Source organism: Ovis aries, chromosome X (assembly GCF_016772045.2).
Source record: "Ovis aries strain OAR_USU_Benz2616 breed Rambouillet chromosome X, ARS-UI_Ramb_v3.0, whole genome shotgun sequence".
NCBI classification, from domain to species: Eukaryota; Metazoa; Chordata; class Mammalia; order Artiodactyla; family Bovidae; genus Ovis; species Ovis aries.
Window position 1 is genome coordinate 79886235 of NC_056080.1, and position 67637 is coordinate 79953871.

The 67637-nt window shown below is 52.8% G+C and overlaps 4 protein-coding genes and 1 long non-coding RNA gene across 37 annotated transcripts in view; 3 read left to right on the plus strand and 2 right to left on the minus strand.

The window, feature by feature from the left end:
* LOC105605539 (uncharacterized) overlaps nucleotides 1–810 on the minus strand; it is an 11194-nt gene extending 10384 nt beyond the window's left edge. For both annotated transcript variants that reach the window (XR_001025235.4, XR_009598868.1), the window contains exon 1: nucleotides 1–810. This exon is cut by the window's left edge and continues 4016 nt beyond it. This is a non-coding gene — a long non-coding RNA (uncharacterized LOC105605539).
* Nucleotides 811–12470: 11660 nt separating this feature from the next.
* IKBKG (inhibitor of nuclear factor kappa B kinase regulatory subunit gamma) lies at nucleotides 12471–36920 on the minus strand. 19 transcript variants are annotated; one of them, XM_042241637.2, is made up of 11 exons: nucleotides 26217–26331; nucleotides 25561–25697; nucleotides 24885–24999; nucleotides 23862–23962; nucleotides 21321–21436; nucleotides 18776–18928; nucleotides 17925–18021; nucleotides 16771–16914; nucleotides 16368–16510; nucleotides 16131–16192; nucleotides 12471–15887 (listed from the first exon to the last, which is right to left on the minus strand). In XM_042241637.2, the coding sequence occupies exons 3-11, from the start codon at nucleotides 24904–24906 to the stop codon at nucleotides 15745–15747; spliced, it is 981 nt and encodes a 326-aa protein (XP_042097571.1). In that variant the 5' UTR covers nucleotides 24907–24999; nucleotides 25561–25697; nucleotides 26217–26331; the 3' UTR covers nucleotides 12471–15744. The 19 variants fall into 19 exon arrangements, with proteins under 19 accessions (XP_042097571.1, XP_042097570.1, XP_027819135.1 ...); XM_042241636.2 differs by having other exon boundaries at nucleotides 21321–21439; XM_027963334.2 differs by lacking the exons at nucleotides 23862–23962; nucleotides 24885–24999; nucleotides 25561–25697 and adding exons at nucleotides 28206–28407; nucleotides 36828–36920 and having other exon boundaries at nucleotides 26217–26428.
* On the plus strand, nucleotides 32060–45454 carry G6PD (glucose-6-phosphate dehydrogenase). Of its 12 annotated transcripts, XM_060407222.1 has the most exons (16): nucleotides 32060–32092; nucleotides 32208–32558; nucleotides 33198–33284; nucleotides 33417–33544; nucleotides 39950–40039; nucleotides 40619–40656; nucleotides 40738–40846; nucleotides 41281–41498; nucleotides 42628–42816; nucleotides 42902–43027; nucleotides 43344–43437; nucleotides 43792–43978; nucleotides 44077–44312; nucleotides 44403–44479; nucleotides 44568–44660; nucleotides 44792–45454. In XM_060407222.1, the coding sequence occupies exons 2-16, from the start codon at nucleotides 32447–32449 to the stop codon at nucleotides 44880–44882; spliced, it is 1875 nt and encodes a 624-aa protein (XP_060263205.1). In that variant the 5' UTR covers nucleotides 32060–32092; nucleotides 32208–32446; the 3' UTR covers nucleotides 44883–45454.
* A 6276-nt stretch (nucleotides 45455–51730) lies between these two features.
* On the plus strand, nucleotides 51731–63575 carry FAM3A (FAM3 metabolism regulating signaling molecule A). Its single transcript, XM_027962781.3, has 10 exons — nucleotides 51731–51937; nucleotides 52272–52344; nucleotides 54232–54339; nucleotides 54926–54949; nucleotides 57031–57154; nucleotides 57250–57308; nucleotides 57686–57736; nucleotides 58316–58400; nucleotides 58476–58602; nucleotides 59553–63575. The coding sequence occupies exons 2-10, from the start codon at nucleotides 52332–52334 to the stop codon at nucleotides 59646–59648; spliced, it is 687 nt and encodes a 228-aa protein (XP_027818582.1). The 5' UTR covers nucleotides 51731–51937; nucleotides 52272–52331; the 3' UTR covers nucleotides 59649–63575.
* An 825-nt stretch (nucleotides 63576–64400) lies between these two features.
* Nucleotides 64401–67637, plus strand: part of SLC10A3 (solute carrier family 10 member 3) — a 3844-nt gene continuing 607 nt past the window's right edge. Inside the window, exons 1-2 of one of the 3 annotated variants that reach the window (XM_027962780.3) lie at nucleotides 64401–65245; nucleotides 66424–67637. The exon at nucleotides 66424–67637 is cut by the window's right edge and continues 607 nt beyond it. In XM_027962780.3, the coding sequence (XP_027818581.1) occupies nucleotides 66538–67637 (1100 nt within the window). In that variant the 5' untranslated portion in view covers nucleotides 64401–65245; nucleotides 66424–66537. The remainder of the gene's footprint in view (nucleotides 65246–66423) is intronic. The other 2 variants (XM_004023677.5, XM_027962777.2) reach the window with 2 other exon arrangements.

The following is a 67637-nucleotide window of genomic DNA, read 5'->3' on the forward strand; positions in this document are numbered from 1 at the left end:
TTTAAAAAGTCAATCAATAATGAATAATGCAATAACTGAGATCAAAACCACTCTGGAGGGAACCAACAGTAGAATAACTGAGGCAAAGGATAGGATAAGTGAGGTGGAAGACAGAATGGTAGAAATAAATGAAGCAGAGAGGAAAAAGAATTAAAAGAAATGAGGACAGCCTCAGAGACCTCTGGGACAATGTTAAATGCCCCAACATTCGAATCATAGGAGTCCCAGAAGAAGAAGACAAAAAGAAAGGGCATGAGAAAATACTTGAGGAGATAATAGTGGAAAACTTCCCTAAAATGGGGAAAGAAATAGCCACCCAAGTCCAAGAAACCCAGCAAGGATCTCATTCAAATATGAAGGAGAAATCAAAAGCTTTACAGACTAGCAAAAGCTGAGAATTCAGCACCACCAAACCAGTTCTTCAACAAATGCTAAAGCATTTATTTCATTTACTTCATTCATTTCTCAGGAAACAGAGAAAAGGTTTATAAACTTGAACTCAAAACAACAAAGTAATGGCAATGGGATCATACTTATCAATAATTACCTTAAAGGTAAATGGGTTGAATGCCCCAACCAAAAGACAAAGACTGGATGAATGCATACAAAAACAAGACCCCTATATATGCTGTCTACAAGAGACCCACCTCAAAACAAGGGGCACATACAGACTGAAAGTGAAGGGCTGGAAAAAGATATTCCATACAAATGGAGACCAAAAAAAAGCAGGAGTAGCAATACTCATATCAGATAAAATAGACTTTGAAATAAAGGCTGTGAAAAGAGACAAAGAAGGGCACTACATAATAATCAAAGGATCAGTCCAAGAAGAAGATATAACTATTATATATATATAAAACAATTATTTTATATATATGTGTGTGTATACATATATATATATATATATATATATATATATATATATATATATGCACCCAACATAGGAGCAGCACAATATGTAAAGGAAATGCTAACAAGTATGAAAGGGGAAATTAACAGTAACAAAATAATAGTGGGAGACTTTAATACCCCACTCACACCTATGGATAGATCAACCAAACAGAAAATTACAAAGGAAACACAAACTTTAAATGGACCAGTTAGACCTAATTGATATCTGTGGGACATTTCACCCCAAAACAACGAATTTCACCTTTTTCTCAAGTGCACATGGAACATTCTCCAGGATAGATCACATCCTGGGCAATAAATCTAGCCTTTGTAAATTCAAAAAAAAATGTGTAATCATTTCAAGCATCTTTTCTGATAACAATGCAGTAAGATTAGATGTTAACTACAGGGAAAAAAAACTATTAAAAATACAAACATATGGAAGCTAAAGAACATGCTTCAGAATAACCAACAAATCAGAAGAAATCAAAAAAGAAATCAAAATATGCATAGAAACAAATGAAAATGAAAACACAACAACCCAAAACCTATGGGATTCAGTAAAATAGTGTTAAGAGGAAGTTTCATAGCAATACAAGCTTACCTCAAGAAACAAGAAAAAAGTCAAATACATAACCTAACTTTACACCTAAAGCAATGAGTAAAAGAAGAAATGAAAAACTCAAGGATTACTAGAAGGAAAGAAATCATAAACATTAGGGCAGAAATAAGTGAAAAAGAAACAAAGGAGACTACAGCAAAACTCAACAAAACTAAAAGCTGGTTCTTTGAGAAGATAAATAAAATAGACAAACCAGTAGCCAGACTCATCAAGAAAAAAAGGAAGAAGAATCAATTCAACAAAATTAGAAATAAAAATTGAGAAATCACAACAGACCACACAGAAATACAAAGGATCATAAGAGACTACTACCAGCAACTATAGGCCAATAAAATGGACAACTTGGAAGAAATTGATGAATTCTTAGAAAAGTATGACCTTCCAAAACTGAACCAGGAAGAAATAGAAAATCTTAACAGACCCACCACAAGCACAGAAATTGAAACAGGAATCAAAAATCTTTCAACAAACAAAAGCCCAGGACCAGATGGCTTCGCAGTTGAATTCTACCAAAAATTTAGAGAAGAGCTAACACCTATCCTAACTCTTCCAGAAAATTGCAGAGGAAGGAAAGCTGCCAAACTCATTCTATGAGGCCTCCAACACCCTAATACCAAAACCAGACAAAGATGCCACAAAAAAAGAGAACAACAGGCCAATATCTCTGATGAACATAGATGCAAAAATCCTCAACAAAATTCTAGCAAACAGAATCCAACAACATATTAAAATGATCATACATCGTGACCAAGTGGGCTTTATCCCAGGGATGCAAGGATTCTTCAATATCCACAAGTCAATCAGTGTAATACACCACATTAACAAATTGAAAGATAAAAACCATATGATTATCTCAATAGATGCAGAGAAAGCTCTCGACAAAATTAAACATCTATTTATGATAATAAAAAAAAAACCCTCCAGAAAGCAGGCATGGAAGGAACATATCTCAACATAATAAAAGCCATACATGATAAACCCACAGCAAACATTATCCTCAATGGTGAAAAACTGAGAGTATTTCCCCTAAAGTCAGGAACAAGACAAGGGTTCCCACTCTCAGCACTACTATTTAACATAGTTTTGGAAGTTTTACTCACAGCAATCAGATAAGAAAAAGAAATAAAAGGAATCCAGATTGGAAAAGAAGTAAAACTCTCACTGTTTGCAAATGAGATGATCCTCTACATAGAAAACCCCAAAGGCACCACCAGAAAATTACTAGAGGTAATCAATGAACATAGTAAAGTTGCAGGATATAAAATTAACACAGAAATCCCTTGCATTCCTATACACTAACAATGAGAAAACAGAAAGAGAAATTAAGGAAACAATTTCATTCACCATTGCAACGAAAAGAATAAAATACTTAGGAATAAATCTACCTAAAGAAACAAAAGACCTATATATAGAAAACTATAAAACACTGATGAAACAACTCAGAGATGACACAAATAGATGGGGGAAATATACCATCTTCATGGATGGGAAGAATCAATATAGTGAAAATGAGTATACTACCCAAAGCAATCTATAGATTCAATGCAATCCCTATCAAGCTACCAATGGTATTTTTCAGAGAACTAGAACAAATAACTTCACAATTTGTATGGAAATAAAAAAAAAAAACTCGAGTAGCCAAAGCAATCTTGAGAAAGAAGAATGGAACTGGGGGAATCAACCTGCCTGACTTCAGACTATACTACAAAGCTACAGTCATCAAGACAATATGGTACTGGCACAAAGACAGAAATATAGATCAATGGAACAAAATAGAAAGCCCAGAGATAAATCCATGCACCTATGGACACCTTATCTTTGACAAAGGTGGGAAGAATATAAAATGGAGAAAAGACAATCTCTTTAACAAGTGGTGCTGGGAAAACTGGGAAAAGCATGAAACTAGAACACTTTCTAACACCATACACAAAATTAAACTCAAAATGGATTAAAGATCTAAATTTAAGACTATAAAAGTCCTAGAGGAAAACATAGGAAAAACACTCTCCAACATAAATCACAGCAGGATCCTCTATGACCCACCTCCCAGAGTAACGGAAAGAAAAGGAAAAATTAACAAATGGCATCTAATTAAACTGAAAAGCATTTGCACAACGAAGGAAACTATAAGTAAGATGAAAAGGCAGCCTTCAGAATGGGAGAAAATAATAGTAAATGAAGTACCTGACAAAGAGTTAATCTCAAAAATATACAAGCAGGTCATGCAGCTCAATTCCAGAAAAATAAATGACCTAATCAAAAAATGGGCCAAAGAACTAAACAGACATTTCTCCAAAGAAGACATACAGATGGCTAACAAAAACCTGAAAAGATGCTCAACATCACTCATTATCAGAGAAATGCAAATCAAAACCACAATGAGATACCATCTCATGGCAGTCAGAATGGCTGCTATCAAAAAGTCTACAAACAATAAATTCTGGAGAGGGTGCAGAGAAAAGGGAACGCTCTTACACTGTTGGTGGGAATGCAAACTAGTACAGCCACTATGGAGAACAGTGTGGAGATTCCTTAAAAAACTGAGAACAGAACTCCCATACAACCCAGCAATCCCACTGCTGGGCATACACACCAGGAAACCAGAATTGAAAGAGACACATGTACCACAATGTTCATTGCAGCACTGTTTACAACAGCTAGGACATGCAAGCAATCTAGATGTCCATCGGCAGATGAATGGATAAGAAAGCTGTGGTACATATACACAATGGAATATGACTCAGCTATTAACAAGAATGCATTTGAATCAGTTCTAATGAGGTGGATGAAACTGGAGCCTATTATACAGAGTGAAGTAAGTCAGAAAGAAAAACACCAATACAGTATATTAAGGCATATATATGAAATTTAGAAAGATGGTAACCATGACCCTATGTGCAAGACAGCAAAAGAGACAGAGATATAAAGAACAGACTTTTGGACTCTGTGGGAGAAGGCGAGGGTGGGATGCTTTAAGAGAATATCCTTGAAACATGTATATTACCATATGTGAAATAGATTGCCAGTCCAGGTTCAGTGCATGATACAGGGTGCTCAAGGCTGGCAAACTGGGATGACCCTGAGGGATGGGATCAGGAGCAAGGTAGGAGGGGGGTTCAGAATAGGGGATACATGTACACCCATTGCTGATTCTTGTCAATGTATGGCAAAAACCACTACAATATTGCAAAGTAATTAGTCTCCAATTAAAACAAATAAATTTAAAAAAATAAAAACAGAACTACCACATGACACAGCAATCCCACTACTGAGCATATACCCAGAAAAAAACATAATTCAAAAATATATATGCACTCCAGTGTTCACAGCAGCACTTTTTTTTTTCCTTTTTTAGCAGCACTTTTTATATCCAAGACAGGGAAGCAATGTAAATGTCCATCAATAGATAAATGGATTTTAAAAGATGTGGTACATATATATAATGAAATATCAGCCATAAAAGAGAACAAAATCATGCCATTTGCAGCCATATGGATGGACATAAAGATTGTGATACTGAGTGAAGTCAGTCAGACAGGGAAAGACAAATATCATATGATATCACTCATATGTGAAATCTAAAAAATGGTAGAAATGAACTTATTTACAAAACAGAAATAGAGTCACAGATGTAGAAAACAAATTTATGGTAACCAGGGGGAAAGCAGGGGGTGGGTGGGGACAAATTGGGAGATTGGGATTGACATATACACTCTACTATATATAAAATAGATAATAAGCACTTACTATATAGCACAGGGAACACTATTCAGTACTCTGTAATGGCCTATATGGAAAAGAATCTAAAAGAGTGGATATATGTATATGTATAATTGAATCATTTTGTTGTACACCTGAAACTAACACAGAATTGTAAATCAACTATTGTTGTTCAGTCGCCCAGTTGTGTTCGACACTTTGTGACCCCATAGACTTCAGCATGCCAGGTCTCTCTATCCCTCACCATCTCCTGGAGTTTGCCCAAGTTCATGTTTATCTCTGATGTCCAGCCATCTCAACCTCTGACACCCTCTTCTCCTTCTACCCTCAATCTTTCCCAGCATCAGGGACTTTTCCAATGAGTCGTCTGTTCACATCAGATGACCAAAATACTGGAGCTTCGGCTTCAACATCTGTCCTTCCAGTGAATATTCAGGGTTTTCCTTTCGGATTGACTGGTTTCGTCTCCTTTCTGTCCAAGGCCCTTTCAGAAGTCTTCTATAGTACCACTGCTCGAAGGCCATCAATTTTTTGGCACTCAGCTTTCTTAACTGTCTAGCTCTCACAACCAAATGTGACCACTAGGAAGACTTTAGCCTTGACTATAGGTACCTTTGTCGGCAGAGTAATGTCTCTGATTTTAACAGCCTGTCTAGGTTAGTCATCCTTTTCTTGCCAAGAAGCAATCATCTTCTGATTTCATGGCTGCAGTCACCATCTGTGGTTATTTTGAAGCCCAAGAAGAGGAAATCTGTAACTACTTCCACCTTTTCCCCTTCTACTTGCCATGCAGTAACAGGGCTGGAGTGCCGTGATCTTAGTTTTTTAAACATTTAGTCTTACTTAAGCCAGCTTTTTCATTATCCTCCTTCACCCTCAAGAGGCTCTTTAGTTCCTCTTTGCTTTCTGCCATTAGAGTGGTATCATCCACGTATCTGAGGTTGTTGATGTTTCTCCTGCTTATCTTGATTTCAGCTTGTAACTCATCCAGCTTGGCATTTCATGGTGTGCTCACCATATAGATCAAACAGACAGCATTTAGATTAAGCAGACAGCCCTGTAGTTTTCCTTTCTCAATCTTGAACCAATCAGTTGTTCCATACAGGGTTCTAACTGTTGCTTTTTGACTCACATACAGGTTTCTCAGGAGACAGGTATGATGGTCTGGTATTCCCATCTCTCTAAGAGCTTTCCACAGTTTGTCATGATCCACATAGTCAAAGGCCTTAGCACAGTCGAAGAGAGGTAGATGTTTTTCTGAAACTACCTTGCTTTCTGTATAATCCAACGAATGTTGACAATTTGACCTCTAGTTCCTCTTCCTTTTCTAATATGGACTTTGCTGGTGGCTCAGACGGTAAAGCATCTGCCTACAATGCAGGAGATCTGGGTTTGATCCCTGGGTCAGGAAGATCCTCTGGAGAAGGAAATGGAAACCCACTCCAGTACTCTTGCCTGGAAAATCCCATGGATGGAGGAATGTGATAGGCTACAGTCCATGGAGTCGCAAAGAGTTGGACATGACTGAGACTTCACTTTCACTTTCTTTCTTGTGGACATCTGGAAGCTCTTGGTTCACATAATGCTGAAGCCTAGCATGCAAGATTTTAAGCATGACCTTACTAGCATGGGAGATGATTTGGCCCCTTTCACACATCATAACCTTGTTGTGGCGAAGGGGCTTCCATAACTCAATGAAGCTATGAGCCATGACGTGCAGAGCCACCCAAGACAGATGGTTCGTAGAAGAGTCCTGACAAAACATGATCCACTGGAGAAGGGAACAGCAAACCACCCCAGTATACTTGCTGTGAGAACCTCATGAACTGTAAAAAAGGCCAAATCAATGATACTCCAATATAAATTTTAAAAAACATGTCATTTGCAAATATTTTCTCCCATTCAGTAGGTGGCTTTTTTGTTTTTATCAATAGTTTCATTCACTGTGGACAATTTCCTGTTTGAATAGGTCCCATTTGTGTATTTCTGCTTGTATTTCTGTTCCCTAGGATGTCTCATGCAACCTGTCCTGTTCAGGGCGCCGTGTGGCATTGAGTGCTTGGTGGTTTAACTGTATCCTGTTCATTGTCCTTAAGAAGTTTTTTTGTGGGGATTCTTTGGTGCCTCCTTTTGCTAGGCATTTAATGGTACTATTATGGGATGGATTGTGCCGCAGACTGAATGTTTGTGTCCCCTCAAAATTCATGTGTTGAAATCCTGACCTGAAAAATGATGGACTTTGGAGGTGGGGCCTTTGGGAGATGATCTGGGTCATGAGAGTAGAGCCCTAATGAATGGGATTAGTGCCCTGATAAAAGAGACCACAAAGAGCTCACTCACCTGTTCTGCCATGTGAGGACACAAGAAGGTGGCTGTTTATGAAGCACAAGTAGGCCATCTCCAGACACGAGATCCGCTGATACCATGACCTTGGACTTCCAGCCTGTCTATAGTAGAATGTGCTAGTCTATGATAGCAGCCCAACCTGACAAGCCATAGTGTCCCCCAAAAGATGTTTAAGACCTAAGCTTCACTGCCTATAAATGTGACCGTATTTGGAAATGGGGTCTCTTTAGATGTAATCAAGTTAAGATTGGGGTGGCCATAATCCAATGACTGGTGCCCTTATAAGAAAAGAAAATGAGACATAGAGACACACAGGGAGAAGGCCATATAAAAACAAGGCAGAGACAGAAGTGACACATCTAAGAGTCGAAGAACACTAAGGACCACAGGCCACCAATGTGAGGCTGGGCAAGGTGTGGAACAGGATCGCCCTCAGAGTCTGAAGCACTAGGTGTCCCTGCTCCCAACTGGATTTCAGAAAAAGAATAAATTTTTGTCAAGCCGTCCAGTTTGTGGTCATGTGTTACAGCAGCCCTGAGAAAGTCACATGGGTGCCCAGGAACACTTGGAACCAAATTTAGGCCTTGAAGTCCCTAAAACACCCCAGCTACTCAAACCTAAACAGCACAGAGCCAGACCCACAGCCCCAAATTCATGCTTTGGTATCCTGTGTCTATGAACACTCCGTGCAGCCCCAGCGCTGGGGTGAGCTGGGTTGACTTTCGGCCTCCCTTGGGTTCAGTTCCAGAACCAACATCCTTGGGGCACAGTAGCCTCAGTGGCCTCCTTCTCAGACTCCCATTTCCTCTCAGCTTTCACTCTCTTGTTAGTTCTCAACTGCTTTTAACAGATTTGAAGAATATTTCATCTGTCATTTGTAGTTATTTTCAACAGAAAAATTTGACTACTACTGCCCACGGTTATAGAAGCCCAGGTTTGTTCTCTCACACTCCTGGATGCTGACAGAATCCTCATTCTGGTACCGCAGACATCTACGTGATTCTGAGAGATCAATCCCCACCTCACCCCAGACCCACAACACTCAGATGCAATGGAAACCAGAGAATTCACAGAACAGCCCCATCCCTGGGTCTCCCCACTTCCAGACGCACCAGACCTACCACACGCCCTGTGCTCTGTTCCACCCAGGATGCGGTAGTATCAGCTGTGCCTGCACCCCGCCCCTGACATGCACACCCCTCTCTGTGGGGGGTTCTCCCCTAAGGAAAGGACAGAGCGGGGGCACTTGTATCAAGAGACCAAGGCAGACAGTCCCGTGTTCTCTTCTGACCTGTGGTGAGTGCACACGGGGATTCTCAGCAAACTCATTGCCTATCCTCATGCTGGTCCAGGGGTTCCACAGAGATGGAAAACAAACCAGAAAAGATTGGAGACTCCAACAGGGCAATGGATTTAGGATGGAGACTTTAGACGAAAGTAATGTTTCAGCTCCAAGCTGAACAACAAAAAGAAACCAGCCATGCAAAGATTTGGGAAAGAGCATTCCCTACCATGCAGAGGGCTGGGGGGAAGGGGGGCAACAGGGGCAAAAGCCTAAAGATACAGTCAAGGAAGGGGAAGAGGGTGACATTGACTCTTGGTAAGAACATGTCATTCAACCTCTGGCACTCAGGGATGGCCAATCGTGGCTGACTTCTTACAGCCTAAGGTCAGGACCCTGGGCCGACCCAGCTCCCTTTTGAGTCCCCATCTGAGAAAACAGGGCTAGCAAGAGAATGTAGTTTGCTCCAGCCAACATTTGACTGAGCACCCCCCCTTTCTCCAAGTCTTTCCTAAGAAGGCTCCCCACATGTGAACCCCTGCTCTGGCCCTTTGAGATGTCCGTGTACCTCCAACAACCCAGGAGAGGCTTTCTCGGGGACCTGAGAGTCATTCCTTTGAAATGGGATCCTCAGGAAGGACAGGGCCTGAGTCTACCCATCTCTGAGTAGGATGGAATCGTAACATCCAAGAACTGACCCCGGGGACGGACGCTGCTGACCTCACCACATTGACCCTGACCAACCCGCCGTGGGTTTTCACTCGAGACCCTGCTTGCTGACCCTACCTCACTCTCCCTTCAAATCACCAGCACCCTGTGCCAATCAGAAGGGTGCCTGGCACCCTCGCCTGCTGACAGTGGTTACCAAACAAAACCAGTTCCTACCCCTTTACCTGAAGGCCAGCTGAGCTGCTCCTCAACTGCATATCCTAATGCTGCTGACATGAGACAGACGAGGACTGGGCAGGTAGAGATATGGAGTTAGTATCTAATGGGGACAAGGTTTCCATTAGAGATGAAAAGGTTCTGGCAATGGATGGTAGGGTGGTTGCCCAACCATGTGAATATGCTTCTTGCCACTGAACTGTGCACTTAAAATGGTTAAAATGGTAAATCTTATGTGTATTTTACTACAAGAAAAAAAAAAAAAAAACACCTGCATCATTAAGTGTTTGGAGAACACCTTTGAAAATAAACTGTTAACAATCAGCTTTTAAAAACATAATTTGTAGCTTGGAATTATGTGCTCTTAGGTTTTCTTTGAAGTTGGAGGGATTAACAAGCAGTTAGCAGTCTGTGTGTGTGTGTGTGTGTGTGTGCGTGCGTGTGTGTTTTCTTCTTTGAAGTTGGAGGGATTAACAAGCAGTTAGCAGTGTGTGTGTGTATATGTGTTTTGAGTGTGTTGAGTGTGTGTGTTTTGAGTGTGTGTGTGTGTGTTGTTTTGAGCCCCCAGTGCAGTCCCTGAATGCCAGAGGTTGAATGGCATGTTCTTACCAAGAGTCAATGTCACCCTCTTCCCCTTCCTTGACTGTATCTTTAGGCTTTTGCCCCTGTTGCCCCCCTTCCCCCAAGCCCTCTGTATGTTCAGTTGGTTGCACTTAACTGCTCTCAAAGTCAGCAGGGAAGGTCCCAGCACAGGTCAGTGTGTGGTCAGCACATTTTCTCATGCCATTTCTGAGTATACACACAATGGTAACCTCGATGGGGCTAAAGAAGTCTTTGCAAAGAAATGAAGAAATGCAACGAAGGCTCGTGATGGTTCGCCACAAGTGAAACAAATGCAAATGGACTGCAACTGAGTCCCATCAGCTACAGCAGGGCCACCTGGCCCACCTCATGGATGCAGTGGCAATGTGCTCCAAATTGTACCCACCTGGATTTGGGGGACCACCACCCCCACACACACAGTGTAGTGTGCAGTTTGACCCTGAGTTGAGATGTCTGTTTTGGAGTCTTGTGGTTTCTATCTTGACTCCAGTTCCAGCCCTGCCCTGGCCAAGGCTGTTCAAGCACCCCCTTGCCACAGCTTTGCCACCATGAAGGAAGGAGACACTCGGCTACGTCAGGGTGGAGGTTGCAGAAACCATGAAGCAGCCACACTGCGCACCATCTGCCTGCAAAATGTGGCTGCTACAGTCCTATTTCCCTTCCTCTGATTCTGCATCCACCCCAGCGGAACAGCATGCAAACAACAGCCTGCTCTCAGCAGCAACTGAAATGAAAGTCAAACCTTGGATGGTCCCATTTTATGGATGAGGAGCCTGAGACTCAGGAAGGTAAAGTCACCAATGCAAGCCTCACACCGCAGACGGGCCTAGGGAACACACTGCCAGGCTCCAGCTCCTCTCCAAGGAGCCACTGCTGCCCTCTGCACCTCGACAAAGCCCACCGAGGGATGTGTCAGGCCTGGCCCTTCCAATGATGTCCTTCTGTGGCCAAGGAAGACACTCAGCCCTGCCCCCTTTCTGACCCATCAGCAGGCAGTGGACCACAGAAGGCCTCCAATTCACCACGGAGGTGGAGCAGCAGCTATTTTCTAACAGCAGACTCCTATATGCTGTCACCTAATTGGAGAAGGAAATGGCAACCCACCGCAGTGTTCTTGCCTGGAGAATCCCAGGGACAGGGGAGCCTGGTGGCCTGCCATCTATGGGGTCGCAAAGAGTCAGACACGACTGAAGCGACTTAGCAGCAGCAGCAGCAAATGCTCTCTTCAGCCTCCTACCAAACAGAGCTGGGGACTTCTCTGGTGGTCCAGTGGGTAAGAATCCGCCTGCCAGTGCAGGAAACGTGGGTTCAAGCCCTGGGCCGGGAAGACCCCACATGCCAAGGAGCAACTACTGAGCCTGCACACCTAGAGCCCAGGCTCTGCAACAAGATAAGACACTGCAGGGAGAAGCTGGCACACCGCAACTAGAGAAAGCCCTCGGAACAACAAAGACCCAGCAGAGCCAAAAAGAAATAAGACGTTTTTGGGAAAAAAAAAAAAAAAAAAACAGCTAGGCATCCCACATTATGGGTGGAAATGTGTCCCCTCCAAGAAAACACCAGGCAGCCCTTACCCGCAGGCCCTGAGGATGCCACCGCATGTGGACACTGGGTCTTCTCAGGGGTGATCGAGTTAAAGGGAAGTCACGAGGGTGGCCCTAATCCAATGGGACTGTGTCCTTATAAAAGGGGACACTTGGAGACGCAGACACACATGGAGGAAAGATGACATGAAGACACAGGGAGCAGACGGCCTCTCCCATCCCAGGAGAGAAGCCTGGAACACACACTCTCTCACGGCCATCAGGAGAAACTGACATCCAGCCTCCACAACTGGGAAACAATACGTTTCTGTTGTCTGTAGCACCACCCCCACTCCCACAAGTGTGCACACACAGCTCAGAAACAAGGAGTCTGCCCTCGTACCACCTGCCACCAGCCACTCGCAGGCAAATCCCTTGGCTGCACCCACCCCGGACCAAGTTCGCAGTAACATACATTCTCTATCAAAGTAATACATGCAAATAATACGCATCCGGAAAATACATAAACACATAAGGCAAACTTAATCACTGGTAATCCTACCACCACAGCCATTCAAATGGTAGCAGGGCACGCACAACAGCTCTCCATCTTTTATTGGGGTCACACTTCATATATCACTGTGTCTGTTGGCTTTTTCACACCCACATGCTCCAGAGTGGGTTCCAGGTGACGAGGTATCCACGGCTCCAGAAGTGCTGCCTCCTACTCCATGGCCTTTGGTGGCTACAGATGCTGCTTCAGCCAGCAGCCTGACAGTGTTGAAGTCGCGGGGTTGAGGAGGCTAGGACACTCCCTATGGGCTTGTCCATCCCACCCGACCAGCCCCATGGCAGTGGGTCCCCGTGCCTTGTCAACAGGGCACTGGAAGTCAGCGTTAGCTGCCATTTTGACATCACTTTTTGTCTAGTTTGAGTCTATGTCATTCTAGCCATTCATGAGAAAGAAATGCTTTTGTATTGTGCTTATCTGATTGCTCTTAACGTGCATTCTCTTAACCAGGTAATGAAGCAGGGTGTGTGGAAGCAATGGACAATGCCAACGTGGAGATCGTATCTGTCCATCTCCACCACCCAAACCCACGGTCATGAGGGTCCAGGGGCCACAGCTGACCCCGCAGGCAGGCTGCTTCCCTCACGGAAGGAATCCAGCCCCTTGTTTCAGAAGCCTGGTTGAAAACCTTCAGTCTTTCACATCCTGTCAGCCCCATGGGAGGCAGGAGGCCAGGTGTGAGGGGTGCCCAGTCTGCAGGAAGAGAAGGTTCCAGACAGCAGTGGGTCCCGGCTGGCAACCAGTCCCCAGTCAGCCCCAAAGCAGCTGCTCTGGGGCAGAGGTGGAATGTGTGTGAAGCTCCCACTACAGCCACTGTGCTGCCTAGGTGGGGGCCTCTGCCTGAGCTGCAGAAATACTCCTGGGTTGGGGGGGGTGGGCAGAGAATGTTCACCTTGCACCACTCTGGGATCTCCCTTCTTTCAGCCCCCTTTCAGAGGAGGGAGCTGGTCAGAGAAGCACTCTGGTGTATATGTGTCATCTTAGAAGCACGAAACCAATCCCTACCCAGCCAGGAGCCACCACCCAGGATGCAAGTGGTCCAACAGAGTCATCCTCTTTCTCCTAGCCACGTGCATCAGCCTCAGCAGTGCTGTCCAGCTGGAGATGAAGGGTCTGAGGCTCGACAGTCCCCGAGCCTGCAAGCACCTACCCCACTCCCAACTCCATTTTTCCTCACCACAGTGTTACCTCTGCAGAGCGCAGTGGTCACCATCACCCCAGGGAGCAAGCCCTCCGACAGAGCTGGCAATCCCAGAGATGCCTGCCTTCAAACACATCTGTCCTCATCTGTGGGCACCAGATGACCCTGTGCTGGGCTGAACAGTGGCCAACACAGATGCACATGTCCTGACCCCCAGAACGTGTGACTGTGATCTTACTTGGAAAAAAGGGTCTTTGTAGATGCGATGAAAGCAAGCATCTGGAGACGAGGTCATCCTGAATGACTCAGGGCGGGGGGGGGAGGGGGCTCCAAATCCAATAAGTGTCCTTGAAAGAGAAGAAAAAGTGGAGAAGACTATGTAGAGACAGAGGCAGATGCTGGAGAGACACGTCCACCTGCCAAGGAATTCTGAGGAAGACCACTGGGAGCTGGGAGAGAGGCCTCTAGAAGGAACAAAGCCTGCCCACACCTGGATTTCAGACTTAGGCCTCCAGAAGTGGGAGGCCTAAGTCACCTGCTCCAGCAACAAAAGGAAACTAATACATTCCCCCAAAATGGCAAGTGCTCTTGTAGAAAAATTGCAGGATATGGTTTGAAAAAGCATCCATGAGCAGAGAACCTATCTGTGCCTTTAACATGTTCCTGAAGGACCATTTGCAACTGAACACTGGGCTTCAGGAAGTAGATCAGTCTCCCCCTGCAGATGACAAGAAAGCTCCCAGCCCAGGCTTGTTTTCAGAACAGGATGCTGGCTGGGCCTTCATCTAGCCAGACTGATATCCCGATCCTAGTCCGCCCTGGCACTGCCAGATAGCAGGTGTCCCACACAAAACCCAGGGACAGGGGTCTGTGTCATCCCGTTTCCAACCAGGCAGCCCCCGGGGCACAGAGGGATGCTGGGCGCTGAGAAGGAAACCACAATTACAGGGTTGATGCCCACAGCGTCGACATCCTCGGAAATATCCAGATTCTTGCAAAACTATAAAACAGTTCTCTGATGCTGGTACTCTGCCAGAGATGGTGAAGTGGCTTCTGTTGGCCAGGCTGGGGTATCTGGAGCTGGCACAGGGAACAGCATCACAGACTTTGGTGGCAGCACTCCTGGGGAGGACCAGGGTGCATTGCAACATCAGGCAGCACGGGGCAAATGTACCTGTGGCATGCACACCTCCTCAGACCAAGAGGTGGTGACAACGCTAAACCCGAAGTTGTGCAGGATAAATGAAACAACAAAGAACAGGCTCCAGTGCAAACACACCGGTACCAAGTCAGGAAGAAGAGATAACCGCAGGTTACATCACACACGAAAAGAGTCGATCCCCCTAATGACCAAAGAGCTCTTGTAAGTCAAGGAATAAAAGACTAACCGCTCAACAGAAAAATACGTAAAAAAAATCCAAGCAGGCCATTTATACCAGAACTGAAAAGGACCCTTCAAGCTCTGAAAAGATAAGTCAAGCTTACTCTTAACAGAGAGGAGCTCACTTTGTGGGATGGGCACAAGCCCCCCCCACTCTTGGACACCATCACCCATGGCAGAGCTGTGGGGAGAGCAGGAAGGCACACCAGGGTAGGGGCCTCAGTGCTGTCTAGCCCTGGTGGATACTCAATGGTGCCACTTCGAAGGATCCAACCCAAGGTACGTATGAGAGATGCACAAGGATTTTGTACCACAGCGACAACCCCAATGTCCAGTAGTAACAGACAGCATCAGTCCAATGGGCTGTAGCCGCCAAGGGAACAGCACCCAGCTTACAAGACCTGCACCCTAGGTGCTGTGCCAGGTGGCTGGGAGGAAGGCTCTGCCCATCTCAGCCTGGGAAGCCAGTGTCCAGGAGCCCCAGCTGTGGCTCGTGACCTTCCTAGCACAGGTGGAAAAAGTGTGAACCCAAGAGCCAAGCAGCTCAGGTAGACAGAACGAAACAAAAGGGCACAGTGGTGGGCCTCACTGGGGCTCTGTGTTGCCCTAAGAGAGGCGAACCCATAAACGAGGGTGTGGAAGCATGGGGGCCTGTGGCTAGGTCTCGGGGTTCAGAGAGGGCGCTCACTCTGTGTCAGCTGCCCCTAGTTCAGGCCCAGGCAGACAGGAGAGGAAAGCAGCAGAGAGCACGGTCCTGGGCTGCCTGGCGGCCTGCAGCCCTACTCGATGCACTCCATGACGTGTATCTGCAGGGTGTCCATGTCAGGAGCCTGATACTGACACTTGGGGCAGCAGAAGTTGGGCGGCTCGTCAGGGGGGCTTCTCCTCTGGATGGGCAGGGCCAGGTTAAAGGAGTGATGAGCTGGGGAAAGAGATCAGGCACCAGTCGGGGTGGGCTTCATGTGTGTGACCCTCTGCACCAACTGTGGGGCAAGGCGAGGACTGACACCTGGGCTATGACTACCTGAGTCACCAAGGCCAGCATCTCCCTTTTAGGCCCACCCCTGGGGTGGGGGTGTACTGATGGGGAGGAGGGGGCCACGTCCAGTTCCCTCTTCCCCCGTAGTATTGGGATCCATCGTGCCTCCTCCCGCTGCTCGCTCACCTGGGGCAGGTGTTAAGGGGGGCTGGGAGACCTCAACGTGCCGCTTCCTCATGTCTTCAATCCTTTGAGAAAAGAAAAGAAAGTGTCCAATCAACACATCTGAGTCACATCTCCAGAATGCACAAGGCTACGGAAAGGATGGGGTGCAATGTGGGGAGGGCGAGGCCAGCCCCACCTTGACCTGACAGGCCTAGGACCCAGCACCACTGCCCGTGGAGCCTGTGCTCCGACACTCACCTGGCTGACTCCTGACAGCTGGTCTTCAACCTGCTATATTCCCTCTGCAGCTGCTCCAGCTGTTCTTGCAGGAATTCCTTCTTCTCAGCCAGCTTCTCCCGGGCCTGCCTCTCAGCCTGGAAGTCTGCCTTGTAGATATCCGCCTGGCAAAACCAAGAGAGGGGCAGCGCGTGCTGTCCATCAGCCACTTCATGCCAGGCCCGGGGAACACTGGGAGGGGGCCAGCAGAGCCCCTCAGCATGAAGACGGTCCCCGCCAGGGCATCGCAAGTTCGAGGAACATCTCGAGGGGCTCAGAGCCTTTCTGAGAGGCCACTACCAAATGACACCCAACACATGGCAGGTCCCAGCCCTCGCATCCCAGCCTACACCTTCACAGGCCGGCCACAGGGATGAGCTCTCACCTGGGCTTTCAGCACTGGGACAGTCTCCATCACAATCTTGTGCTGTTCCGCCTCCTCCTTCAGCTTGTCGATCACTTCCTGTTTGGCCACCAGGGCCTCCTCAGCCTGCTGGAGCTGCTGCTTGAGATCCTCCAGCTGCAGTCCCTAGATGTGGGGGACAGGGAGCTGACGGAGCCCCATCCGGCCCAGCCATGGAGGCCGGGCCGTCCCCGGGCCAGCCACTGCTCCTGGGGAGGAGGACCAAAAGGAACCAAAGACGGGGCATTTTGCAAGGCACGGGAAAGGCAGAGGAGGCCGGCGAGGACCACTGGGGTCACCTGGCACAACCTCCCCCAGGCTGACATTCCATCCTGAACTGTACAGTCCTCGTCCAACCCTCCAAAGGACAGGGGCCACCCGCTCCACGCAGGCCAGTCTCACGCCCTAGTGCTCCACCATGTGCCCACTAAGCCAAGTCTCACAGGTTCCCCCGTGATGCCACCTCACAGACGCCCCACAACCCCCTTTCCTGCTGCCACCCCCACCACACCCACAGAGACACACTCACACACACAGATGCACACACATGCACACACACACAACACCCAGCCTTCCCTCTTGAGGTTAAAGGGCCACGTTTTTGTAACTGGCTCTTCATCATGTGACCCAGTTTCAGGCTTTACCCTTATAAGTCTCTTCCAAGTATGTTTCTGTTTAACTATATCCTTGAAATGTGATCACTAGAAACTACACTCAGGATAGGTCTGATGACAACCAACGACCACAGGGCTCCCAGTCACCTTCAAGACTGATACGGAAACATTCCCAGGGGACACCTGGCAGGTGGGAGCAGCCATGGAGACAAGCGTGATCCTGCTCAGGGCAGAGCATCTGGAGGCACCCTCCCCTCCGTCCACCATGGGCAGCAAACAACACAGCCCAAGTGTCTCCATCTCCCCCCACCGTCTGGCCTGACCCATCACTCCAGGGCCCTGACCAAGCTCTAGGGTGAATCAAGTATCCCTCTCCAAAGCCAGCTCTGTGAGTCTGTTAAGGTAGGGCCTTGACTTCCAATATCCCGGATCTAGGGGAGGGGATCAGCTCCCGAACTGCAGGGAGAGGAGCCAGGGGCAGCTCAGTCCCCAACACCCGGAAGACACCTCTCCAATACTCACTCGGTTCCGCTCACTGCTCACCATGCTGCTCTTGATGTGGCTGTCATACTCTTGGAAGAGCTGGTGATAAGCCACCTGCAGCTGGGCCAGCTTCCGCCTGAGGAAAAGAAACCACCTTGTCCTGATCCAGCCACAGCGTCCAACTCCACCCCCTTCCTTTCCCTCAAGGTTGAAGGCCAGAATGTGGCTTCCGGGGTGCCTCTGGGCCTTGCAGGCCATCAGCTCCAAGGCAAGCTTTGCTACCTAGTTCATATCCTTTTCCTTAAATCACACATTTTCAAAATAGTATAGAAAGCAATGTGTATCACAAAGCAGAGCTTTGGTCCAACTACACATTTCTGTGGGGTTGGCTTTTCTTCACGTACTTCAATCAAAACATATCACAACAAAAAAGAAAGAAAAACAATAAAAAACCTGTCACAACAGACTGACCACAGCAGCAGCAGACAGAAGAGTCCAGCAATTTTTAGTGAACCAGAGACAATAATGAATGAGATTTATAAAAATGTAATACGTCAGTCTCTTAAGTATTTTCTGGAAGACATAGTTCTGTTTCATAAGAATATGTATTTTTATGTGCAAAAAATAAAACTAAAGTCCCCTTCAAAAAAGTCAACTTCATGAAGAATCCAGAAAAGCAGGAGGATGGTTTGAGATGAAAGAAGACTCAAAAGACACCCCATCAAAGACAAAGCAGGATCCTCAATAGGACGCTGTGAACGTGTGGGCCAGAGGGTGGAATTGGAATGTGGATAGGAGAGTGAAGGATGTCACCCTCTCCAGGACGCCTCGCTGGGGTGTGATGACAGTCAGGGACAGCGCTGGACGTCCCCCCACCACATCCCACTCACTTCTCCTCCGAGGCAGCCTGGCGTTCCATGCGCAGGGCAGCCTCCATGTTCTGGTTCTGCAGACGCAGCTGGTCCACCTGCACGCTATGCCGCTGTTGCAGCGCCTCCCGCTCGCTCTCCAGCTGCCGGGCCTGTTCACTGGCCACCCGGGCCCTGTGAGGAAGCGGAGGTCACACACAGGCCCAGCGGAGGGGGGCACCGGCCAACCCAGCACCCCTGCCACATGGTGCAAGACGGACACCAGGGCAGGGGACCAGTCCTGGCACAGGGCAACGAAGGGGGAGGCCTCCAGGTGACTCCAGGGTGGGCACTGGCTGAGGAGACATGGACGACTGCAGGGTACCTGGCTCGGGACGGGTTTGGGCTGGGGACAGCCATCCAGGAAGGCTGTTCTGGGGGTAAAGGAGATGGTCCCAGGGGAGAGGAGCCCCGGGAACTGCCCATGAGGTTACCACAGACGGGTGCTGGGTGCGCTGGCCAGGGCCATCTAGTGGATGGGTCGGGAGGGACTGCAAGGAAAGGAAGTAGAGACAGCCAGTCTTGATAGAATTTCTAGAAGGTGGGGAGGGAGAAGTCAGAAATGGGGGGGAGCCGGAAAGGGGCACTGCTCCAGAGGCCACGCAGGCTCCACACCTGTCCAAAGAGCCTCCTACTTGCCTGCCTGTGGGTATACAGCACTGATGGCCCAGCACCCCCCACCGCCCCGGGTCTCCTACATCCAAACAGCACCTTGCACTCTGGGTCCAGGCTTCGGCCAGGCCAACCACTGGACCGAGGCTGCCTCAGCCCCACTGCAGGGTGATGGCGGGAGGCTGCTGGAGATGGGCTCTGGTCCCAGCATCTCTCCACACCTGGGCCAGTCTATCAGACGCAGATCCCGTCTGTGAGCTGACAAAACCCAGCCCTGTCACTGCCATCATCGGATGGGACTGCCACCTGCCAGGGGCCTGATGGGAGACACCTCCTGCCCTGAGCTGTGTAGTTCAGCACATACGTGCTCAGCCAAGGGGGTAGAAGCGGAGGTGGGGTGATAGGAAAGCAGGGTGCCCAAGAGCCTATAACTGCTGGAATAACGGCCCTCCAGGGTCGTTAGAGGACCAACTGCTACTGCTAAGTCGCTTCAGTCGTGTCCAACTCTGTGCGACCCCATAGACGGCAGCCCACCAGGCACCCCCATCCCTGGGATTCTCCAGGCATGAACACTGGAGTGGGTTGCCATTTCCTTCTCCAATGCAGGAAAGTGAAAAGTGAAAGTGAAGTCGCTTAGTCGTGTCCAACCCTCAGCGACCCCATGGACTGCAGCCTTCCAGGCTCCGCCGTCCATGGGATTTTCCAGGCAAGAGTACTGGAGTGGGGTGCCATTGCCTTCTCCACAGAGGACCAAAGGCAGTTACAAAACTGCATTGACAGTGTCCCAACTCCAGCAGCTTCTTTTAGGTGCACAGAAAAAGAGATAGGCAGAGAAGATACCAGAGTATCCTAAAAATTACATGTGCCTTTTCCCAACACTGAGTGACTGAGGCATGTCTGGGGAGACGGCAGGATGCAACAATCCCAGAGCCAGTAGGCTCATCCTTGAGTGGCCTCCCCACTCGCCATCCATTTCCTAGAGGGCGGCACGCTCACACACGCTTACCTCCTGCCTGTTCCCCTAGCCTCCTTCAGGAAGGCATCCCGGACACCACCCGGGGCACCCTGACCACCTCCAGTGCTGCGAGGGCTGGGGCCACCCTGTAGCCCAAACCCATCAGTTTGGGGCATCTGCAGTGGAGGGGCGTGAGATCCACAGAAACATCCGTGCCCTTTGACCCAATACCCTCACCTGCAGAAACCTCCCACTGCAGAAGAGAGCCACCAGAGGACCTAAGGATGCTGACTTCAGAAGGGCCAGTGTGCAAGGATGGCCCGGGGATGGTGCCTGGGCAGTAGGCTGGTGCGAGTCCTTGACATTGATGCGACACTTTCTCTACTGATAAGGGTGGTCTCTGTGCCTCAGCTGTTGGCACCACAGGGTGGTCTACAGGGCGCACCAGCTTTCCTCTGGGAGTCAGGAAGTTTGGCACATGCCTGGTAGCCATCAGCCCTCAATAATACTCATGGCGCTGAATCTCGAGTGGGCTCCCTAGGTCTCCAGGGGGGGCCTCTGTTGCTGCCTATGAAGGAAGCGTGCTGGGGCCCCCTCAAGGGAGGGAGAGAGGGAACCAAAGGCATGGGGGTCTTCACCCCTGACCCGTGTCTTCTGCCCTTGGGGGTCCTGGTGTGTGCCCATTCCTTGTCATCATTCTCAGCTGGGAGGGCTTCCCTGCAGCCCACAGGCGTGCCCTTTCACACCACCCCAGAAACACCCACTCAGTAAAGAAGACAAACTCCAGCAGAAGGTCAGAGAGCCCACAGGTGCACTGAGACCCAGGTCCTGGACGCCCAGTACCCCCAGTCCTGTGTGTCCTGTCACAGAGGACATTTCTGGAGGCTCCCGAAGGGTCCTGTTCTCCTCGGGAGCCCTGGCAGTGGCCTCGGGCTGGGCTCGCCCTCCCTGTCACTTCACCTGCTCTCCAAAGCCTGGCGCTCCTTAGTGGCAGCCTCCAAGCGACTCTGGCTCTCCTGCAGCTCCCCCAGCAAGGATGTTACCTGGGCTTTCACTGAGGCCTTGTCCTCAGCCATCTGCTGCATGAAAAAAAAAAAAGAGCCACTTTCTGTCAGCAGTGGTTTTTTTGCCAGCTGCCTGCCCCTTGCACACTCAAGTCCCCGGGGAAGCCTGGAAACACGGTGACAGGCCTCCTGAGTGCTGCCCTCAGCGGTCCCCCTCACCTAACCTCCACCTCTGGAAGCATCTCCCCCTCATCCAGGCAACTGAAGCAGTGGAAAGAGATCCCGTCCCGTGAGCACCCCCTCCCAGGCCTTCCTCATCCCTGCAGATGGGGCAAAAGGAGAGGCAGGGACATGGGAGCCTCTCCACCTCTGAGACTCAGTGCCGAGGAAGGCAAGATTCAAACAGAGTGACAAAGATACACTGCTCCATGGGCCCCAGGCCACTGGAAGGTGATGTGGACTAATACCATTTCCAGAAGATTTGCACAAGCAACAAGATGCAAGAGTTGGCCCAACTCCCCTTTGCCCAACTCCCTTCAAGCTGTCCAGACTCCAGTCCCGAGACCGAGGCCTGCTCAAGCCCAGGGTCAAGCCCCAGTCCTCAGCTTTCCCCGCCCCTCGGTACCAACCACCACACAGACCTCCCAGCCAGGCCTGGGGGCCTGCACACACACACTCGTGCACTCACACATGTGCACACAGCCCCGCCCACCATTCCTTCTCAAAGGCAGTCTGAGGCCTGTGACCCTCTCCATGTATACACATGTGAGGATGACCTGCTCTGTCTCAAGGCCTTCAGTACCCTCCAAAGGCTGAGACTTTACAGAGTCCTACCTCCAGGACAGACTTGTCTCTTACAACCCAACTTAGCTATCTGACTGCCTGTCTAACTTCTCCACCTTGAAGCCCATGGGCACACCCTATGGATTAATGCCCACACTCCAGCCCACCACTGGGCCCAGCCCACTGAGAGTCCCTTGCTGAGCAGCTACAATAAGCTTGCCCAGGCTCCCAGTTCCACCCCTGTGGCTGTAGGAGTTCCCCAGGGCTGCCCAAAAGGACCACAAATTTGGCAGGTGGTTAAGATAACAGAAACAGATTGCTTTCTAGAGGCCAGGAGTCCAAGAGCAAGGTGTCAGCAGCGCTGGATAGTTCTGAGGGCTTTGAGGGAGGATCAGCTCCAGCCCACTGCCTTGGCTTCTGGGGGTGGCCAGCGGTCCTTGGTATTCATCAGCTGTAGCTGCATCACTCCATCTCTGCCTCCATCATCACGTGACCATCTTCCCTGTATGTCTGCTTCTCTTCTAAGGACACCAGTCATTGGATTTAAACCCATCCTCAGCTACTGTGACCTCACCTTAACTTGGTTATATCTGCAAAGACCTCATGTTTAACTAAGGTCACATTCTGAGGTACTAGGGGTTAGGATATGGACATTTCTTTGGAGGAAACATAACAATCCATAATATCCTCCATACTCCAGATGAATCCACATAGCTCAGCCCCCTCCCCTGGTTCCTGTCACACTCAGGATCAAAGCCTGAATCCTTCCACTGGCTTACTAATCCCACATGACTAGTCTCCACCATGACTACCTCCTCAGCCCCTCTCCATTCTGCCCCAGCTATGCTTGCCTCTTTAGTCTTCCCTGAACATTACAGGTAAGCTTCTGCCTCAGGACCTTTGCACATACTTTCCTCTCCTCTAAAACATTCTTTCCCCAGATATCCATATGGCTCATGTCCTGTCTTCCAGGCTTACTCGATGGCAACTTAGTGAGACCTTCCTCATCTAAGAGTGCAAATAGCCCACACCACCTGTTCTATTAGATGAATATCTCCACTTGGATATCTAGTCATCCTCTCAAAACTAACCTCAGTAAAACTATACTCCTGATCATCCCCAGAAGCCAGTTCCACTCATGGCCTTCCTTGTTACCAGTAGATGGCTAACCCATGCTCTAGTTGGCAGGACAAAACCTTCAAGTCCTTCTTGATTCTCATCTGCCTCTCACAGCTCACATGAGATCCATCAGGAAATCCTGTCAAGATGTATCTTAGAATCTATTTGATGACACTTAGCAGGTAATGGTACTATTTTACATGTGACAGTGCTGGTGTGGTTATGTTTCTTTCAAAGTCATTTCTTAGAGATGCACATGGAACTTTTTCTGGAAAAAAATCACACGGTGTCTGGAATTTGGTTCTAAAAAATGGGTGAACTCCTAGATATCTACCTGAAAGAAATGAAAACTCATGTCGGCACAGAAATGTTCATAGCAGCATTACTCCTAACAGCCAGAGTAGAAATAACCCAGATGTCCATCAAATGAAGACTGGATTAAAAAAAATGCAGTCTCTCTCTATACTGGAATATCATCCAGCCATAAAGTGAAATGAGGTACTTGGACAAACTATAGCATGGATGAACCTTAAAAACATGATGCTGAGAGAAAGTAGCCAGACACAAGAGCCACACATTGCAGGATTCCACTCACAGGAGATGTGCAGGTACCTGGGGCTTGGGGGGATGGGACTGCGGAGTGACAGCTCATGGGGACACGGTTTCTTCCTGGGGTTTCTTCTTGCGGTTTTGGAACTACATAAAGGAAAGAGATGGTTGGCCAACTCTAAGACTATACTAAAAACAATTGAATTCTATACTTTCAAGGGACAAATTTTATGGTATATGAGTTTTATTCTGGTTTCTCCAGGGTTAACATCTTACCCCTATCACCTGCTGTCCATGTGCAAGAGTTTCTTTTATGTATACACCTGGGGTACAACTGACAAGGTGAGGGTGACCTGAACTTTCAACTTGAAGAAAAAATGCCAGATGGTTTTTCAAGGCAGTGTCACCAATTGATGCTTCCAGCAGCAACATGAAGCCATAGCCTCTCCAATACCCACTACTGTCAGACTTGTCAGCTAGCAATAGGGCTCTGGCAGTGGCTCTGATCGCTACTGTGAAGCCAGCATCCCATCCCGTAAGTACAGGGCAGGTGGATGCTCTGCAGGCATTCTGAGAATAGCAGCCTTCTCCTTCTCCCTTCTGCACAGGTTCAGGGTGGTAGTGGCTTTACTGGTGGCCCCAAAGTGGTATGGCCACGGCCTAACCCACAGTTAGGCCTAACCTGAGCACCAAAGAATTGATGCTTTTGAACTATGATGTTGGAGAAGACTCTTGAGAGTCCCTTGGACTGGAAGGAGATCCAATGAGTCCAGCTTAAAGGAAATCAGTCCTGAATGTTCATTGCAAGGACTGATGTTGAAGCTGAAACTCCAATCCTTTGGCCACCTGATACGAAGAGCTGACTCACTGGAAAAGACCCTGATGCTGGGAAAGATTGAAGATGGAAGGAGAAGGGGATGACAGAGGAAGAGATGGTTGGATGGCATCACTAACTCAATGGACATGAGTTTTGAGTAAACTCTGGGAGTTGGTAATGGACAGGGAGGCCTGGCATGCTGCAGTCCATGTGGTTGCATAGAGTCGGAAACAACTGAGTGACTGAACTAACCTGCAGTATATGTCAATGGCATCTGACCTAGAGACACGGTCACTGCAGATGTAATGGTGTGAAGATGAGGTCACACTGGAAGAGAGCAGGCCTCTGATCCAGTGACTCCTGAAAACTACAAAAGACTCGGACAATTGAGCAAGCTCTACTGTGACTTCTTGCAGCCTAAGGTCAGGACCCTGGGCCGACCCAGCTCCCTTTTGAGTCCCCATCTGAGAAAACAGGGCTAGCAAGAGAATGTAGTTTGCTCCAGCCAACATTTGACTGAGCACCCCCCCTTTCTCCAAGTCTTTCCTAAGAAGGCTCCCCACATGTGAACCCCTGCTCTGGCCCTTTGAGATGTCCGTGTACCTCCAACAACCCAGGAGAGGCTTTCTCGGGGACCTGAGAGTCATTCCTTTGAAATGGGATCCTCAGGAAAGACAGGGCCTGAGTCTACCCATCTCTGAGTAGGATGGAATCGTAACATCCAAGAACTGACCCCGGGGACGGACGCTGCTGACCTCACCACATTGACCCTGACCAACCCACCATGGGTTTTCACTCGAGACCCTGTCGCTGACCCCACCTCACTCTCCCTTCAAATCACCGGCACCCCTATGCCAATCAGAAGGGTGCCTGGTGCTTTCGTCTGCTGACCGTGGTTACCAAACAAAACCGGTTCCTACCCCTTTACCTAAAGGCCGGATGAACTGCTCTTTGACACTTGTGTCTTCATAAGATGAGGAAAGATGCCCAGACACGAGGGGAGAAGGCCACGTGACAGTGTGTTTGCAAACCACGGAACAGAGTCCTCCCAGCAGGTACCTGAGGCTAGGAGACAGACTTGGACCAGATCCTGCCCTCAGAAGGAACCAACCCTGTCCACGCCTGGATCATGGACTTCCAGCCTCCATGACTGGCAGACCACACATTTCTGTGGCTTCCAACTACCCTGTTTGTGGTACTCTGTTACAGCAGCCCCGGAAACCTGAGACACTCCCCAAGGGCCCCCACCAGGCTGTCTATACTGCCAGCAGCGTGATTTCTGGCCAGGCCCTGGGCCACATGTACCAGCTTGATCTCTGGGACCCAGAAATCAAGTACCTAAGGGGAGCCATACAGGCGCCCCAGGCCTCCGGGAATGACCACCCCTACAAGTCCCCAGAGGGCACACTCTCATGCATGGCTCCGTCTCTCCTGGACTTGCCCTCCGTTCCTTTATCTTTACTGATTTCAACCCATATCCCAGCCAGCTGCTCATCCTAATGCCGTAACTGGGAGGACAACAGCTTTCCCCAACTCCGGGAGCCCCCCACCCCGGTGCCCCCAAGCAGGCAGCCAGGTCCTTACCTGCTGGCATGTCTTCAGGCGTTCCACCTCCTGTAGGGCCTGCTCCCTCTGCTGGCGCAGTTCGCGCTTCTCTAGGCTCAGCCTCGCCACCAAGTCCCGGGCCTCCTGGAACTTCTGCATGAGGAAGGCCTTCTCCTCCCTCTGGTTGCCCTGGAAACGCTGCAGCTCCTCACAGCGCTCGCGCAGCATCTGGTTGCTCTGGCGGATGGCGTCTGCAGAGATAGCTGGGGCCAGATGAGCCCAGGGCCTGCGGCCCCCCACCGCCCCGAGGACTCCCCCACTGGGACGTCTTCCCAACACTCCCTCGTTTCGCCGATCACTTTCAAAGTCAGCTACGCGAATGACATACCCCCAGTGTCCACAAAAGCTTCACTTAAAAACACATGTCAGGGAGTCCCTAGTGGCCTCGTGGTTGGGACCCAGTGCTTTCACTGCCCTGGCCCGGGTTCAATTCCTGGTCAGGGAACTGAGGTCCCACAAGCCGCACAGTGTGGCCAAAAAAAAAAAAAAAATGTCAAATGTCAGTTTATTTGTTCTTTGTAAGTGACTCTGGAACTCATCTGCCTTCTGCATGGGTCAGAGCAGGCCCCTGGGTCACTGCCTTCAGGATCAGACTGGGGGCAAACTTCCCCGAGCTCTGCTGGCCCCAGACTGAGGGGGGTCTTGGGGGCAGGGCCAGAAGTCTCGGAGCAGGCGAGTTCTCTGAGCCTCACCATCCTCTTGTACACGTTCAATGGGGACAAGCATCCCCATCTCAGAGACAGGACGGGTAACATGGAAAAGCAGCCAAAGTGCCTGGTACACAAGACAGCTTCAAGAACCACTTTGTCCTCCTCTTCCCAGGCAGTCAGCAAGGGCTGAGGAAAGGAGAGCCACCCACCCAGGGACACCGCCAAGCAGCAGCTCACCACTGGTACTGACAAAACGGATCCATGGCCTGTGAAGGTGCTAACCACCACAGAACTAGATTAGAGGAGGCCCCCTCTCTGTTCAGAACCCCCAATGAGCTAAATAGGCCTTCTGATGGAACATTCTTTCGCTAGAACCACAATGGCTCCTGAGCCTGGCTCCAGAGCCTCCTTTTACGTACCACAGTCCCCATAAGACTCCAGCCCTACAAGGGAGCGACTGATCTGAGACAGGGCTTTCTGCCTCAGGCCCACGGTGCCCCCACCAGCCCCCACTGTCCTGGGGATGAGCTCAGACCACATATGTAGCTGTGGAGAGCGAACTGTCTCCCTGCCCCAAACTTGGCTGCCAGCTCAATGTGGCCCCAACACAGAAACATATTTAACGACACCTGGGGGATATTGTTGGTTGTCTTACCTGGAGGGGGGACGATTGACAGTCCACCCACAGTGGCCCAGATGTCCCTTCCCCAAAGCCACCCACGGGCCCTTCCTAGGAAGCCCCAGCCTAGCCCAGAGCAGACTACACCCCTTTCTGGAGCAGGCCACGCCCCTTAAATAGCCACGCCCTTCCTCGGGTAGCCACGCCCCTTTCCAGTATATTGTTTGATGCTTCTGTCCATGGGGTCACAGAGAGTCAGACACACGACTGAGTGACTGAATGACAACAATGGCTGATCAGTACGGAGACACAGGAGCCTGGCGGCCTTGGCCCGACAGGGACAACCCAAAAAGGTCACCTCAGCTCCAGAGCTCCTTGGAGGGAGGGCAGCCCAGCTTCTCCCTCTGCCCACCCCTTCTTCTTCACTGCCCTGCCCTTCCCTTCCCATCCCCTCCCCTCCCCAGTGTTGGTCCTGACTCTAAACATTCTGGATGGCACTCTGTAGCTGTGAGTCACTTCCAGAGAACCCCACAGGAAATGAAGGAAGGAGGCTAGCTGACCCAGAGCCACAAACTGGCTCTCGAGCGCCTGCCCACCTCAGTCCCAGAAAACGCAGAGGCACTGGGTAAGTGGGGTCAATTCCCCCAGCAGGGCCTGCTCCCCAGACATTTGACGCTGCCCGCCCACTGTTGCCCTCACCTCGGAGCTCTTGATTCTCCTCCAGACAGCGCTGGAAGGTCTCAGGGGTGCCCTGCTCTGAAGGCATGTGGAGCATGGCTGGCTTCCCCAGAGAAGACTCTTCACCTAGCATGTCCTGGTCCCCTGCCGGGCCACCACTCGGCTGCACCATCTCACACAGTGGACTCTTTCAGGGGGGCCTGCTCATCCAACACGTCAGGGCCTGAAAGAGAGTTAGCAAGGGTAGGATATGAAGAGACCTATACAGAATTCTCCTACCCTGCAGGACGAGGAGTCCTGGCATCACACTTCAAGCAAAATGATGAGCATGCTGGCAAGTGGAAAGAGATGCTAACATGGGCTTTCTGGTCTAAGAGGTAGCACATAGTCCCATTCCTAAGGGAGGTGCAGGCACTTCTGTGGGGCTTGGAAAGGTCATGGTTCAGCACTGCTTGTAAACTGTAAGCTGAAGTTAAGAACATCACCAGAGAGGAGAAATAACATAGAAAATTAGTTTTGGAGGGATGTGTCGGTATGCTGGGAATCCTACCCTACACACACACACTTCCAAGCATGAGTGGAGGTGAGTGGCCCCTCACGTAGTACAGTGAGTTGAATGATAACCCCCAATAAGGTATGTCCATGTGACATACCTTATTAAATACCTTATGACACCCAGAACCTGTGACTGTAAACTGCGGAAAAGGATCTTTGCAGATGCGATAAAATCAAGGATCTGGAGATAAGATAATCCTGGATGAGAAAGGCCCTAAAAGTGTCCTTATGAGACACAGAAGAGGAGAGACACAGAGGAGATGCCACATGAAAATACAGGCAGAGACAGGAGGGATGTGGTCACAAGCCCAGGGACACCTGAAGCCCCCACAAGCTGGACAAAGCCCAGAGGACCCTGCCCTGGAGCCCTCGAAGGAAGCACAGCCTTACCAACACCTTGACCTCAGGCTGTTGGTCTCCAGAGCCAGGAAAGGATAAACTTCCGTTGTTTTAAACCCCCGCCCCCACTTGTGGCTATCTCTTACAGCAACCCTAGGAAATCCATACACCAAGTAAGAGGGTCTTCACAGAGATCACTCAGAGCCTGGTGAGTGTTCTTTGGAACAGAAGGGCTAAAGTGGATCATCCCACGTTTGACGTGTACTGAGACATCTGAAAGCAGGGCCTGGGCTCACAGATGAAGGCAGGGAGGCAGAGAAAGGCTGAGCCATTTGTGTTCTCTTGTGACCTGGAGTAGAGAGAGGGAGTCTACGCCAGACAGCATCAACCTGGAGCCCTTTTAAGGCCTGCCCAAGACTGGCTACATGAAGAGGAAGCTAATCACAAAAGAAGTTTCCAGTAGGGCCTGAGCTGCAGCCAGAGGCTTGAACACCAGACGAGCTTGGACATTTCACTATTACACTGATGCTTCACTGAACACCCTACTAACCCATTAGCAGTATCTAATGGATCACTGATCCCTGATTCCAGAACAGCCCACTCTACTGGTTTCCCACCTACCTCACTGGCTGCTCTCTCTCAGGCTTTCATTGGTCCATCCTCATTAACCCAGCCCTTCATGTGGTCATGCCCTAGGGCTCTGTTCTGGGACTTTTTCTCTAATTTCAGTCACTCCAGTACTAATTCCATCCAGACTCAAAACTGTAGCCCTCATCTTAATGCTAATGATGCCCCAAATCAGAACTCTTTCCTGAACGCCCAACTCACACATCAAATGCCAGATCTCCACTTGGATATCCAGTCATCCTTTCAAAACTAACCTCGGTAAACTACACTCCTGATCATCCCCAGAGGCCAGTTCCATTCATGGCCTTCCTTGTTACCAATAGATGGCTAACCCATGCTCTAGCTGGCAGGACAAAACCTTCAAGTCTTTCTTGATTCCCATCTGTCTCACAGCTCACGTCGGATTCATCAGGAAATCCTGTCAAGATGTATCTTAGAATCTATTTGATGACACTTAGCAGGTAATGGTACTATTTTACATGTGACAGTGCTGGTGTGGCTATGTTTCTTTCAAAGTCATTTCTTAGAGATCCACATGGAACTTTTATTGAAAGAAATCACATGGCGTCTGGGACTTGGTTCTAAATAATGGGTGAACTGCTAGGTATCTACCTGAAAGAAATGAAAACTCATGTCTGCACAGGAATGTTGGTAGCAGCATTACTCCAAACAGCCACAGTGAAAATGACCCAGATGTTTATCAACTGATGAATAGACAAAATCTAGTACATTCCCATGCTGCAACATTATGTTAATAAAAAGAAACAACTCACAAAAGACCACATATTATGACTCCATTTACATGAAATGTCCAGAATAGGTAAATACATAGACAGAAAGACTAGTGGATGCTTAGAGCAGGGGTAGATGGGGTGGTGAGAGTGATGGCTGAAGTTCATGGGGTCTCTTTTTGGAGTGATGAAAATGTTCTGGAATTAATGGTGATAGTTGTGCAAGTCTGTGAATGCACTGAAAAACCAGTGAACTGTATACTTTAAATGGGTGATTTGCGAGGTATGTGAATTATATGTCAACGAAGCTGTTTTTGAGGAGTATGAATTAAAAATATCCACGAGTTGGTAACTGTTGAAGCTGGGAAGTGAGTACATTGAATTTACTAGACTATTATACTTTTCTATGCCTTTGAAATTTTACACAATAAAATGATAAGAGCAACATCACTATTCAGGTAATTATTGTAATAACCTCCTAAAAGTCACCCGGCTCCTACACGTGCCGCCCCCATAGTCAGTTCTCCCCACCGCGCCAGACCAGTCAGCCTGAAAGGTGATTCTGATCACATCCCTCCTCTGCTGGGATCCCTACCATGGTTCCTCATTGCCGATAGCTTAAAACCTAAAGTCCCTACCACTACCTACAAGGCCGTGCCCTATCTGTTCTCCCATTAAAGTGAAACTCGCTCAGCTGTGTCCAAATCTTTGCGACCCCATGGACTGTACAGTCCATGGAATTCTCCAGGCCAGAATACTGGAGTGGGTAGCCTTTCCCTTCTCCAGGGGATCTTCCCAACCCAAGGATCGAACCCAGGTCTCCCACATTGCAAGCGGATTCTTTACCAGCTGAGCCACCAGGGAAGCCCAAGAATACTTGAGTGGGTAGCCTATCCCTTCTCCAGCGGATCTTCCCGACCCAGGAATCAAACCGGCTCCCACTCTAAGCATTCCCTCGCTCACTCTACTCCAGGTATAGCGGCTTCGTTACTGAGTTCCTCTAACATGTCAGGATGGCCCATTCATCCTCAAGTCACAGAAATGATACGAGGTCCAGGAGACATTCATCGTTTTGCAAAGAAGCAAAATGATGCACATGAGGTGAGATACTTAGCTGGCAAGTCATATTTAACGCCTTCTTAAAGAACTTTAACCTGAAATGCACAGATGATGAACAGAAAATGTCTCCGACCTAGAAGAGTCATTCACAAACTAGGGGTGTGGTCAGACTCGGCGCTGGCGGAGGAAAGAGAGGCGGAAACAAACCCGCTCGCCGCCAAAGTAACCTGAGTCCTCAATCGGCCTGCCTCCGCCGGTGCTCTGGAAGTGCGCAGCAGAACCCGGCTGGACCGAACAGGAGGGGGAAGCCTGGTCATCCGGGGAGGGGATTTCGGAGGCGGCAGAACGCCCACCGATGGTACCCTGTCTTCAGAAGAGGGCCACACCTGTCAGCTCAGTCGGTCCGACGTGAGAAGGGCGGGAACGGCGGGCCCCGGGCGTTCCTCGGACCCCCGGCGCTCCGAGAAAGTCCGAGTTCCGCTGTAGCCCTTCCCTTCTCCCTCTGCCAACTTCTCACTTCCGGCTTCCGGTGTCTAAGCTGTCGGATCCGGAAGTAAAATGCTCAGGTCCCGCCCCTGCCTGGCCGGCCGGCGGAAGGTGAGAGAGAGGCTGCCCAAAGCGGAAACCTGAACCCACCAAGCCTCGGTTGGCCGGCGGGGCATTCCCCAGTAATTAGCGTCGCGACCTGCATTCCCCCTTGTCTCTCCGGCAGGGCCGTCCCCCTTCCCGCTAGGGTTGGAACCACAACGAGGCTGTCATCTGATAGGGCTGATTTGACCTGCTCCGGCGACCGGTCTGGCGAGGAGACGGAGCTGCAGAAGACCCCACCCACCAACAGGGTCGAAGGACAGGGTCAAGCAGCTGGCGGAAGTGGAGGCCCGCGCGAGCACGCAGAACCTCCCCGGGGCCCTGCGCCGACAGCCGGACTCTAGGGGCGGGGTCGGGCCAGGGATGGGGACACGGGCGAGCTGCGGGGAGCTGCAGGCGGACTCGCGAGGTAGCGGGGACACGGCACAGCCGCAGCCGAGACAGCAGGCGGCCCGCGGCTCAGCGGCCGGCGCAGGTGCTCGAGGGGCAGGGCGGGCCAGGGCTGGGGCCTCCACGGTGGGGTGGGGGGGCCCGGCCTGGCCGGGATGCGCACGCACCTGCCCGCGCCCTCGACCTTCCCCGCCCCACGAGGGAGGGGCCCGCGGAGGCCACACCCCCGTATCTCGCCTGAGGCCGGTCAGCTCAGCCCAGGCTCCCGCCCCCGCCGGTTAAATGGGCCGGCGGGGCTCAGCCCGGGGAAACGGCCGGGGACTTGGGGTCTGCGAGTGTGACGGGCGAGAGCAACGAAGCACAGGTAACCGAGTGGGCGGTCGCGGCGCTACGAGGCACTTTGATTGCCCAAACTTAAGAACGGGGCAAAATCCAGAGGGCCTAACCAATCTGGTACCCTGCGTTGCCCTCATGGGACCCCCCGAGGAGACGGAGAGGGCCAGGGACTTGCTGGGGGTCTGCCCAGCGTGGCAGGAGGAGGGCTGGAGCGACACTCCCATCGGCTGCACTACCTCGCACGCTCCAGCTCATTGTGGAATTTCTGCCTGCATCCTGGGTGACATGGTCTTAGGCAGATCGTACGCTGCGCCAGCGGCGTTTTACTCAGTCGCCCCAGAGCTGAGGCCCTAGTAAGAATCCAGTAATGTTTTGGGTCATTTTGTAGTATACAACAGAGAAGAAGGTTGCCCAGAGAGGATGGCCGGAGCCCAGGGCCAGCAGTTTCTAATTTCCCGAACATCCTGCTCCCCAGGTATTCACAGTCAATGGTTTCAGTAATGAAACATCTGCTGGAGGAGAGCCCAAAGGACTCCTCCAGAAAGGGGCTAGCTTCTCAGTGCTCCTCTCAGCTCCTGCCTTGTCAACTGAGTTTTTCTTTCACTAGAGAGCGCCATGGCAGAGCAGGTGGCTCTGAGCCGGACCCAGGTGTGCGGGATCCTGCGAGAAGAGCTGTACCAGGGTGATGACTTCCATCAGGCTGATACGCACATCTTTATCATCATGGGTGCATCGGTGAGTCTCCCCTACCAAGCCCCACAGCTTAAACGCAGCAGAAGGGACCTCACGGTGCCTGTGCTTTCCCAACTGCTCGCAGTTGGGCCCCTTGGGCTCTTGCCCCTGCTCAGGAGCCGCTGTCAACCTGTTACCACCCAGTATACACACACCATGAGGCATTTCTGAAGTCCGTGTGTAGCCATTGAGTGTAGACCTCTGTCTGGAGCTGGGAGGCCCTTCGGGACTGTCTGGTTGGACTTCCTCCTCCACAGGGGAGACAGAGAGGTAAACAGGGGAAGCAGTCCATTCCAGAAGGGTGTTTTCCAAACATGTTTCTGACTTGACAGATGTCACACAGTCAGTGCCAGAGGTAGGATCCAGGGCCCGATCTCGACCTTGTCTGTCTACCCTCACGGTCCCCAAAGACACACACTTGACCCTTCTTGAAACCCCATCTCTTTGCCCCGACTTCCAAGGCCTCCCGAGGAGCTGAGACCAGCCCCATTGTCCAGCCAGTGGAACTGCCACTTTGCTGTGATGAGAAAGGCCAGAGACTAGAAGCAAAGGCAGAAACAGAGCGTGCTGACCATACATGTTGGGAGGGGGTGGAACACGAGAGGGTGGGTGGGTCCTTGGAGAGCCATGACCGGCCCCCCCAACTAAAAGCACTTTCTCCATGTGCCACGTGGAAATAAGATCAACCCAGTGGCAAGACATGAGAAACGGCTGGAACGCTGTCTACGTTTCATCTCAAAGGGAAACTCTTCATCCTGGACGGGACCAAGAATCCGCTCCCCAGGATTACGAGCATCTCTGGTGGTGACTTACTGTATAAACCTGAAGCGAGAGTTCTGCCAAGCGAGTGAGCTCTTGACAGGGCAGGCATGGTCTCTCTGTCCCTTCCACACCCCTCTCCCCTCAGCTCTAGAGGAATTCAGCTCTTCATTCATGTATCATAACAAGCTACCGCCCTTTGCAGAACGTGTTTCTTGCCAGTTGTGTGATTCTGGTCAAAACTTGGAAAAAGAGCCAGAATGCAGGGCAGGGGGCTTTGCGCGCGAGGAGGGCTGTGCTGCTGGGAAGGAAGGGAAGGCTGCCCGAAACTCTCCCCTGACCGTCTTATCACCCCAAGACTGTAGGATGCCCAGGAGGGGCACACAGGGGGCAGCTTAGCCCCCACCCTGGCCCCAGCCTCATCCCTCGAGGCACCAGAAAGCTTAACACCTCGGAGTTGGTCCAAGAAATAGGTTGACAGAGAAAGTTACTCAGGATTATTTTTCCTCCTTCCCCCATCCCCATCCCAGCCTGTCCCAAGACATTCCAGCAGAGGGTCCCCAGCCTTAGTAAATTGCCTATGACCCTAGATCCTCAACTCCGATTAAACCACCTCAGTGAGAGCATCCAAGTGTGTTCTGTGGCCTGGGCCAAGTGTCTCCTCCTCTCTCAACCCCACAGTCTCCACTTGGCAATGGAAGTCTTTGGAGCACCAAGGGGCCCCAGGGTTCTGCTGAGCTGATTTGGTGACTCCTCCCTGCCTTCACGTGTGGTGGCCTTGGCATTGGGCAACATTGTTTCTTTGCAACCCGAGTAGTTCCCCTTTGCTCTTCTCTGTTCCAAGAGCAATCAGCAGAGGCTTCTAGGGCAGAAAGAGGAAGTGCCAGCTGCAGCCAGCAGGGCGGGGGGTGGGGGAGTACCAGGGCCTCTGAAGTAGAGCCTGTTTTTTCTGTTGTTTTGTTTCTCCCCTTCCTGCTGGGATATGTGGGAGGCAGGCAGGCGGCACAAACCTGTTACTCTGGGAGACCAAGGAGTTCACAGCACAGCAGGCACCTGCCCTGAGGCCCCCCCACCCCCCCACTGTGGGAGCCGTGCCTGGGGGCTGGGCCTGAAGGTGAGTGCATGTGACAGCAAACACTGCCAGGCCTTCACACCCCAGGCCTTGGGAGGCGCCAAGGTCCGCAGAGCCAGGGCCTCGGAGCGGAGCCTGCGACTCCAAAAAGGATGAGCTGTCTTCCGCCCCTCTCCTCCCTGCCGGCTTTGCCCAACCCCGCACCCACGCGCCCAGGTTCCGCCCCGTCCGAAGGCCAGCCTGAGGAGTTACCTGATGGCCTTGTAGCTGCAGCCGCTCCCTACTCCCTCCTCCAGACTCCCACCCTCAGTAGGAGGGCAGTGGACGTACTTACAGGACCTGGTCTGGAGGCCTCTGGAACCCAGGAACCCCGTTTCTCCTTCCAGACCAGTGTTGAGAGAGGAACCCTGGGCCTGCCAGGCTGGAGCCACTCTAACCCCCAATGGAAACAGAGCGATTGAGATGAGAGAAAGATCAGGCCGAGGAGCCCCCTCGGGCAGAAGTGGCTCAGTGCAGGTTCTGCAGGGCGGTCTTTGCCTTTGGGCCTCAGTTTCCCCATCTGGGCCATGGGCTCGATGAGTGCTCCAGGGCCCAGCCCAGAGACGGGGTCCTGCCAGGGCTGAGCTGGAGGACCCGGGCCCTCTCTCCTCAGGGGGTGCTTCTGGGCCGCCTCACCTCCTGGGGCGATAAGATTCCTGCTGTGTCACGGTGACTCTGGCGCTCCCCCAAAGGGCTGATGAGTCATGAGCCCCGCGGCCCAGGAGGGAGGCCAGGCAGATCTTGCCTCGAGGGGGATAGAGCCCACCCCTGCCCGGCCTCCCAACTTCTACTGTCACGTGCTCCACCCTAACACCCTTCGAGACCAAGGGCTCATCAAACTGGAGACTTGAGATAAGATCAGGGTGCTGGCAGGCCAGATGCAGGTGGCTGGAAATCTGCAGCAGGCCCTGCTCCTGCTGCTAAGTCACCACGTGGCCCCAGACTCCTCCAGACCCCACGAGCACTGTGCTCTCAGCCCATGTTACCTCCAGCAGTGCAACCAGGCCCAGGCTGCTGGGTAGGGGGGCCTCCTAGGCCTCTGTGCCCCCACCCCCGTCTGGGTCCTACCTCACTCCTCCCTTGGGTGAGTGACTCAGGCCGCTGGTGGCAGGGCTGAGCTGAACAAGGCGAGCAGGTTCCACCCCTTGCTAATCCCAAATGGACCGGTGAGGGCAGTCGGGTGTAGGGCACCGTGACTCAGCAGACAGGACACTAACCCACTGGAATTTGACCGGAAGCAAACATTCCTCTGGGCCAGGAGGTGCCCGCCGACAGGGGACTGATGGCTTCTCCTGCTGGAGCCCCGCAACAGGAGGGGTCAGCGGAAAGCGGGCACTGCTGGGCACTGGGAGGAGAGGGGCCACAGGGGTTGCAGCTGGGCTCCAGGGAGACCCCAGCCAGGGATCAGTGACTGACCTTGAGGCGCTGTTATCTCCAGGCTTCCCAGGGAAGGTGGCCGGCAGGAGGGGGCCCTGCTCCAGAGCCTTCAGCAATCAGTTCTAAGTGGCTGGCAGACAGGGGGCGGGGGCTGCAACACAGGGCACCCTGGTTTGGGAACCACCCACTGGAGCACTCCAGGTTCCGCTAGAGCCCGGAGGTGGCGGAGAGACACTGGCCCGTGTGGGCTGGGCACTAGCCAAGACCTGGGCCGGAGCAGACTTGTCCACGTGCAGATGTTGGCTCAGCCCAGGAGACAGAGGGTGAAGCCACAAATGGGGATTGAGCATGCTAGCCTCAAAAGTGGCCCCCATCGCCCCCAGCCAGGGGAGGACTCACCCACCTGGTAGCTCCCCAACTACCGTCCTCATGGCCCGTCTAGGGGTGCAGATTGCAATCGGTTCTGGTCCTGCGGCTCCTCTCTGCAACAGTCCACAGATGTGACTGCGTCCAGTGCTGACATGACTCTTAAAGGGTCATTTTGCCCTGAAGACTCAGGTCCTCACCCCTGGAGGTGATTTTCCTGCCCGGGGCGAGTCTAGCAGCTCTGCCCAGCAGCCCTCACTGATGACAGGGCAGGGGGCATAAAAGGGCACCTGCTCTTCACCCAGGCCATGCCCAGGCTCACCACCTCTTCCACCCAGAGTGGAGAATTCCTTTGTCAGGTCACCAAAAGCAAGCAGGTAGCCGTGGCTATGGCAGCTAAACCGGCCTGGAGAGAAGGGACTGGGTGACTTCGTGGGATGACAATGTTGTTGCTCACAGTTGCTGTCTTCACACACTTGCCATTATCTTGGAAAGTTTCACATGGTCAACAGCAAGCACCGCCCGCCGTCTGCTCAGTTGTTCTTTTCAGTCTTTTTATTTGTAGGCAACATTCGTACACATCGAAAGACATCTTCTCTGTCCAATCGGTTCTGACCTTTATAACCAGAGGCAACGTTTCCAACTCCCCAGCCAGTCCACCTCCTGCTGTGGACTCTCACTTCTGTCACTGTGGCTGCTTTGCCTTTTCTAAAGCTTCCCTTAAATGAACTCAGGGTGTTGAGCCTTGTGTGTCCAGCATTCTGGTTCTGAGAATTGCTTGTGTTGAGTAGGCCACTGGCTCATCCCTTTTTTCTTGGTTTGTAATCTTTGTTCTTGCCCCCTGCGTGGCTTGCAGGATCTTAGTTCCCCTACCAGGGATCAAACCCGCAAACCCCTGTGGTGGAGTCCTAACTACTGGACCACCAGGGAATCCCCCTGGCTCATCCCTTGGTGTTGCTGAGTAGGTGTCCCACTGTGTAGATATCCAGCTTGTCCATCCCCTGTTGATGGCCTTTCACTGTGTCCCAGCTCAGGGCTGTTGGGAATTATGGCTGCTGTGAACCCTGGTGCAAGTGTTTCCTCCACACCACCTCCAACACCAGATGGGGTTAGTTTTTTCAGATTACAACCTACTGGTGAAGGTCAAGCTGGATCTCATTGTGGTCTAATTTGTATTTTTGTGACAACTGGTCATCTTGACCACTTTCCTGTGTGTTAAGTAACCATTGATTTTTCTTGTTGTGAAGTATGTGGTCAAGCCTTTACCAATCTTGAATTCTTTTCTTGTTTTGTTGTAGAGTGGTTTTTTTTTCTTTTTGATTGACCTTTTTAACCACGTTCAAGTGTACTAACCAGTGGCATTTAACACATATCACAATATCGAGGGAAGTGGGCTATATACTCCAGATACTACATCTGGTGAGTGTTTTCTCCCAGTCTGTGGCTTATCTATTCATCTTGTTTTTTTTCCCCAATTCATCTTCTTAATAGTGTCTTATGATGACCAGGAGTTTCTAATTTTGCTCAAGCCTTCATTCATCCATTTTCTAGTTACTGCGCTCTGTGTCCTAGCTAAGAAATCTGTCTCTACTCCCCATCTATTAACTTTTTCAAACCTAAAATATTATTAATTGTAATAATTTGCATAAAGCTTGGTTTTAAGTGGTTTTCCTTTTTTAAATGGACAGGTGGTCAGCTAGAGACCAGGCCTGCATGACACTTCCTTCCCCACCTTGTCGTGTGTCTTGTTCTCTGCCTGCTGCTGGCGGGGCTTCTGGTGGGGTGTTGAGTAAAGAGCCGAAGACAGGCCCTCTTTTCTTGTTCCTGGTTGTTGAAAGAGGATTATTTCAACCTTTCCCTACAGTATATGATGTTTGTGGAGCTTTTAACAGGGTCTGCTTAGCAAGGTGAGCAAGTCCCGTTTTATGCCTAGTCTGGGAAGAGGTCCTATCGTGCTAGGTGTTGAAATTTTTTGGAACATTTAATCTTCATCTGGTGAGTTTTAACAAGGTACCTAGATTAAAAACTCTAAAGGAGTAGACACATGGCTTAGAGCTTTTTTCCTCTAATCTGTTCATGTAGTGAATATTAATGATTTTTTTCTTTTCAATATCAAACCAAGCTTTCACTTGCAGGATGATCCCAACTTAGTTTGGACATACTCCATGTTTGACGTTGCAGGGTTGGGTTTGCTGGTATCTCCTGCAGAATTGTTTGCACTTGTATCTGTGTTCATGGATGAGACAGGCTCGGGACCACCTGTGCGCATTTCTCAGACTCTGGCTGCAGGGTCCTGGGGCCACCACGTGGCTTGGCAAACACTCCCCAAATGGAAGTCTCCGTGGCATTTTGTGAGACCTGTTGGCAGAGCTGTCTCTGTCAGGGACAATTGTCAGGGGCCAGGCTGGGCTTGCTGGGAAGGGTGTGAACGCCATCCTGTCTCCTTAATGACCATTGCCTCCCCAGGTCACTCACTCCATTGTGGTATGTTGGAATTTTCCAGAAAAGTGTCCATTTCATGTAACTTATCAGATGTGGGATAAGGTCATTCACAAAACCCTCTGTGGTCTTTCCTGTCAGTAGTTTTGTCCCACTGCCCCCGTGATTCTTGGTGCCTTTTTAAAAAGCAGTCTTTCCCAGGGGACTGTTTGAATTAATTAGTCTTTTTCAAATACCAAGATGGGGCTTTGTTGAGCTCTTCTTTTGGCTTGTTTTCCATTTTATTCATTTTTACTTTGCAGTGTTTCCTGCCTTGTGATTTGTTTGGCTTTTAAATTCTGCTGTCCTTTTTCTAGGGCTTCCCTGGTGGCTCAGTAGTAAAGAATCTGCCTGCAATGCAGGAGACTCGGGTTCAATCCCTGAGCCAGGAAGATCTCCTGGAGGAGGTAACGGCTACCCACTCCAGTATTCTTGCCTGGAGCATTCCATGGACAATAGAGCCTGACAGGCTGCAGTCCGTGGGGTCGCAAAGAGTCAGACACAACCGAGCAACGATGGATGGTCCTTTTTCGAACTTTTTCAGCTGAGTGCTGAGTTCATCAGCTTCGAGCCATTCTTTTTTTTGCTAACATAAGCATTTAAAGTCATGCCTCAGTTTTGTCGCGTGCTACTTCCAATGCCATTCAGTTCCAGTGAGTCTAGGGTTTTCTTTAGCCCATGAGCTCTTTAAAAGCGGGCTTCTTGTGTTGGCTTTGGTTTTGCCCATTCAACCACAAGACGAGTCTGTGGCTCGTGGGACCAGCGGGTTAATGGAGTACATCCTGGCCAGCGTGAGGTCTCTTTCCCTTAGGGTGCCCCCCAGCAATGTGCGGGCACTCCAGGCCAGGGTCAAGGGCTAGACTGGGCCCCAGTTCAAGCGGCTCAGTCTATACACAGGGGGCAGGACAAATGTGCACAGGTCTCCCCCGTGGGGGTGATCTGGGGCGTGTCCTCAGCTCGTAACCACGCCTGTTTCTCTGTCGCAGGGGGACCTGGCCAAGAAGAAGATCTACCCCACCATCTGGTAAGCCTGTGTCCCCACCGCCCCCTGTGGCCCCGTGCCCCCTTGCCCATGCCACAGCCATTGCCTTGCCTCTGCCCTCAGGTGGCTGTTCCGGGACGGCCTTTTGCCCGAAGACACCTACATCGTGGGCTATGCCCGCTCCCGCCTCACAGTGGCTGACATCCGCAAGCAGAGTGAGCCCTTCTTCAAAGTGAGTGGTTTCTGGGGTCTCGGCAGGTGGCAGACACCACCACCACCTCATCCCATCACAGAGGCCCTTCGTCCCGCCCCTCCTATGCCAGGCCACCCCCTCCCTGGCACCTCCCAGCCCCCTGTGACTTGGGCTTACCACTTCCTTCCTACTGTACCCTGTGACCTCTCTAACATGGAGATGCCTGCCTTCTCTCAACACATGGTACGTAGGTGGCATGGCTTTGGAGAGAGAGCTTTCTCCCAGATCCCAGTTTGCTGGACTCCGGCTTCTGTCTTACAGCATTGAGGCCCCCACCCCCGTGGGTGTGCTAGAGCTGTGAGTGACCCCAGTGAGAGGCTAAGATGGCTGACCCCTCAGGAAGCCTGCTCTGCCTATGGGCTCATAGGAGAACAAGGGCAGGGGGCCAAAATGTTTGTGTCCATGTTGCCCAGGCTACCCCGGAGGAGAAGTCCAAGCTGGAGGAGTTCTTTGCCCGCAACTCCTACGTGGCTGGCCAGTACGATGACACTGCCTCCTACGAGCGCCTCAACAGCCACATAAATGCCCTTCACCGGGGCACACAGACCAACCGCCTCTTCTACCTGGCCTTGCCCCCAACTGTCTATGAGGCTGTCACCAAAAACATCCACGAGACCTGCATGAGCCAGACGTAAGGCTGGTCTTTCTCCCTCCCTTCCTGCCTTCAGGGAGTGCCCTACCCTCGTGTGACCTGCCCTAGCAAGCTGAGCAGAGCCCCCAGGGCCAACCGGTCTAGGGAATCTGAAAAAGATAGATGCCCCTGGTTTGTTACTTCCATGAATTCAGTCTGCAGAGAATGGGCAATTTCCGTTCTCTGGAAGTTGCCCGAAAGTGCTCGCACCCGTATATACCATCCAGGTCCCTATAGAGACTCTCAGGGTCAGCTTCGCAGAAATCCCACTGTCCCTGGCAGCAGTCCCGACTAACACCACAAGGTGGCAGTATTGCTCCATGAAACTTTTTCGCTGCTGCCGACTTAGGCTCTCGGCACTTCCCACGGTCCCCTCGACCACCACCAGGGGGCGGTGTTGCTCCACGGGAACCCTGCTTCCTGTGACGCAGTAGCTCCTGCGTGCTTGCTTATGTTCTCCAACCCAGGGCCATGTCTGTTTCACTTTGTCCCAGGTTTGATGTGGAATGGCCACATTAACTCTCTGTTAGGATAAAGGGGGCTTCCCTTGTAGCTCAGTCAGTAAAGCATCTGCCTGCAGTTCAGGAGACCCAGGTTTGATCCCTGCATGAGGAAGATGCTTTGGAGAAGGACATGGCAACCCACTCCAGTATCCTTGCCTGGAAAATCTCATGGACAGAGGAGCCTGGTGGGCTGCAGTCCATGGGGTCGTAGAGAGTCAGGCACAACTGAGCGACTAACACTTACTTACTTCCCCACATTTAAACCTCTGGGGGGAGCTATGCCTTTGGCATCCCCTCCCCCTATTTCTCCACTAGCTCAGGGCACCCCCAGACCCCGCAGGACCCCTGCGTTGCCAGGAGGGAGCAGAGAGGGCAGGAGGCACTCCTGCCACTTGCCAGCCAGTCAGGCTAGAAGGCTTCTGAGGAAGCTTTGAGCCGAGCCCCAAGGGCTGGGAATTAGAAGGGGTGTCCTCTGGGCAGAGGCCAAAGGAGACCCAGCCCTGCAGAACTTGCCTGGCCCAGCTGACTGCCGAGAGGAGGCGGGGAGTCTCTGCCTTCACTCCCTAGGGAAGGGAGGGTGGACGGGGATGGGATGCTGAGCCCTGCCCCCCCCCCCCCCCCCCCAGGGAGGGTGATGTGGTTCTGGGTTCTCACAGAGGCTGGAACCGCATCATTGTGGAGAAGCCCTTCGGGAAGGACCTGCAGAGCTCCAACCAGCTGTCCAACCACATCGCCTCCCTGTTCCACGAGGACCAGATCTACCGCATCGACCACTACCTGGGCAAAGAGATGGTCCAGAACCTCATGGTGCTGAGGTGCGCCACGGAAGGGGCTGGGGACTAGGGGTCCCAGGCTGCCCCCCTCCAATGCACAGTCAGCCTCCTTGTGCCCCTCCCCTAGGTTTGCCAACAGGATCTTCGGGCCCATTTGGAACCGGGACAACATTGCCTGCGTCATCCTCACCTTCAAAGAGCCCTTTGGCACTGAGGGTCGTGGGGGCTACTTTGATGAATTTGGGATCATCCGGTGAGAGCCCAGCTCCCTTATCCAGGGAGGTGGGCACAGGCACCATCCCACTCCCCTGCAGGTCCCCCCACCCCGCTCTGGGCTCCTGGACCCAGAGGTTCAAGTTGGGTGGCATGAGTGTCTGAGCAGTTAGTGAGGACTGTAAAGGGTGGGATCACTATCTTCTGCCTTTCCTTAAGGGGACCTGGCAGACATTGGGGATCAGGAAGGAAGCTCACTGCTTGTTGCTAGAAGGCTGAGTTTGAGGCCCTGAGTGCTGGAAAGGTGGCAGATGAGGGGCTAAGGGAGCTCACGCCTCACTCCTTCCTGCCCACAGGGACGTGATGCAGAACCACCTCCTGCAGATGCTGTGTCTGGTGGCCATGGAGAAGCCCGCCTCCACTGACTCAGACGACGTGCGTGATGAGAAGGTGGGTGGGGCTGCCCACTCCCTGCCCAGCCCTCTTTCCCTAGCCACCCATCCTGAGCACCAGGTGCCCTGGGCCTGGAGGCAGGCAGCCTGTCAGAGAACTGGCAGGGCCATGCAACCAAGCTTCTCCTGAAGAAGCAAGGGTGGGGTGAGGTGGTCCTGAAGGGCCCTCGCGGGATGGAGCCTGAAGCCCGGCTTTGGCAGCAGGAGCAAAGCTGTACGTGGAATACCTCCTGACTATCGGGGCCACTAGCCACTAGCCCATCCAGGAAGGCCACCCCTGGGCGTTAACATGGCTCCCTGGTGCCCGGTGTCCTCTTTACCCAAGGGGCCTGTCTTCCCGGCTTTCCTGCAGGTCAAGGTGTTGAAATGTATCTCAGAGGTGCAGGCAAGCAACGTGGTCCTGGGCCAGTATGTGGGGAACCCCAACGGAGAGGGGGAGGCCACCAAAGGGTACCTGGATGACCCCACGGTGCCCCGCGGGTCCACCACGGCCACCTTTGCAGCCGCCGTCCTCTACGTGGAGAACGAGCGCTGGGACGGTAGGTGGCGCCGCTGGCCTGCGGGGAAGGGAGCCGGCCCCTGCGGCTGGCCAAGTGCTCCCCAAAGCCAGCTCTGTCCATCCCCCATTTCCTCTCAGGGGTGCCCTTCATCCTGCGCTGCGGCAAAGCCCTGAATGAGCGCAAGGCCGAGGTGCGTCTGCAGTTCCGTGACGTGGCCGGGGACATCTTCCGGCAGCAGTGCAAGCGCAACGAGCTGGTAATCCGCGTGCAGCCCAACGAGGCTGTGTACACCAAGATGATGACCAAGAAGCCTGGCATGTTCTTCAACCCCGAGGAGTCGGAGCTTGACCTGACCTATGGCAACCGATACAAGGTGGGCAACCACCCGGCCCCTGGGCAGGGGCAGCAGCCCAGGGCTCCGCAGGGCTTAGCACCTTGGTGACACCCTGTGGCCTGCCCGCAGAATGTGAAGCTCCCTGATGCCTACGAGCGCCTCATCCTGGATGTCTTTTGCGGGAGCCAGATGCACTTCGTGCGCAGGTGAGGAGAGGCCCCCCTCCATCCCCCTCTTCATCCCCCCTCCCTCTGTGGTCCCACTGGCCTCCCATCCCCACCCCTGTCCCCTCAGTGATGAACTGCGGGAGGCCTGGCGGATCTTCACTCCACTGCTCCACCACATCGAACGCGAGAAGGCCCGGCCCATCCCCTACGTGTATGGCAGGTACATCTATGCGGGAGGTGTAGGGGACAAGACGGGGTGTGTATGCGGGGTGACGGGGGTGGGGTGGCTGAGGGGGGGATCCTGGGGCTCAGGACTCCCTCACCGCTCCCCACCGCTTGTCCCCCTACCAGCCGGGGCCCTGTGGAGGCAGACGAGCTAATGAAGCGTGTGGGCTTCCAGTACGAAGGCACCTACAAGTGGGTGAACCCCCACAAGCTCTGAGCCGGTCCCCCTCCCGTGAGCCCTGGCCCCGCCCACCTCTCTCACTCCGCAGCCCCCCCCCACCCAGCCCAGCTCCAGAGGACTCGGGACCACTGCCCCCAGCCCCACATTCCTGCCCCAGGCTGGGGCCACCCGTCCACCCGCCCCTCCACCCCTCAGCCCAGTCACATTCCTCGGCCAGCCAGCACTGTGACCCCACCCGCACCCCACCCCAGCCAGCCTGTGTCCCCGGGACTGAGCCCCCCTGCCGCCCGGAACAATCAAGAGGAGGGCTATAGTTGGGGAAGACGGGGGCAAGGTCCTCAGAAGGCCGGGGATGGGGCCCTCACACCCCCAGTCTCAGCGCCATTCCACATTCCTGGTCCCCCCGCGGAAGGGATGTCCATGTCGCCCAGTGCCCTCCCTGCGCTGGGCCCTCCAAATGTCCGTGTGTCCCCCAGACCCCCCCACCATAACTCAGCACTCCACAGCCACCCCATCTCACCCCCACACGCCCCCACCCCCACCCCAAGGTGGCACCCTCACCACCGGAAAAGCAAAAGCAGCAAAGTGCCATTAAATCAGCAAACTAAGCCACTTGGCTCTGGGTCCTTTCTTGCCTCCTGTGACCGTGGAAGGGCGGCCCTGTGGCTGCCTGCCCACCTGCCCTGTCCCCAGCATCGACTTGCCCCAACACCCACTTCCCTTGATCACCAGATTGGGTGGGCACGTGGATTACCTCCGCCCCTGACCGCACATCCTGCCCCGACCGAGCCGTAGGATCTTGTCAGAAGACCACTTGTGGCACAAGAACAGGTCATGTTCCTTTCATTCATTTCCCCTCCACCCCCGCCATGACAAAGTATTTAGGAAGGAGTGGCTAAGGGACTTGGGGACATAAACCAAGGGGAACAGGCAAGTCCAGGGCACACGACAGTCTGGCACCACGGAGAGGCACACAGCTGGCCTTCGCGCCTGAGACCAAGAGCAGGCACCCTCCAGGGAATGTGCTGGCTTCCTTGAGCCTGGCCGCCTCTGGCTCCATCTTCACATAAGCTTCTCCCTTGACAAGGACACCAGTCATCCTGGACTGGAGGCCCGATCTCCCCAAGGATGACCTTAATCTCAACTAGCTGGATTATCTCTGCACATGCCTCATTGCTGAACGAGGGCACATCACAAGGGGCCAGGTGAGCCTGCCCCCCAAAGGCAGCGCCCCCCGCCCCCGGGCGTCTATCCGGCCCTTCCCCTCGACCAAGCATCAGGAAGGGGGCTGCAGCCGCTCCTATTGTCCCTGCCCTAGGCCTGAGTTCTGGGACGTGTGGCTGACCCAAAGCAAACAGATAGGATGCTCCTCGTTTGCCGGGATGTTTCGTGGAGGGACCAAGCCAGCCGCCCAACATGGGACCTGAGCAGGCAAGGTCCACTACACAGGTTCCCACGGCTGGCAGGGCTCAGGGGTCACAGAGCCAGGGAGGTCTGTGACCGCAGGGCCAGGCCCGCAGGCTGTTTGTTGGCAAGAGCTTGGCCACCGTGGCTCCTCACTTGAGCTTGGGTTATGTAAGGAGACCACCGGGTTCACGTGGACCTAAATTGAGCAGGAAGGGACTTGCTGGGCCAGGGACAGCTGGAATCCAGACCCCGTGGTACCTTCAGGTCTGCACGGAGCAGCTGAGAAAGCCCTGTGTGGACAGGCCGAGAGGCCACGCTTCATTTGGTGTGGGGATGCTGACCTTGGTTCTCTTCCCTGTGCCAGTGGCCTGGGGAAGGGGCAGTGAGTAGTCCAGAGTCGCAGAGGGGGACCTAGAGACCCCTTCGCTCCCATCTAATGCTCTGGCTCCTGCATAGCTACAGAGAGTCCTGTCCTGTCCTGGACGCTATGGAGTAGCTGTGTGCCCACAAAGGCCAGACACTGTGCTTAGTCGCTCAGTCATGTCTGATTCTTTGCGACCCCGTGGACTGTAGCCCACCAGGCTCCTCTGTCCATGGAATCCTCCAGGCCAGAACACTGGAGTGGGTTGCCATTCCCTTCTCCAGGGGCTCTTCCTCACCCAGGGATCAAACCACAGTTTCCGGCATTGCAGGCGGATTCTTTACCATCTGAACCACCAGGAAAGCCCTCAGGAGAAAAAGAAAGAAACAAAAAAGCCTTTCTTGACCCCGCTGGGGTCTTTGTGCTCAGAGCCCCCTCACACAGCTCCACAGGCACCTACAGACTTTGGGGGACCCAGTAGAGTTGAGTTCTGGGGAGAGTCATCCCAAGCCCCTTGGAAAGCCTTCCGGCATGGCGTCACTGAGTGGGACACAACAGCATGGAGGATCCACGTAGGGCAGGAACCGGACGTGGAGGAGAGACTAAGCTCTTTGTGGACCCCCAACATGTGATAACTACATGGGAGCAGGGAGGGTAGGGTGGGGACCCCCAAGCTGATCCTGAGTGTCCCCACCATGACAGAGGGCCCAGGCTAGAGCAGTTAGTGGATAGCTCAGATCTGGGCACTACCTGTGGCAGAGATTAGAGGGCCCTGGTGAGGATGCTCGACTATCACCGGATGCCCGGTGCCAATGAAGGACAGACATGAAGGACCTGAGAGGGACAGTAGCTGTAATCTCAGCTCTAGGAGCTTGCAATGCAAAAGAGGCATAAGGTTCCGGTTGTTGTTGTTCATTCACTCAGGCACGTCCACCTCCTTGAGAATGCATGGACTGCAGCACACCAGGCTTCCCTGTCCTTCACCATCTCCTGAAGTTTGCTCAAACTCGTGTCCATTGAGTCGGTGATGCCATCCAACCATCTCATCCTCTGTCATCCCCTTCTCCTCCTGTCCTCAGTCTTTCCCAGCATCAGGGTCTTTTCCAATGAGAAAAGGCTCTTTGCATCAGGTAGCCAAAGTATTGGAGCTTCAGCTTCAGCATCACTGCTTCCAATGAGTATTCAGGGTTGATTTCCTTTAGGATGGACTGGTTTGATCTCTTTGCTGTCCAAGGGATTCTCAAGAGTGTTCTCTAGCACCACAGTTTGAAAGCATCAATTCTTTGGCACTCAGCCTTTGTTATTGTCCAAGTCTCACATCTGTACATGATTACTGCAAAAACCATAGCTTTGACTAGATGGAACTTTGTCAACAAAGTGATGTCTCTGCTTTTAATACGCTGTCTAGTTTTGTCATAGCTTTTCTTCCAAAGAGCAAGCATCTTTTAACTCCATGGCTGCAGGCACCATCTGTAGTGATTGTGGAGCCCAAGAAAATAGTCGGTCACTGTTCCCATTGTTTCCCCATCCATTTGCCATGAAGTGATGGGACCAGATGCCATGATGTTAGTTTTCTGAATGTTGAGCTTTAAGCCAACTTTTTCACTCTCCTCTTTCACTTTCATCAAGAGGCTTTTTAGTTCCTCTTCTCTTCCTGCCATAAGGGTGGTGTCATCTGCATATCTAAGGTTATTGATATTTCTCCCAGCAGTCTTGATTCCAGCTTGTGATCCATCCAGCCTGGCATTTCTCATTATGTACTCTGAAAATAAGTTAAATAAGCAGGGTGACAATATACTGCCTTGACATACTCCTTTTCCTATTTGGAACCAGTCTGTTGTTCCATGTCCAGTTCTAACTTGCTTCCTGACCCGCATACAGGTTTCTCAAGAGGCAGGTCAGGTGGTCTGGTATTCCCATCTCTTTAAGAATTTTCCAGTTTGTTGTGATCCATACAGTCAGAGGCTTTAGCGTAGTCAATGAAGCAGAAGTAGATGTTTTTCTGAAATCGGCTTTTTCTATGATCCAACAGATGTTGGCAATTTGATCTCTGGTTCCTCTACCTCTTCTAAATCCAGCTTGTACATCTGGAAGTTCTAAGTTCACATACTATTGAAACCTAGCTTGAAGGATTTTGAACATTACTTTGCTAGCATGTGAAATGAGAGCAATTGTAGGGTAGTTTGAACGTTCTTTGGCACATTGCCTTTCTTTGTGATTGGAATGAAAACTGACTTTTTCAGTCCTATGGCCACTGCTGTTTTCCAAATTTACTGGCACATTGAGTGCAGCACTTTTACAGCATCATCTTTTAGGATTTGAAACAGCTCAACTGAAATTCCATCACCCCTACTCGCTTTGTTCATTATGATGCTTCCTAAGGCCCACTTGACTTCACACTCAAGGATGTCTGGCTCTAGGTGAGTGATCACACCATCGCGGTTATCTGGGTCACTAAGACCTTTTTGTGTAGTTCTTCTGTATATTCTTGCTACCTCTTCTTAATATCTTCTGCTTCTTAGGTCCATACCACCTCTGTCCTTTATTGTGCCCATTTTTGCATGAAATGTTCCCTTGGTCTCTCTAATTTTTTGAAGAGATCTCTAGTCTTTCCCATTCTATTGTTTTCCTCTTTCTTTGCATTGTTCACTTAAGAAGTCTTTCTTACTTCTCCTTGCTATTCTTTGGAACTCTGCATTCAATTGAGTATATCTTTCCCTTTCTCCTTTACTGGTTCCGGTTAAGAGCATTCAACTGTCACCTCCATTCCAGGTGCCTACAAGGAGGCACAAGCTTGAGGGCGGGGGGCCCTGTAAGGACAGTCACTGGTCCCCTCGCCTCATCTCTGAATAGTCCTTAGGGCCTCACTGAGGCACACCTTTGTACCTACTCTGGCAGTGGCAGAGGTGTCCTTGCATGAGGGCATTCAACTGTCACTGGTGACCCAGTTGCCTAATCTAGGGTCCAGGCAAGAGGTCCCATCTGAGAACAGTCACCTGTCACCTCAGCTCCGGGTGCCTACTTGGGAGTAGAGGCAGGAGATGCCAGCACAAGGGCATGAGCACAGAGGCCCCAGGGAGCCCTGTCACTTGACAACTCTGCATGCAGAGTCTGCACAGAGAGGGCAATGAGGGATCAGCTAAGGGCGCGGGTTCTGGGTGCCCACAGTTGGCACGAGGAGCCAAGCAAACACCGGGCACTAGCACTGCAGCTGTGGGAGCTGCCCTGGGGACGAGTAGGAGGGCCCAGAGGAGACATTCTGCACTGGGGCGCATGAGTTGCGAGGGTCTCATCCTCTCTTAAGTCCCCGTCAAAAAATATTCCCGGAGAAACAAAGCCACCCCCTGAAGCACAGAAGACTGGGGAGGAGTCCTGGGCATTTGGCCCTGCACCACTGTGGTGTCCCTGGGGTTGATGAATGTGTCATTAGGCCCTCAGGAGGACTCATTAAACCAGCATTTCCAAAATGTCTGCTCTGAGAAAGACGTAAACAGTGTCTTCTAAGCACTAGCAGTCTCCCCACTGCCTGGTGCCTGGCTGGCAGCTCCAGAGTGGGACCAGCCACCAGCTTCATCTATTGGGCACCACAACACCCAGCATTGCAGGAAAGGCCACTGAGGGAGGGCATGGTGCCCAGGGCTTGGTACTCACAGACAGGTGGTGTTGTCCAGTGAGTCGTGTCTGACTCTTTGCAACCCCATGGATTGTAGCATCCCAGGCTTCCCTGTCCTTCACCATCTCCTGGAGGTTGCTCAAACTCATGTCCATTGAGTCGGTGATGCCATCCAACCATCTCATCCTCTGTTGTCCCCTTCTCCTCCTGCCTTCAATCTCCCAACATCAGGGTCTTTTCCAGTGAGTCAGTTCTTCACATCAGGTGGCCAAAGTAGTGAAGCTTCAGCATCAGTCCTTCCAATGAATATTTAGGACTAATGTCCTTTAGGATTTTCTGGTTTGATCTCCCTGCAGTCCAAGGGACTCTCAAGAGTCTTCTCCAACACCACAGTTCAAAAACATCAATTCTTTGGCGCTCAGCTTTTTTTATAGTCCAGCTCTCACATCCATATGTGATGACTGGAAAAACCGTAGCTTTGAGTAGATGGACCTTTGCTGGCAGAGTGATGTCCCTGCTTTTTAATACTCATCTAGGTTTGTGATAACTTCTTCCAAGGAGCCAGCGTCTTTGAATTTCATAGCTGCAGTCAACATTTGCAGTGATTTTGGAGCCCGGGAAAATAAAGTCTAACACCGTTTCCATTGTTTCCCCATCTATTTGCCATGAAGTGATGGGATCGGATGCCGTGATCTCACAGATAGGTGAGAGCTTGGCAAATGGTCAGTACTACGTGATCCCAAATACTAATCGCTGACAGCTGTAGCAGGGGCCTGAAACATCACCTTGATCTTGTAGGGAGAAGGGGTGGTAGGGGGGAGTGTTGTGGATGCCATTGCAGAAGTTCCTGGATGCTAACCAGAGCTCTTGTCACTGCCTAGCTCTATCAACTTTCTCTGGTATTTTTGGTTCTTTCCTTAGGGAATTTTCCCATAAGTGAGGTCATTGGGTCAAAGGGCACGGATGTTTCTGTGGTTCTCACGCCGCCGGGCTGCCGACGTCCCAGACCAATGGGTTCAGGCTACAGGGTGGCCCCAGCTCTCCCAGCCCGGGGGGCGCGGTGATCAGGGTGCCCCAGACGGTGTCCGGGGTGCCTTCCTGAAGGAGGCTGGGGAGCAGGCAGGAGGTAAGCGCGTGTGAGCGTGCCACTCTGGAAAACAGACCAGCGAGCGGGTAGGCCGCTCAAGGCTGAGCCTGCTGGCTCCTGGATCGTCGCATCCTGCCATTTCCCTGGATACGCCTCTGTCACTCCGTGTTACGAAAACGTACAGATTTGAACGTTGAAAGAATTTCTCATTACGCCCCAGGATCCTGAAGCCCATTTGTAGGCTTCGGATCTGCGCGCCGGGCAGGAGCGTAGCCCCGCCCTCAAAGCCTGGGAAGGCGGGGCTCTCCCCGCTAAGCGAAGTCTCAGGGGAGACGTCAGGGGCGGGGCCGATCGTGGCCCCTCCCCCCGGAGCCCGGCCCGGGTGCTCTGCCGGAGAGCGCGTCGGGGGCGGAGCCAATTCGGGCCCCTCCTACCTGGTAGCCGGCTGCCTAGCGCTAGCCGGTGACGGCGGTGGCAGCCGCTGCCGTGCTCTCGCCCCAAGTCGCCATTGCTGGGCCTCTCGAGCTGCCCCGCGCAGCTCCCTGGCCTCGCCAAGTAGAGCGAGGCGGCTAGCCTCACGACGCTGCCCTCAATCCGGCTCGCATCCTTCCCCGCGGCGTCAGGCAAGTCTCCGGCCGGCTCGGCCCGGCCCGCGTCGCTGGCCTCCATGCCCGGAGGGGTGGGGGCGGCCTCCCGCGGGAAGGACCCGCATCTGGGAGAACCACTTCCACTTCCCAGCCCCAGAGGCTCCCGGGAGCTCGATCCTGAGCCGCCTGGTTCCCGCGTCCCCTCCGGTCCCAGCCGTGCTCCTCTCCACGTCCCCAAGGGGCCTGGCCAGGGACTTGGACCAGCAAATCAGCGCACCGATCATGCCTGCACCATAACTGGGGCCCACCAAGAGGTCGTCCCTGACCCCCACCCAAACCTGCTCTTCTGCTTTGTTGCCCCCCTCCCCAGAGTGCAGGGTCCCCAAAGGCTGCACCTGCCGGCTGCCCCAGCCCAACGAGAGAAGTGGACATGAGGTTAGCAGGTGGGTGGCTTCCCCCGTGAAAGGGAGAGTCTTGGAAAGCAGACTCGGCTGGAGGCCCAGCTGCCCAGAGGTCTATCTGGAAGGGCAGGCAGGGCGGGAGTGGTGGGACCACTGGGTTTGTTGGGGTTTGCAGAAACACTCATGCTATGACCTTGAGCAAATCCTTTCTCTTCTGAGGACTTCAGCTCCCAGCTCTTTCCGTCGTAAGAAGAGGGGTATGGTAGTCTGTTTCTCCCAAACGGGGTGACTGGCCACTCTTTGGAAAAAGCTATGTGAGAGACGCCCCAAGGAGTGCAGCAGCTAGGTGGACAGGGAGATGCGGTGGTCTTAGACAAGAAGCTGATCAAAGTGGCCCTGGGCTCAGATGGGAACCCACTGCCAGTTCTGCTGTTGCCTGGACAGTTGAGACAAAGCGGGTTTGGGGTCCCATCAGGGTGGACTTCCTAGTGGCAAAGGTTGCAGCACTATGAATGTATCCCAGGGAAGCTGGCCCATGAGGAACTGGCTGGGAAGATGTGGCCTCAAGAGTGGTCAGGGCTGGGCTGGGAAAACAAGAGTCACTGTTCTGTGAATGTCAGTTAAAGGCTGGGAGCAGAGGAGGGCCCTTATACAGATAGTCAATGCAGGAGGGAAGAGTGAGAAAAGGGTATGGATACAGGATTTGGAGATTTCCCAGTGTCATTCCGCAATGTTTTCACTTGCCGCACTGTATGAATGGAGGAATCATTTGCTGAAACACAAAATACTGGAAGAATAGAATTTGCTTATTTGGGGTAGAAGAGAGAAGGTGAGTTCTGTTTTAATATTTAGTTAGAGACACCTGTGAAATATCCAAATATCAATATTAAAGTAGCAGTTGGCTATATAGATGTGGTTCAGAAGACAGGATAGAGCCAGAGATAAACGTTAAGGACAAGGAGAATGGATGACATGATCCGGGAAGAGTCCATGGAAGGAGGTGAGAAGGCCATGTGGGACAGAAACCAGGACAAGCCCAGGTCTTCAGGGCAGTCTTGGAGGACAAGAAGGGTGAAGAGCATTATATGGGCTTCCAGGGTGCCAGCCCAGAAGGGTTTCAGCCTGGAAACAACGAGGGCCCACAGGTAACCCTGGGGCGCTGACCCCAGAAGGTCCTGGGCCAGGGGCCTTGGCGACAGGCTGTCCTATGGAGCTGATGGAGGCCCGTGCAGAGAGGAGGTGATCGGAAGACAGAGGAACCAGGAGGGAAGTCTATGCAAGGAAGGAGGAGCCAGCATATGCGACTCTGGAGGGGCCTGAGAGAAGGGGAAGGGAGCGGACAGAGGCCAGCGGCCGGCTAGGGACGTGATCCCCAAGGAGGACCGTCCTCCTGTGTCTTTGGAGGACGGGAGATGTTGACTATAGATGACCAAGAGTAAGACAGAGTGAGCTATTTCAAGAACCCCAGGCAGGGTGGGGAGCTGGGCGCCCAGCTCACAGCAGGGGAAGGGAGGGCTGCCTGCCTTCTAAAGGGGTAAGAGCCTTCTCCTCCATCATTGCAGGAGAAAGGAGGGCAGGATGGCGGGGACTCAAACACATGGGGACCTCAGGGGTTAGGGGGCTTCTCCATCAGCACGGGAAGGGGGCAAAGCCCTCTCGAGCAGGGGCTCTGGAAGGCCCCTCCACACCACTAGGGAGAACCAAGCCAAGGGCCTTCCAGGTGCAGCGGCCTTTCCTCCTTCACCCACCAGGAGCTGATCCCCTTCTCGTGCCTGGTGGGCAGCCGCAGGTCCCCCCCCGCCCTCCGCTCCTGTTCTCCCATCCCTTCCTCCCCAGCGGATAAGGAGATCCGCTCATGAGAAGGCCTGGGGTCGTCCAGGAGCTTGCTGCCCTCAGAGGTGGCCTAGCTCACGTCTGCCCTGCCTCCAGGCCCCCTTCGCATCGTGGCCCTGGTCATCACCGTGACTGTCACCTGGATCGTAGTCAGCATCCTCCTTGGTGGCCTTGGCTTTCCTCGGATCCAGCAACTCTTCACCAGTGAGTGTGGGACTTTCCCTCACCCTGCTACAAGGGTCGCTGGCAGCAGGCACCCAGACCTGTGGGCTGAGGCTCAGGATGGGGCTGGCAGTGGTCTGGTTTGTCTGTCTCCTCCTGGCGAGACACCGGGAGCTGTCCTCGCTGGTCTGCCTCTTGGTATCCGGCACAGCCTGACCCTTACCACCCAGTTGCTTTGGCTGGATACACCAATCCCCACTCATTAGGATTCATCCAGTTCAGTTGGAGTCACTGGAGCCTGAGTGGGGGGCAGGGGGGCTTCAGCTGAATCTTGGGGATGATGCCCTTGTTGGTCCCCAGAGGCTTTCCACTGGGTTCTGAGATGGGGAGGGAACTTGACCCCTTCTTGCCGGGGACACCTCATCTCTAAGGACTTTTCACAAGTCCCATCCACCCTTTCCTGGAACAGAGAGCTTTGCATGTGAACGTTTAGACTTGCCCAGGAATGTATGTGCCAGGGTCAGCCTGGCATAGCCCCTGGCCCCTGATCCTGGCTTGCCCTCCACATTGACTTCCTGGTACAGGACCAGGCTGCCCTACTAACAGAAACAACTCTCTGTACCCACAGGCCAAGAGAACTCAGTGACTGCAGGTAAGGTTCCTGTCACCTCACTGCTCCTGCAGTGTGCCTGCCCCCCTCCAACCACCTTTGTGACAGCCGTGCTTGTACCCAGCCCACCAGGGTTTCTCTTTTCCATTTACCCCTCCCCATACTATAGCCCATTGGAGCTGCTTGCATGCTGGGAGACCAGAGAACAAGTTACCTCCTTCCAGAATACCTAGGGGGCCAGGCATAGGATAGACATCGCCATTCTGAAAGGGAGGAATTGTAAGGAATAAAGAGGTCATCAGTCTCAAGCAAGTCCAAATCCCAGCAGGGCAGATCCATTCCATTTCAAAGCCTAAGAAGAATCCCTGGGCCTTTGAGGGGGTGGAGGTTGGTGGGGCTCTGGAATATAGGGGACGATCTTACCCTCCCTCTGGGTCCAAGCCAACTGTGGCCTCTGCAACTATTGATCTGCCCTTGGAATTATCCTTCCTCCCTTCCATCCTTTGTCTGTCTCTCTCAGCCCAGCCTAGGAATGTTCCTACTTGTATACAAGTCTCAAAAACCTTGTTGATCTCCTTTGGAATTCATGAGGGTCTAAGCTATAGACAAAAGAGTCCTCCAGATCATTCCTGGGTAACATCATCTCTCTCTCCTGGCTTCTGCTGACACAGCTGAGTGAGTCCACAAGTCACCCGCCTAGCTCTTAACAAACAGTTGTCCAGCCACATCCTGGGTGTTGTCTCCTGAGCTTGCCCTTCTCTTTTTTTTTTTTTTTTTTTTTTTTTTGCAATATGGTTAGGCTGAGAATTTTCCAGACCTTTACATTCTGGTTCTTTCATGCTTAACTGGTCTGTCTTCCCTCCCATGTTATTGTGAGCAACAAGGAGAAATCCTCAACACTCTGCTTAGAAATCTCCAAGTTCAGCCTTCACGAGTTGTACCTTCCACAAAACACTAGAACACAATTTGGCCAAGTTCCTTGCCACTTGATGACAAGGGTGGCCTTTTGGCCAGTGTCCCAGAACACATTCCTCATTTCTGTCAGAGCTCACCAGAAGCACCTTTAGCATTCACATTTCTAGTGACATTCTGGGCACAGTGATGTGTGTATTCTCCATAAGGGTAGCAGCTTTCTCTACTGTTCTCCCTTCTTTCTGAGCCCTTAGCAGAATTACCTCCAATGGCTGTATGTCTACTAACAGTCTCTTCAAGGCAATCTAGACCTTTTCTAAGAAGTACCTCAGAATCCTACACCCTCTACCCATTACCCGGTTGGAAAGCCATTTCCACATTTTGGGGGATTTATTACAGTAGCACCCCACTTCCTGGTCTCAAACTCTGTATCAATTTCCTGGGGTGGCCACACCAAAATGGCAGAAACTGGGTGGCTTAAACAGTAGAAGGATATTCTTTCTGTTCCAGAAGCTCCGAGTCTGAGACCTAGGTATTGAAAAGCTACTCTCATCCCAGAGGCTCCAGGGGAGGCTCCTTCTGGCATCTTCCAGCTTCTGGTAGCCCCAGGTGGCCCCTGGCTTGTGACTTCATCCCTTCTGTCTTGGCGCCCATCTTCACATGGCCTTCTCCTCCACGTCTGTGTCTTCTGTCTTCTGAGACCACACATCATTAGATTTAAAGTGATTAGTGAAGTCGCTCAGTTGTGTTCAACTCTTTGTGACCCCATGGACTGTAGCCTACCAGGCTCCTCTGTCCATGGGATTTTCCAGGCAAGAGTACTGGAGCGGGTGGCCATTTCCTCTCCAGTCATTAGATTTAGGGCTCACCCTATTCCAGGGTGATGACCTCTAAATGAATTATAATGTCAGTAACCCTGTTTCCACTGAAGGTCACGTTTTGAGGTCCTGGGGCTTCAGAGCCTCTTCTGTGGAAACACAATTCACCTCGTAACACACCTGGCGGCTCTCCTGCTATTCTCTGTTCTCCCACCAGTGGCCAAAGAGCCTCCCTGAGGGTCCCTGACCTTAACCTGAGCCATGTCTCCTCCGCACGCCAGTCCCCTGGTCTGTGATCACTCATTTGTCCCTATGGGCTGGCCTGACCACCCCCTCTCAGGTGTCCAGTGCCCCCAGGGCCAGGGCCAGGAGTCACGCTGGTTGTCCCCACAGAGCCGCGGGCCAGGAAGTACAAATGCGGTCTGCCCCAGCCGTGCCCCGAGGAGCACCTGGCCTTCCGTATGGTCAGCGGCGCTGCCAACGTCATTGGACCCAAGATCTGCCTGGAAGACAGGATGTGAGCCTCTCGGGACAGGGCCAGGGTGGGGCAGGGAGGGAAGCAGGGGCTGCATGCCATTGATGGGCCATTGGAAAGCTCTGTCCCCCTGCCAGGCTCATGAGCAGTGTCAAGGACAACGTGGGCCGGGGACTGAACATTGCCCTGGTGAATGGTGAGTTCCCCATGGAGCAGAGACGCAAAGCCGGGTGGCAGCCTGCCACCCTCTGTCCACATGCCCATTCTGGGAAGTCCCAGGGGGGGGCCTGGGGCGGTAGGGGGCAGTGTGTGGGAGCTGAAGGTGCCACAGAAGAGGTGACCCGATGGACAAGATCAAGGTAGCAGTGAAGATCTCGAACTTTCCAGGGATGGGAGGCTGCTGCCTGGGGAGCCTCTGGAGGGCCGCCAGTGTCTGACAGCCTTGGGTGGGTCCTGGCATATGAACCAACAGCACGTTGGGGGGAGCTTCTGGAAGGGCTGCTGATCTGGGGGCTCTGGGTGGCATCACCCTGGCAGCTCCTGCAGCAGTGCCCAATTCTTCCCTCTACCCAGGGGTAAATGGAGACCTCATCGAGGCCCGCGCCTTTGACATGTGGGCGGGAGGTGAGTCAGGCTACCACTACCACTTTCTGACTGTGGGTGGAATGACAGCTCCTTTGCCCTGAACGATGTTCCCCTCTATAGGTTCCCCCGGGGCAGCTCAAGTGCTCCCTTGCCTTCAGAAAAGGTGGGGAGAAGGACCGGTGTACCGTCAGGGCTTTGGCCCTGGCTTCTTGTTTTCTGGGCTTCCCTGGTGGCTCAGATGGTAAAGCATCTGCCTGCAATGTGAGAGACCTGAGTTCGATCCCTGGGTCAGGAAGATCCCCTGGATAAGGGAAATGGCAACCCACTCCAGTACCCTTGCCTGGAGAAATCCCATGGGCGGAAGAACCTGGTGGGCAACAGTCCATGGGGTCGCAAAGAGTCGGCCATGACTGAGCGACTTCCCATTTTCTTTCTTTCCTTACTTGTTTCCTAAACTCTTCTATTTCTTCTTATTTGGTTCCTAAACTCACTTGGCGACCTGGCTTGGCATGAATCCCTGGCCCGCTCCCTGCTTTAGTTTCCTCGTTTGGAGAACAGGGGTTGATGAGGGTGGGGTGCTCAGAGGTGGCCAGTGCTCCATGGGACCTGTTCCCCCAGATGTCAACGACCTGCTGAAGTTCATCCGGCCGCTTCACGAAGGCACCCTAGTGTTTGTGGCTTCCTACGACGACCCAGCCACCAAGTAAGTGATGGCCGAGGGCGCCTCAGCCTCATCCATCTAGGGTCACAGCTCACCTCTCTTCCTTCTGTGCGGCAGGATGAATGAAGAGACCCGGAAGCTTTTCAGTGATCTGGGCAGCAAGAACGTCAAGGACCTGGCCTTCCGGGACAGCTGGGTGTTTGTGGGGGCCAAGGGTGTGCAGAATAAGAGCCCCTTTGAGCAGGTATGGGCACAAAGCCTGGTACCCCCACTGCCTGGCCCAGGGCAGTCTGCCCGCCCCTCTGGCCTGCATCCTCCAAGGTCCCCTTCTGTTCATGCCACGGCCTTCCCTGAATTCTGCTCAGCACACCTGCCCCCTGCCCCATGGTGATCCTGGCTCTGCACAAGGAGGGCAGTAACTTTGATCTCTCTCTTATCTGGATTTCCCCCTAAAGAACCTTTGAATGGCAAAGCTTTCATATGAGCAAGAGTCACAGTTAAGACACCTCCCTCCTATACATCTTCAAGATGCTCACCAGACATCTTGGCAGTCGTTTGGTTAAGATTCCATGCTTCCACTGCCAGGGGCAGGGGGCAAGGGGCAGGGGGCAAGGGGCAGGGGTTCTATCCCTGGTCAGGGAACTGAGGTTCCCTCATGCCACGTGGTACAGCACCACCCCCACCCCCAAAAGATTCTCAGTGATGTCCCATCCCTGCCAAATCCAGGACCCCAGTTCAACCTGTACACCCTGCTCCTCAGCTGCCCTCATTGGGAGGCCCCCCGCCCCCCCAAACTCTGCTCCCTGCAACAGAGCAAGGCAAACAGGCCATTCCAGTGGTTTCTAGAAGGCTCCAGCTGCCAAAAGAGCAGCTCGCCTCCCAGACAAGAAATGTCCCTTTGGGCCTCACTCTTGGCACAGCCTTCATGGGCTCCCTGTGGGTGAGGTGAGGGCTGGGACACACCCCGTCCCTCCCTTCCCAGCATGGGCCAGGCCCACCTGAGTTCTGAGAACCTGACCCCCTCCAGCTGTAAGGGGACAGCTGCTGCCATCTTTAGCTGAAAACACTGAGGCACTGGCAGACGGGGCTGGGTACCCAGAGAATGCCCGCTTGGTTGACCCCAGCCCAAGAGGATGGAGGGTCTGTCTGGCCCTGGTGGCCGAGGATGAGTCCATGCCTTCTTCTACCCCACAGCACATGAAGAATAGCAAGCACACCAATAAGTACGAAGGCTGGCCCGAAGCGCTGGAAATGGAGGGCTGCATTCCCAGGAGGCCCACAGCCAGCTAGAGGCCAGACTCGCAGATGAAACTGAGTAAGGCTGCATGTGCCCGGCCCCTGATGAGGCGCCAGCACAGGGCTGAGGCCCCGACCCCACGCCCAGCACGTCAGGGCTTTGAGGTGGTGACCAGCGACCAGACCGTGACCAGTAGTGGGGGCTGCCCAGCGGACCCGTCGCACTTTGTGGGGAACCCCAAATACCTGTCTCCTTTTCCGAAAGCTGCTCCCCTAGTCCACCCCCAGCCAGGCAAGTCCCAAGCACTTGCAGCCCCAGGTTTGGTAGTGGCTGCCTAGAAGGTTTGGGCATCTTCCAGAACCTCTGCATCCCAGAGTGCCTTGTGGCTCCATGGGCCAGGCCTGTTTCCAGCATGATTCATCACGCTGGGCCACCTGGCCACCTCCAGGGAGGGGCGGCCACCTTGGAGCCAGGCCAGCTGTGTGCTGAAGTTGCAGCCTGATGGCAGTCTCTGGAGAGGCAGGTGGCCACCCCTGTGGTTGGTCAGAGGGCCTGCCTTCTCCATGACCTCTTAATAAACTGGTGGCCCCCAATAGAATGAAGTGTGTTCAGCGGGGGGAGACAGGGGTGTTGGTGTCCTGGGGGAGGGACACGTCCCCGAGGCTCAACCAACTCTCCTCCACACCCTTCGTAGTGGCCTGTGTCTCCAGGGCACATGTCGTCCAAAGGCCCCTCTGCCAAGTGGACATCCCTGTAGCCTTGCCCGGAAAGCTGATTCTGGCTGCCGGAAACTGGCTGAATCCCTTGGACACAGGCCCGTAGGGACAGAAGTGGGGATTCAAATCAACCCAGGAGGCTTCCCCCTCCCACCCCCGCTCCCTCAAGAGCTGGTGCATCTCCCCGTAGTGCTCAGCTTTAGATCCCTTTGAAATCAGGGCATGAGAGATCAAGGTAGGGGGGCTATTTGGCACTTCTCAGAGATCACAGCTCTATTTCCCTGCATTGGGTGAGAACCAGCAAGAAATGATAAGGAGTTTTGCTGGAAAAGTACACAAAGCGGCGCAGAAATGGCCTGGTGTCAGGAAAAGGAAGGAAGTCAGTTTGGACTTCCCAGGTAGAGGAATCAATTGGGCACCAGCCAGGTCACATTCAGGGTACCGTGGCGGGGGGCAGTGGACGTTTGAGTCCCCCTCTAGGGGTTAAGTGCTGCCAGAGTGTGAGTGCATTATCAGAAAATGAAGGTACTTAAGGAGGCGCAGAAGAGAGAGAGTCCCGGGATGGCCCAGGAGGAGAGGCTGTGGCTGTGGGGCTGTGGTCACAGCCATGAAGGGTCAGGGAGTTGCAGATGTGAGGGCAGCCTGTTGCTTGCCTGGGAGATGGTGATCACACGAGCTGAAGACCAGCCTGACCCCGTGCCAAGAACTTGAGGTGTTTTCATTTTTACATCAACTTTGTTTTTTAGAGTTTTAGGTTCCCAGCAAAGTTGAGCAGAAAGTCCAGAGTTCCCTCATACCCAGCCTCCACTGAAGCATCATCACCACCCAAAACCCACGGTGGACATTGGGGTTCCCTCTTGGTGTTGTGCACTGTGTTTGACAAGTGTTCATAACGACAAGTGACGGTTGAGTCACTAAGTCATGTCTGACTCTTCCGACCCCATGGACTGTAGCCTGCTAGGCTTCTCTGTCCATGGGATTCTTCAGGCAAGGATACTGGAGTAGGTTGCCATTTCCTTCTCCAGCGAATCTTTCCGACCCAGGAAATCGAACCCAGGTCTCCTGCATTGCAGGCAGATTCTTTACCAAGTCAGCTATGAGGGAAGATGCAACGACTGAGTACTTACCATTATAGTATCATCTATGTTCTTCATCTTTTTTTAACCTTCTATTATGGACATTTCCAACATCCTCTAAAGTAGAGAGAATAGTCTGATGGATCTGGATGTACCCATTGGGGCTGCCACAAGGATCAACATGTGGCCAGTGATTCATCTGCATGTATTACCTGCTCAGTCGTCACAGCAACCCCAGTGAGCAAGTGCTGCTGTGACCCCCATTTAGAGAAGAAAAATGGTCCCGGGTATACCTAGGAAAGCTTCCCTGGGGCTGGGCGGTTAGAAGCCAGCTAAATAGGGCTCCACAAAGTTAGTGACTTGCCCCAAATGCAATGCGCCTTAGTCAGGGGACGAACTGCAAGGCTGGGAGGTGCCTCTTATCAACTGCTATGCCAGCTGACCTGCCCCAGACCTTCATCGCTTACACTGGATTCACACAGATGGAAGCAGCAGGCAGGCCAGCTTTATCCCCCACATGGCCCAACACAGGCCAGGACGCTGACAATGGGTGGTGTGCAGCCCGCCAGACCTTCCAAAGTAGAGCACCATCTTTCTACACCCAGTGGTCCTCCTCCACCAGGGTTTTGTCCCCCAGGCCTACCCTCAGGAGTTAAGACATCCTCAGTTACAGTTACAAGAGCCAGGGTCCCAACCCAACTGGCACATGCAAAAATAAAGCCACGATAGCAGAAGGAGGCTGAATTTTCCTATAACAGACCCCCAACACCTGCGGGTGAGTCCAGCTCCAGTCATGTCCTCAGGGCTCTCGTATGTTAGCTCCCCCCTTTCTTTGTATTCGTGTCTTTTTCAAATGTGCTGACTTCCCAGGCAGGGGGAGCAACCCCAGCAAGAAAGAGTTCCCATCTTCCCAGTCCCTAGGGAACTACCTCTCATTGGTCCAGATTGGATTATGGGTTTATCTTTGCCTCAATCTGTGTGGCTCTGATTGGCTACCTCTGTGTCATGCACCCCCCCAGAGGCCAGCACTGGGGTCATCTACATGCAAACCTGTGTACCAAGAGTGGAAGAGAGATGGCCCACTAAAGAAAACTTGCACCACAACCTGTAGCTGGGCTTGTAAAAACGCCAGTTGTGACTACATTTCCCGGTAAATACCAAATGCATCCCATATTCACGCTTGTATAGAATATGCCTTCCGTGCCTGCTAATTTATCACAGTCTTCCTGGAGGCCCCTGCCTGGGAAAGCAGGAGGTAAGTCCACTTCTCAGCGTCATCACTGTGCCCTGTTAGTGGGATGGCGGTGGGTCTCCCATCTGAAGTGCCCTGATGTTCTTTTAGCTGTAACTATCATTTGTTCCATCTGTTTTCTTGGTCCAGATGACTTCTCCTTTGGAACTAGATATCCTTGACTGACTCATAGAGACCTTCCTTCTCTTCTGGGGTAAATTATTAATCCTCAAAACTAACTACAAACATTCTTGTTTTTTTTGTTGTTCAGTCACTAAGTCGTGTCCAACTATTTGTGACCCCATAATTTTAATTTAGCCACCCCTTTTTCCTGGAGGGAAGCCCTCCAAATTCCTTCAGGTCAGACACCCCCCACCCCACCAGCCCCCTCTGGCTTTTCAGGGAAGGCTGGATAGACTAATGATAATGGGGAGCAGCCTTCTAACTACATTTGTTCTCCTTGACCCCTGACACCAATTCTCATCCAGCTGGGAATATAAAAATGAAGGGTTCCTCAAGGGTAAACAGATTGTTTAGGTTTTCCATCCTCAATGTTCAGCTGATCCATCCCCCTTCTCTCTCTGGCCACTTTTACCCCATCCTCAGACAAGGACAGCACCACTGCTCCTTTGCAAAATTGCAGTCTTCAGCCTAGCATGTGCCCTCTCACCTGTGCCACCCTGCTTCCATCAGGACCTCTCAACCCCATTTGAGAGGGACAGTACAGAGTTTCTGGGATACTAAGTCAACACACACACAAAAGGCTTATGTCTTAACTGAGACTAAAGAACAGCCTAGAGCTACAGCTCTGAATGTTTCTTGATCACTGACATAAACCCTCTTGAGTGTGCACCCCACCATGTGTGTCTATCTGCTTACACATCACATGAATGTACTAATCTGAACTTTATAACACACAAATACAGTTCTCAATAAATAAGGCTAAATTAAAATTAATAGGTTTTTATTTAGATGATTACAGTTATCATTTGTTGGGAAAATAAAAATAGATATGCTACAGGTCTTTTTGGACATTCTCTACGATGTGTCTTAGGAACCTTCTTGGGGCAAGAACCTGGAACTTTGGGAACCACTGGCCTCCATCACAGCCCTGACAAGAGGTTCTTCCAGAGCAGTGGGTAGCTATTGTCCCGCTGCCTGACTGCGGTTGCCCAGCAACCTTTGGGAACATACAAATCTCCTTTGATTCTACACTTGTTCACTTTCTTCTCATATCCATGTTCTACACCCTCACCACCTTTTTGCCCTTCCTTATGCCATGTGTTTGCATTCCTTCTCCGTGAAACCTTAGGACCTTGCTGGTGGCCCCAAATAGTTTTGAAACATTCAAAAATCCACTGATCTTTCACAGGGTGGAAACAGGCGCTCGGTCATTGCTTGAACGTAGGAAGGTGGAACATGGCCGAGACTGGGTCCCAGAGTCTGGGTCCTTCAGAGTCGGCCCTCTGGCCACAGGGCTAGCGCCCAGAGTAGGCACGTGACAGAAACCCTGATTCCTGGGTCCCGCCACTAAGCAGCAGCTCCCGGGCGTCCTAGCTTGGCTAAGGGCTAAGCATATGTCCCACTGCCCCCAGAGGTCGCAGCGTGGTTGGGAAGGAGTGGGGTGCCTACCGGTACGGGTCGCCCTGGCAGCGACCACAGAAGACTGGGATACGCGTCTCGCTAGCCACACGAGACAGCGCCCAGCGCCAAACCACAGCGACCCGGAAGGCGGCCAGACCGGCGGGCACGCACGCAGACTCGTCGCTCCCGTGTTACGTCACATCCGGTCTAGGCCCGCCCCGACGGTGAGAGGTGAGGGGACCGCCGTGGGGTAGGAGGGGCGGGAGCGTGGGGCGGAGGCGGAGGCGGTGCTTCGTCGGGCTCCGGGCGGAGCCCCGGCTGGCAGCGCTCGCGGGCGTCCGCCGGCCCTGCAGGCGCTGGCTCCGGCGCCGTTTCCGGGCCGCCGAGGCAGGTGAGAGCCTCAGGCCAGAAGGGCGGTCGGAAGGCGACTTCTGGCTCCGGCCAGTTTCCTCCCTCGCTTGCTGTGGCGGCCGGGCGCCACGGAGAAGGGTCGCCGCCGGGCGTTCGTGCAGCCGCGGGGACCGGGAGTGGCGTGAGGGATCCCGGGGCCGCCCGGGCGAATCTCCGGCCTGCCGGCTGCAGGGCGCTCCTCCCCCTCTCCCTCCCTAATTTCTGCCCGAGCTCTGATCCGCCCTGTCCGACAACTTCCGGACTCCCAGGTAGGGAGGAGCCCCGGGTCAGCACTGCCAACTGCACCGACACCGAACACTTGGCCAGTGAGGGGAAAACCTGCTGACCCGGGGTACCCTCCCTCGTTTTGGGGCGTATCTGCCCAAACTCTCCTGGCACCTCAAGCAGAAATGGTGGGATCTGGGCCGGATCCCCCATACAGTGACTCAAAGCCACCAGCAGTACTGGAACGACGGGGTGCATGGCCATTCACCTCCTCTGCCTTCTGAACTGGTTCACACCAGACCGGTGGCTTCAGTCCCAGGTGCCTTTGTTTCTTCCCTGTGAGTCCCCTCCACTGTACTTCTGCTCCCTCTGGTTTTCCTGCCTCCCTCTTCAGCGGTGGGACCCAAGGCTGGATCAAGGCCTCCAGGGTAAGTAACCCAAATGCCAAGCCAGGAGAGGCTGTGGCATCCCAGGGTGGTAGAGGATGACTTTCCCAGGGATGAGCCTTGTGCTGAACCAGCCCTCCACCACCTACTTCCACTGCTCCCCAGTCTCAAATGAGACTATCCCCGATAGGATCTAGAGATGCAGGGGCCTCTTCCAATACTCGGACAATGCCAGGCATGAGTTAGTCAACAGTAAGGATGAAGAATTACTGTATCCTCATCTTGGTTGCCCCAGTTCCTGCAGGACAATAGGGTGTGGGCTGCCCAAATTGAGAAGTGGAAAGAGGCAAACGTCCTTCTTTCCCCTTGAGGCAGCCCACCCCTCTAGAAACACTCCTCAAGGGTAGTTCTAGGCTCTGGTAGGGGTCCACGTGGGCATGGGAGGAATCCCTGAACTCTGATCAGAGCCTCTCAGATGGCACAGTGGCTCTAGGAGCTCCAATTCTGGGCCTGCCAGGGGAGTGAAAGCTCTGACAGAAAGGGGAGAAACCTCTCAGTGGACACGTGGCCATGTCTGATCCCTTTCTGCTGCCCCTTCTGGCAACTTCCCTGGGGAGAGAGGGGACCTGCTTCCTCCCAGAACCTCCATCTTGCCCCTGTCAGCAGGTAGGTAGGCCAGATGGCCACACACAGCAGCACCGTTCACATGGCAGTGGTGAACATCAGCACATGGGGCCTTTGGCCCGGGGGTCACCCGCTGCCCACACCACTTTGCCAGCTGCTCTCTGCTGGTCAGATGACACTCAGATGCCGTGAGCTGGCCTGCTCTCATCAGGCCTGCTTCCTGGGCATCCCTGGGCTGTCCTTCAGAGATTTCCTCCTGGTTGTGGTACTGCCGCAACTGTGCCTCAAAGCAAGTGGGGCACAGGCTAGTGGTGACAAGATTGGGGCTGATCCCCTGGTGTCAGGCCATCTCTGAACTGTCAAAATCAGCCTGAATCAGCAGGCCGAAGGCAAAGTTCTACCTGTCCCTTCCCCTTCTGGGGAAGCTTGAGGTAGTTGTGACTGGGGAAGGGACACCCGAATGGCACTCAAGGGCCATCCCCAGGCTTGCAGCAAGGAACCCGGCTGAGTCTCCCAGCAGTGGGCTTCTCGGTCATGCTCCTGGGCTCACAGCTGCTCGCCCTCACCAGCCACCGCCATGTCCCTTCTCTTCTCAGGAAGAGCTCTACCATCAAGAAAGGGAGCCCAGCACCAGACCTCGCCCATGGACCCTTCTGAGGACCACCCAACGGCACCAGCAAGGCTGGTCTCCTAAGCCACAGAGGGCCTGCATGCCCCACCGTTGGGAAGGAGCCATGGTGTTTAGGAGTGGTGAAGGCTGCTCCCTGCAGTGGCCTGGCCCAGAAGGGGGCACTGGTTGCACGGGCCCCCAAAGCATGCTCAGGGCCACCCTGCTGCTTGTCAGCCTGCTGTGGGGGGCCCGGGGAACAGCCAGTGCCAGTCTCAGCCCGGCTCTGGGCCATCCCATGCCCCTGACCAGGGGCCGCTACCTGAGCATTGGAGATGGCTCTGTGATGGAGTTTGAGTTCCCAGAAGAGAGCGAGGGCATCATTGTGATCACAAGCCATTACCCAGGCCAGGGCAACGGGACAGGACCCAGCCCCATGCTGAGGGTCACCTCCCTGGACCCAGAGGTGCTGACCATTAAGAATGTGAGTGCTATAGCCTGGGGCGGCGGTGGCAGCTTCGTGGTAAGCATCCGCTCGGGCCTGCCTGGGATAGCCCCACTCCACATCCAGCTCACGGACCCCCGCGAGGCCCCGCCCAGGCTGATCGAAGAGCGGAGAGATTTCTGCATCAAGGTCTCACCCGCTGAAGACACCCCCATCACCCTCGGCACTAACCTGGTCCACTTCTCAGAGAACCCAATCCTCTACTTGCTCCTGCCTCTTATCTTTGTCAATAAGTGTTCATTTGGGTGCAAAGTGGAGCTCGAGGTACTGAAGGGGCTCTTGCAGAACCCCCAGCCCATGCTGCTGGGCCTTCTGGGCCAGTTCCTAGTCATGCCCTTCTATGCTTTTCTGATGGCTAAGGTCTTCATGCTGCCCAAGGCCCTGGCTCTGGGCCTCATCATCACTTGCTCGTCGCCCGGCGGCGGGGGGAGCTACCTCTTCAGCCTCCTCCTCGGAGGGGACGTCACTCTGGCCATCTCTATGACTTTCATCTCAACGGTGGCTGCCACCGGCTTCCTGCCGCTGTCCTCAGCCATCTACAGTCGCCTGCTCAGCATCCATGAAACACTCCATGTGCCTGTTTCCAAGATCCTGGGGACCCTGCTGTTCATTGCCATCCCCATTGCAGCAGGCGTGGTAATCAAGTCCAAGCTCCCCAAGTTCTCGCAGCTGCTGCTGCATGTCATCAAGCCCTTCAG

Excerpts from the sequence above, each read along its gene's own strand:
- IKBKG (XM_042241631.1), bottom strand. The coding sequence starts at position 28,356 with ATGGTGCAGCCGAGTGGTGGCCCGGCAGGGGACCAGGACATGCTAGGT. Across the intron at positions 18,022-18,775 it reads CAGGCTGCCTCGGAGGAGAA|GCGGAAGCTGGCCCAGCTGC; the intron begins GTGAGTGGGATG and ends TCTTTTCCTCAG. Across the intron at positions 16,193-16,367 it reads AGCTGTCAGGAGTCAGCCAG|GATTGAAGACATGAGGAAGC; the intron begins GTGAGTGTCGGA and ends CTTTTCTCAAAG.
- G6PD (XM_060407221.1), top strand. The coding sequence starts at position 32,447 with ATGGGGACACGGGCGAGCTGCGGGGAGCTGCAGGCGGACTCGCGAGGT. Across the intron at positions 41,499-42,627 it reads GAGACCTGCATGAGCCAGAC|GGAGGGTGATGTGGTTCTGG; the intron begins GTAAGGCTGGTC and ends CCCCCCCCCCAG. Across the intron at positions 44,480-44,567 it reads CAGATGCACTTCGTGCGCAG|TGATGAACTGCGGGAGGCCT; the intron begins GTGAGGAGAGGC and ends CTGTCCCCTCAG.
- FAM3A (XM_027962781.3), top strand. Across the intron at positions 54,950-57,030 it reads AGAGAACTCAGTGACTGCAG|AGCCGCGGGCCAGGAAGTAC; the intron begins GTAAGGTTCCTG and ends TTGTCCCCACAG. Across the intron at positions 58,401-58,475 it reads TACGACGACCCAGCCACCAA|GATGAATGAAGAGACCCGGA; the intron begins GTAAGTGATGGC and ends TCTGTGCGGCAG.